This window comes from Triticum urartu, chromosome 1A, assembly GCF_056163025.1.
Source record: "Triticum urartu cultivar PI428250 chromosome 1A, HENAU_Tu73, whole genome shotgun sequence".
Taxonomy (NCBI): domain Eukaryota; kingdom Viridiplantae; phylum Streptophyta; class Magnoliopsida; order Poales; family Poaceae; genus Triticum; species Triticum urartu.
The window spans coordinates 532821727-532893815 of NC_141873.1; the positions used below are offsets into that span (position 1 = coordinate 532821727).

Here is a 72089-nt window from a genome sequence, read left to right on the forward strand (position 1 = left end):
CAGGCCTTGTTAAGGTCCTTAAAATCAACGCACAGGCGCCAGGATTTGTCCTTCTTTGGTACCATCACCAGGTTTGCTAGCCATTCCGGATGTTTTATGTCTCTGATGAATCCGGCCTCCAATAGCTTGGCTAGTTCCTCTCCCATGGCTTGTCTCTTAGGCTCGGAGAAACATCGAAGAGCCTGGTTGACTGGCTTGAATCCTTTTAGGATCTTCAGGCTGTGCTCGGCCAGCCTGCGTGGGATTCCTGGCATGTCTGAGGGGTGCCAAGCAAAAATGTCCCAGTTCTCGCGTAGGAACTCTCGCAGTGCGGCGTCGACATCAGGGTTTAATTGTGCCCCGATGGAAGCTGTTTTTGTAGGGTCCGTTTGATGGACTTGGAATTTGACTATTTCGTCCGCCGGTTTAAAGGAGGTGGACTTGGATCTTTTATCGAGTATCACATCGTCCCTGTTCACCGTGGAGCGCAGCACAGTTAGTTCCTCGACCGCTAGGGCTTCAGATAGTGCCTCGAGGGCCAGTGCGGCTGTCTTATTTTCGGTGCAGAGTGCTATGCCCGGATCACTAGCAAGAGTGATGATTCCGTTGGGCCCGGGCATTTTGAGCTTCATGTACCCGTAATGGGGTATGGCTTGGAAGATTGTAAACGCCTCCCACCCTAGTAGAGCGTGGTATCCGCTGCTAAACGGGGCCACTTGGAATGTAATTTCTTCGGACCTGTAATTATCCGGCGTGCTGAATACCACATCTAGTGTGATTTTCCCGGCACAGCGTGCTTCCCGACTGGGGATGATTCCTCTAAAGGTTGTGCTACTTTTCTTAATGCGGCTCCAGTCTATTTCCATCTTTTGAAGAGTTTCCTCATAGATGAGGTTTAATCCGCTGCCGCCGTCCATGAGTACCTTGGTGAGTCGAAAGCCGTCCACGATTAGACTGAGGACCAGTGCGGCTGGTGCTCGGGCTGTTCGGAATTTGGGTTCGTCACTGGCATTGAAGGTAATAGCCGTGTCACTCCAAGGATTTATTTCTGCTCGGCCATGCTGCGGAGTGTTCGTTTGCGTCTATTATTTGACGCGAAGGTCTCATAGACTGTTAACACCGTATTGTCGTCCGCGGGATGGTGCTCTGTGGTTTTTGGGAGGAGTAGATCCTCATCACTTTTGGCCACCTGCCGGAGTATCCAACATGCTCTAAGGCTATGCGTTGGTATTGCATCCGCTGTACTATGAATTTTGCAGGGTCCGTTGAGCCATCCTTCCAGTACGGTTCCTTGCCCCGTAGAGGGCTTTTTTTTTGGTAGTTAACCCAGGTGTATTGTGATAATGCACCCTTTTATTTCGTACTGGGTTTGTATTCAGGGCCGGATTATCCCAAAACTTTGTTTCGGTTTTCCAGGCGCTCTCCATCGCACAGTACTTTCGTACTATGGACACCAAGTCGGTAAAGCGTGTAATTTCGCGGCGACTTATGGCGTTGAGGATTCCCTTGTCCGTGCAATTATTGCATAAGAATGAAATTGCATCTTCCTCGCGGCAATCCTTAATCCTGTTCATGACCAAGAGGAATCTGGCCCAGTAATGGTGTACTGTTTCTTCGGGCTCTTGCCTAATTTGGGATAGATCGCATATGTTTGGGTGGGTGGGTGGAATTGAATCCGAATCCTTACCCAATCTGAGACTTAGGGGCCAAGGAGTTTCCGAACTCGAAAGTTTGGATTCTTGGATGTTTTCCGATAAATCTAGCCCGCTGCCTGATTCTAGGTTCAGGCCTTGAGTGACGTCCTCCCCTCCGCGGGTATCCGGCTTGGAGGGATCGGGAATCCGGACATAGCTAGTCCTTAAGATAGATGAAGGGTTGCCGCATTGTTCCTCCACCACTGCAACGTGATGGGTGACCTGGGGAGAGTTGATCTCTCTCAGATCGGGTTTAGGCCCAATCTGATCGTAGTCTATAGCGACTCCCAGGGTGGCGATGCGATCCAAGAGCTCGTTCGGGGAAGAGAGCTCCATTGGATCTATCTGCTCGACGAGTTCCAAGTTGACGTGAAGATTGCTTTCGATGACCCGAGAAGTCATCGTCGGCGTAGCGGCCGAACAGGCGGTCATAAGAAAACCACCTAGCCGGAGAGTTTGGCCAATAGCCAAAGCTCCCTCAGCAATAGTGTTGTCTTTAAAGACGGGATGAGACATCCTTCCTGGTGGTGACGGCACAGCGGAACTCTCAATGAAAGCACCAATGTCGGTGTCAAAACCGGCGGATCTCGGGTAGGGGGTCCCGAACTATGCATCTAGGCCAGATGGTAACAGGAGGCAGGGGACATGATGTTTTACCCAGGTTCGGGCCCTCTTGATGGAGGTAAAACCCTACGTCCTGCTTGATTAATATTGATGATATGTGTCGTGGGTTTGTCACGGCAGATGTCCTAGAGAAAGGACTTAGTCGTGGAGCCATCGCGACTGGTTAGCTTGAAGGGGTTAAAGCGGACACAAGGACGCAAGAGAGTTTATACTAGTTCGGCCCCTTCGAGGAAGGTAAAGCCTACGTCTAGTTGTGATAGAATTGATGGGGTTTCGATGACTAGGGAGCAAACAAGCTTTGCCTATGTCTCGAGTTGTCGTCTGTTGTCCTTGAACCGCCGCCGGGTCGTCCCCTTATATACATGGGTGACGCCCGCCGGTTCAGAGAGTCCCAACACCGGTTCATACTCGTATCCGGGTTGGTCTCTCCTTGTTCCTAACTTATATTACAATTATATGCACAAAGCTGATGTACGGCTACAGGTTGTAAACCGACTACGGGCCCTGGGCCTTTATCTGCCTCTTTGGGCTTTAACACCTTTGAACTACTGATGGAGTTAAACCGGCCCAGGTAGGCCGGTTTATGCCGAGCAGTAATATCCCCAACATTAGGCCCCAGATTGACTTGAACAGGTTCATGTCAATCCTTAGCAAAAATCTTCGTCTTCAACATCTTCTTGTAGTTGTTGAACCGTCGTGACGTCATCTTCTCTGTTTGCTGTAAACCGGCGTGACATCATCTGTCATAAAGAAAACATCCATGATATCTTCTTGTTTAATAGATTCGCAATGACCGAGGTGACCGCCCTACTTCCAAAATCTGCGGTCCCTTGATTCCCGCACCTGACACATGTCCTTTGCCTTATAAATAGGCCCGAAGGGTCATTTCTTTTCTTCCCTTCGTGCCCTTCCTCTTCGTCTTCCTCGCGTCGGCAGTCTCAGAGCTCCGCCGCCGCCGTCGTCTTCTGCATCACCCTTGGCCGCTGCATCAACTTGAACGCGCCAGAAAGCCGCGGCGTCCTTCCGCGTTTTCCTCAGCTCTGGTAGGTCTTCTGTTCTTCTCAACATAGATCTGATCTAGGGCTTCGTGTTCTTGCGGTGTTCATCACTTGTTCATACTCATGTACTATCTCCTGGATGCACATATGAACCCTTGCTTTGTGTAGCGGTAAATTTTAGTATCCACCGTTCGTTTCCTGCCCAAACCCGTAGATCTCACATATACTTCTGCCCATTGATTCAATACTGTTCTACTTTGATCTTCGACTATTTTTCTTATTTTCTGAACTTGCTTCAGATCCAACGTCATAACAAGACCTTATGAAACCTGTTTCTGCATACTTAACCATCCGCAATCTCAATTGCTTCAATGTTTAGATCAGGCGGTTTAACCTGATAGAAAATTTTCCAAACCGGTATATGCCATTAGTCCCCTTGTTGAACCGCCATATGTTGTTGCTTCATAAAACTTCGGTTTAGATAGATCTGCTTCCGGTTTAACGTTGCACATATCAATGTACCTTGTAGATTTCATCATGGCCAAGCAAGTGTATGAGTGTAACTGGGTCCCTTCTCGCGTCACAGAGGATCAACTGGACGATTTAGTCCTGATTGGCGCCTTGGGCAGCAAAGACACCATCCATTGGAGGGCTCCTGGCAAAGAATGCCCCCCCACACCTCGAGAAGGAGAGGTTGTTGTCTTCGTAGACCACTTAGCCCGGGGTTTTAAACCGCCCGGTTCTAAATTTTACCGAGATGTTCTAGCTGATTTCCAACTCCATCCGCAAGACACTAGCCCCAACTCTGTTACAAATATGTGCCACTTCCAAGTGCTCTGTGAGGTGTTCTTTCAAGAGGAGCCCACAGTGGAATTATTCAGAGATCTTTTCCATCTAAACCGCCGTACTGAGTTTACTGATGGCTCTAATACGGAGTTGGGTGGCATGGCAATTCAAAAAAGGAAAGAGGTCACATACCCTCACGCCAAGCTGCACAGTCACCCCAAGGAGTGGAATCAGACATGGTTCTACTGCAAAGACACCTCCCCTGCTGGTGAGAATCCCTTGCCTGGTTTTCGTCCGGAGCGGCTCAGCAATACCCATCCTTTTCCTCAACGATTGACTGCCCAGGAGAGAAGCAAATATGCTCCCCAGCTGTCAAAGCTCAGAGCCTTTATGGCCAACGGTTTAACAGGGGTTGACCTTGCTCGCTGTTGGATATCATGGAGCATACTGCCCCTTAGTCAGCGCTCCGGTTTGATGTGCGAATATACTGATAGTGTGGATGACCCACTGCGACATTCAAGACTCCAGCTGTCCGGTGAAGAAATCACGGAGGCTGTGCGTAAGATACTGAATGAATCGGAACACATCTGCGCTAGAACCGGCCTGCTTCCCTTCTGCGCCACCAACAAACCGCCAGCTATAAGACTTTGACTTTTCCCTTTACTGAATCTGTTATTGATATGTCTGGTCATTGTTTTTAATATCAGTGTCTGCATAATCAGGGCGATGATCCGTTTTGGAGCAAAAAACTGCCGCAAGAGAAGCCAGAAAAACCAGACAAACCGGAAAGAGCAACCCGGCAAAAGACTAAAGCTGTGAAGAAGACTTCCCATAGGAAAAGAACCACTGCCTCTTCTAATCCGGCTCCTGACGATGAGGTTGATAATCCGGATTTTGAGGTAGAACTTGACTCACTTGGTTTATTTTTCATGCGTCTTATTGATGATGATATTTGTCAAGATGATGTCGAAGCCAGCCACTGATGTTGCCGAGGTAATTATTCTCTCTTCCGATTCAGAAACCTTGCCTTCACAAAAAATCCGTCAGGCAAACCGGAAAGTTAAATTTTCTCATCCTCTTGCTTATTTGGATCCTAAACTTCTTATGAAGACCCAACAACACGAAGCTCGCCGCACCACCCGGCACAGCGGCCAGGTAGTTACCTCCGCCGGTTTACCGAACAGTCCGGTTCGGAAACGCCATTCCGAGGTCTCCAATTTGCTTGTCAGTGCTTGTCCTAAAGCGGGCTGCTTTCGTCAACCTCTTACTCCATCTGACTCCAATTATCAGGTTACTTCCCACTCATCTTCTGGCGAGTCATCGGCTACTCAGCTCCCACCGCTCAAAACGGTGTTTGGGTAAGCTATACTTATTGCAATGTTTGCAGTACATTGCCTTAGAACATATTCTGTATTTGATTTTGTTATCCTTCTCAGGGCCAAACCTATGCCAAGCAAGAAGGCCCGCCTGGACAAAGCGGCTGAAGAGGATGCCATTCTTGAAACGGACAAGACACCCAACGCTGAAGCGGCTATTCCTGAGGATATTCCCAACGATCCACCGCAACAAGATGATGATCTTATTGCAGAAGAGAGACCTACTGACACCTCAAATCCTACCCATCAGCCTACAGGTTCCATCCGGATTGAAAGCTCCACCGGTCCAGCAAAGCCTACTGACAAGCCAACAGCTCCAGTGCAAACCGGCGGTACCAAAGATGATGAGGTTGTCATTACTGGTACTGGCCATACCGAGCCAAACAATCCTGTCGCTTTATCCAAACATTCTGCCAAGGAAGAACTTGCTGCCTTTGGTAAAGGCAAGTGGAACGCTGATCTGACGACTTACGCTGCTCTGAATGCCCAAGATATCCATTCCGGCTATCTGAACCGGCTGTATACCAGCCGTGACTATGAAGCCGGTCTGGTCAACATGATGAAAGACAAATATGAGGTAATTTCCATATGCTCCTTCTTACTTGTATGCTTCCATTCCTGACTCTCCTAGCCCCCAAGGGCCGGTTTGGAATATTCTTTCAAACCGGGACTTAAATAATATAAATCTTGTTGCTTTGAAATTTGCTGATGTAGCCCCCAAGGGCCGGTTCAACTTTTAGCGTAGTTAAACTGGTACTTTAAGTAATTGAAACTGCCGTATCAGAATATATATGATCAAATAGCCATTAGCCCCCAAGTGCCAAGTTGAATACTTGTATTGATCTTGGGACTTTGTAAACAATCAAAAGATGAAGGGGTAAATCGGAGGCCGCTTTAGATCAAATATGCATTAGCCCCCAAGTACTAAGCGCATAACTTGTTATGTGGTTGGTACTTGAATCCTTCTACCAGTTTGCTGAAGCATATATCTGTATGCATGCAGGCGGAGCTGAAGACGAAAGAGAACCAAGTCATCGATCTTCAAGAAGCCCTGAAAACCCAACAAGCTGAAACCTCCAAAGCAAAAGAGGAATTGGCCAGTGCTTTAAGCGCCATGGAACAACTTAAGGAAAATTTCAAAAAGAAACGGGCGGACTGGGCCACTGAGAAATCCGCTTTGATCAAACGAGCAGAGGATGCTGAGGCTGCACTAAAACCAGTGGCAGATGAACTGACCAGCATAAAGCGGCACGTGCATGCCATGACTGCTGCTATCTTTGGTAAGCCAGTTTTCCTACTGAATTGGCTCTGCCTTCTGACAAAGTCGCCGGCTTATTAACCCTTTATGGTATTTCAGGGACACGCATTGGTCACTTGGGGTCAGATGTATGGAAGAAGCTAAAAGCCGCCTATACATTGGTTGAACAATTGTATACTGGTGCCCAGCGGATCATCTATACCTCCTCTCATAACAAATCGGCACCTACTTTGATTCAAGATACTCTGATGAAACTGTCGGTGCTTCCTGCCCGGATTGAAGAGCTAAAGAAATCTGCTGCTCGAACCGGCGCAATCAATGCTTTAATCCGGGCAAAAGCCTGGGTGCCGGACTTTGATCCTGTTGAAGCGGCTCAGGGCTATCCCAGCTTGAAGGAAGATGGATCAGAATTCGGTGAAGCGGATCTGCGAGCGATAAACCGGGAGGTGCGTCCACTAGCTTGTCAGTTGGCTGAGGAAGCAGACTTGTCTCGTTATCAAGCGCAATATGACAGTCAGAACAAGCGAATAGCTACGCCAATCCATGAATCGGAAAATCTGATTCCTCCCATCCGTAAGCATACTTACGCTCCCGATATTGACCCGTCCTTGCTGATCCACGATGAAGCTGTTTTTCAAGCATTAATGGGAATCGACTGGACAACTGTGGATTTCCAGCCACTGGGTAGGGATACGGAGGCTGAAGCGGCGCAGGACGACCCACAACCATCAGGCCAGGCTGGTGACCAAGCTTGAACCGGACGCCGGTTTAAAACTGCCTCTTCTTCGCGAAAAACAATTATATTATTATGGGCACCATGTTCCCTTGTAATAGGCTAGCTGATACCTTTGATGTTGATATGCCTTCGTGCATAATTTGTTCTTCCTGTGGCAATGAACTTTCCAAAACACTTTCTGAAATGAAAAATTCATCAAGTGCCACCGCGGTTGTACCGTCAGGCGGAATATGATGTCTGCATATATGAAATCAAAAACAAAATTTTAAGTATGACCAAATTTTGAGATACATAATACCTGTCGTCATTGAGCGTGAAGTTGGCTTGGCCAATCTTGAAGCGGAGTTTTGCAAACCCATACTGTTGGAGGAGATAACAGCTCCTGTATATATATATGACGCTGGTTTACCATGTAAACCGTGCCAGGTTATGATAAACACCGTGTTACTCCATAAGAGGATGTTAACAACAAGGATCAAACCGGACAAATGGTCTCCGGATTGATGTGAACTGTGTTCCGTCAATTGATTGGTTAAAAAACATTGTCGGTTTAAAGAACACAATAAAAAGCAAAAAAAACTTCAAAGAAAAGTATGAAGCAAAAGCAACGACAAAAACGTTTGCCAAAAAAGATTTATTTAAGCTGATCAAATGGCGTAACCATGGCCAAACACGACCAAGCTCCCGTTAGGTGTAACTATGGTTCTAGTTAGCCAGGTCCCCAAGTGATTCTTGTGGCATTTATGCCAACCAAATGGCGTGGTCATGGTTCGGGTTCGACCAAGCCCCCAAGTGATTTTGTGGCCTTAAGCCGATCAAGAGGCATGACTGGTTCAGATATGACCAAGTCCCCAAGTGATCTGGTGGCTTTCGCCTATCAAGAGGCATGGTATTGGTTCGGACGCGACCAATCCTCCAAGTGATATAACACGATGCTTTTAGCAAAGCGAACTCAAGGGGTAAACCGGAGGCCGTTTTAGAGCAACTCCGTGTAACCTCACATGATGTAAAAGAACAGATACCCCGCTTTAGCTGAGGTTCCGGTTTATTATACTTAATCATAATATATACATTGTATGTACATAAGTATAGCCAATGGCTCAGGTATAGTAAGGCCGAAGATGAGCTATATTCCACGGCCTGTTAATCTCTTCCTCTGATGTACGTGAGTCCTTATGCTCTCGAATATCGATCAGATAGTACGACCCGTTGTGTAGATTCTTGCTGACCACGAAAGGCCCCTCCCAAGGTGGGGATAGCTTATGCATATCGGTCTGATCTTGGATGAGCCGAAGCACCAAATCTCCTTCCTGGAAGGCTCTGGTTCTGACTCGGCGACTGTGATAACGACGAAGATCCTGCTGGTAAATCGCCGACCGGGCGGCTGCGATGTCACGCTCTTCATCCAACCGATCCAAAGCATCTTGCCGTGTTGTCTCGTTGTCCGCTTCAACATAAGCCGTGACACGAGGTGAGTCATGACGGATATCGCTGGGGAGAACCGCCTCCGCTCCATAAACCATGAAGAACGGTGTGTATCATGTTGATCTGTTGGGTGTTGTATTGATGCTCCATAACACAGATGGTAATTCTTCTACCCAACAACCCGGCATTCTCTGCAAAGGAACCATGAGCCGGGGCTTGATGCCTCTCAAGATCTCTTGATTAGCTCTTTCTGCTTGACCATTGGACTGTGGATGTGCCACTGATGAAACGTTGAGCCGAATGTGCTCCTGTTCGCAGAACTCCTTCATAGCACCTTTGGATAAATTGTACCATTATCTGTGATAATACTGTGCGGAAAGCCAAACCAGAAAATCACCTTTTTGATGAACTAAACCGTTGTGGCCGCATCACACTTGCTAACAGGTTCTGCCTCCACCCACTTTGTAAACTTGTCCACCGCCACCAGGAGGTGGGTCTTCTTATCTTTGGACCTTTTGAAAGGCCTAACCATATCCAGCCCCCAAGTCGCAAACGGCCAAGTAATTGGAATCATCCTCAATTCTTGAGCCGGTACATGAGCACGTCTTGAAAACCTTTGGAAACCATCACATCGTCTGACTAGATCCTTCGCATCAGCATGAGCAGTTAACCAATAGAAACCATGGCGAAACGCTTTAGCCACCAGAGACTTTGAACCAGCGTGGTGACCACAATCTCCTTCGTGGATCTCCCGAAAAATTTCACGGCCTTCTTCAGGAGACATGCAACGTTGAAAAGCTCCTGATACACTACAATGATGTAACTCACCGTTGATGACAGCCATGGACTTGGATCGCCGGATTATCTGCCGGGCCAGAATCTCATTTTCTGGCAACTCGCCCCGGTTCTTGTACATCAGATAAGGAAGCGTCCAATCCGGAATAACATGAAGCACTGCCACCAATTAAGCCTCCGGATCAGGAATGGCCAAATCCTCTTCACCAGGGATCTTCACCGATGGGTTGTGCAGTACATCCAGAAAAACATTAGGTGGGACCGGTTTGCGCTGAGAGCCCAGCCGGCTTAAAGCGTCCGCCGCTTCATTTTTCCGCCGGTCCACGTGGTCCACCTGATAGCCTCTGAAATAACCTGCAACAATATCCACCTCACGACGATATGCTGCCATGAGTGGGTCCTTGGAGTCCCAAGTGCCAGACACTTGCTGAGCCACAAGGTCCGAATCACCGAAGCACTTAACTCGACTTAGATTCATCTCCTTAGCCATCCGAAGACCATGGAGCAAGGCTTCATACTCAGCTGCATTGTTAGTACAAGGGAACATTAAACGGAGAACATAACAAAACTTATCACCTCGTGGGGAAGTTAATACGACTCCAGCCCCCGAGCCTTCCAACTGCCTGGATCCATCAAAATGGATGGTCCAATACGTATGATCCGGCTTTTCTTCAGGTGCTTGCATTTCCGTCCAATCATTGATGAAATCAACAAGTGCTTGAGACTTAATCGCTGTCCGAGGCACATATTTCAAACCGTACGGCCCCAGCTCTATGGCCCACTTTGCAATCCGGCCAGTTGCTTCCCGGTTCTGGATGATATCTCCCAAAGGAGCAAAACTTACCATCGTAATTGGGTGCCCTTGGAAGTATTTCTTAAGCTTCCGGCTTGCCATAAAAACTCCGTACACCAGCTTCTGCCAATGCAGATACCTTTGCTTGGACTCAATGAGTACCTCGCTGATATAATAGACCGGAGGTTGAACCGGATGCTCCTTACCTGCCTCCTTTCGTTCCACCACAATAGCCACGCTGACCGCACGAGCATTAGCAGCAACATATAGCAGTAACGTCTCCTTGTCAATGGGAGCGGCGAGCACAGGTGGATTGGCCAATTGCCGCTTTAAGTCCTCAAATGCTTCATCAGTAGCAGAACTCCAGATGAACTGATCCGTCTTCTTCAGCATCTGATACAAAGGGATCGCCTTCTCACCCAGGCGGCTGATAAACCGGCTTAATGCGGCAATCTGGCCTGCCAGGCATTGAACATCATTGATACACTTCGGTTTAGCTAGGGAGGTGATGGCTGTGATCTTCTCCGGATTAGCCTCAATTCCCCTGTTTTAGCCTCAATTCCCCTGTTGGACACCAGAAAACCCAATAACTTGCCCGCCGGTACACCAAAGACACACTTGTCCGGATTAAGCATCATCTTGTACGTCCTTAGGTTATCAAAGGTTTCCTTCAAATCATCAACCAGAGTCTCCTTCTTCCTGGATTTAACCACGATATCATCCACGTAAGCATGTACATTACGGCCAATCTGCTTGTGAAGACAATTTTGTACACACCGTTGATAAGTTGCCTGGGCACTTTTGAGCCCAAAGGGCATAGACACATAGCAGAAGGCTCCAAAGGGAGTTATGAATGCCGTCTTCTCCTGGTCCTTAACTGCCATTTTGATCTGATGATAGCCAGAATATGCATCCAAAAAACTTAAACGCTCACAACCCGCCGTAGCATCAATGATTTGATTAATACGGGGGAGGGCAAACGGATCTGCTGGACAAGCTTTATTAAGATCTGTGTAATCCACACACATACGCCAGGTGCCGTTTTTCTTAAGGACTAGCACCGGATTGGCAAGCCACTCAGGGTGAAAAACTTCAACAATAAAACCAGCTGCTAAGAGCCTGGCTACCTCTTCCCCAATCGCCTTGCGTCTTTCTTCGTTAAACCGGCGGAGGAACTGTTTCACCGGTTTGTATTTAGGATCCACATTAAGTGTGTGCTCAGCGAGTTGCCTCGGTACACCTGGCATGTCAGAGGGCTTCCATGTGAAAATGTCCCGATTCTCACGGATGAACTCGATGAGTGCGCTTTCCTATTTCGGATCCAAGTTGGCACTAATGCTGAACTGCTTGGACGAATCGCCAGGCACGAAGTCAACAAACTTAGTTTCTGCTGCCGATTTGAACTTCAGGGCCGGATCATGCTTCGTAGTTGGCTTCTTCAATGGAGTCATGTCCGCCGGATCAACATTGTCTTTATAGTACTTTAACTCCTCGGTGGCACAAACCGACTCTGCATAAGCCGCATCTCCTTCCTCGCATTCCAAAGCGATCTTGCGGCTTCCGTGAACCGTTATTGTCCCCTTGTGACCCAGCATTTTGAGCTGCAAATACACATAACAGGGCCGAGCCATAAACTTGGCGTATGCTGGACGCCCAAACAGGGCATGATGTGGACTTTGGATTTTCACCACTTCAAACGTTAATGTCTCCGATCTGGAATCATGATCATCCCCAAAGGCCACTTCAAGAGCTATCTTACCAACGGGATATGCTGATCTGCCAGGCACTACACCGTGGAATACTGTATTGGACGGTTTGAGATTCTTATCTGTAAGTCCCATACGACGGAAGGTCTCATAGTATAGGATGTTAATGCTGCTCCCTCCATCCATGAGCACCTTGGTGAACTTATAACCTCCCACTTGAGGCGCCACCACCAGAGCCAACTGACCCGGATTATCGACCTGGAGTGGGTGATCCTCTCTGCTCCACATGATTGGCTATTCAGACCAACGTAGATAACGGGGTGTGGCCGGTTCAATAGAGTTGACTGCCCGCCTCTGAACCTTCCGGTCTCGCTTGTCCAAGCTAGTGGTAAAGACATGGTACTGCCCATTACTCAACTGCTTTGGGTTGCTTTGGTAACCTGACTGTTTCTGCTGTTGGTTGTAACCACCCTGGTTGTTCTGACTATTTTGACCATTATGCCCGCCCGGATTACCATTAAATCTTGAACCGGAACTTACTCCACCGTAACCTGGCCCGGATCCTGAGCCGTCGCCAGATCTGTGATCATACCGGAAATTATTAGAATTCTTGAACTCCTGCATAATAAAACAATCCTTCCAAAGGTGGTTTGCTGGCTCCTCCTTCATCCCATGTTTTGGACAGGGCTGGTTTAGCAAATAGTTCAGGCGGTTTGGGTTGGGGTTGGGCGCTCCACTACGATTTTTCGGCCTGCCCTTGCGCTGCTGGCCATTGTCCTATACGTTGGTATTAGCCACAAAATCCATGTTGCCATCCGCTTTACACTTGCCTCCTCCGCCATTGCCTACCCGGTGATGCTACTGACCTTTGGAGCTGCTGTTCTTCTTCCCCTTCCCTGTCTTGTCATCATCAGACTCGGGATCCTTGGTACTATCAGAATCAGCATATTTTACCAAAGCGGCCATGAGGGTTCCCATGTCGGTGCAATGACGCTTCATCCGTCCCAATTTCAACTTCAGGGGCCCAAACCGGCAGTTGCCTTCTAGGGTTAATACTGTGGTGTCAGCGTTGATGCGGTCTGAGTAGTGCAACACTTGTGAAACCCGGCGCACCCAATGAGTCATTGACTCTCCTTCCTCCTGGACACATGCAGCTAAGTCCACTATCGACATAGGCTGTTTATAGGTATCCTTGAAATTGTTGATAAACCGGGCTCGTAATTGGGCCCACGAGCTGATAGAATTAGCGGGCAAGCTTTTTAGCCAAGTACGGGCCGTTCCTTCAAGCATCATGGTGAAGTATTTCGCACACGCCGTGTCATCCACATCAAGCATCTCCATGGCCATCTCATAGCTCTCTACCCATGTCTCTGGTGGTTGATCCGCCGTATAATTTGGTATCTTGCGCGGGCCTTTGAAATCCTTGGGCAAACGCACGTTGCGTAAAGCGGGGACGAGGCAAGGCACCCCCAAAGAACTAGAAGTAACACTAGGCTCAATCGAAATGGTTGGACGAACTGGCATGAGCTGCCAAGCCTGATGCTGTGCGGCTAACTCGGCCTCCCTACGCGCTCGGGCCCGGTTCACCACTTCCTGGGCGTCATCAGCACTACCCGTCGGGTTGTTGCCACGGGGTGCTCCACGTCGTTCATTACTCGACACTGCTGGTTCATCCATATGTCTGCTATAGCTCCGGCTTGGACGGGGGGTCGAGTGGATTCGGTCGCGGCTGTACGAGTACGCCTCCTGTTGGGCCAAAATTGTCCTCAGAAGTTCCTTGACCCGTCGCGTCTCTACTGCTTGCGGCGAGTCACCTTCAACTGGAATAGCCTCCAGTCGTGCAGCAGCGGCAAAAAGATTGTCCATTGGGTTGGAGTAGTGACCCGGAGGTGTTAAAGCATCCCGAGGTATAACGGTGTTTTGACGAGGCGGGTCCATCTGACGGGGCTGAACCGGCGCACCGGTCCCAGGGGCTACTGCCTGGTTCCCCTCCAGCGGATTGTTGGCTCTTGGTCCTGGAGTGTTGAAAAGGTCCCTGGCCTCGAAAACCAGAGGTAAGCGGGATCGGTGCTTCCTCCTCACGACTTCATGCGACGCGCTCTGGTCCAACATAAGCCTGTAGGCCTGTGCATCTAAAGTGGCCCGCTCTGCGGCCATCCTGGTGTCCTCAGCCGCCAGATCCGTTTTGGCATGGGTGATTTGTTCCTTTACCTTTGCAATCTCCGTGTTGTGAGCGTCCTGATCTGGCGGATTAACTTCTACCATAAGCACAGCCAACGCATCAAACAGTTCTGATAGAACCTAAGCCGGCGGGCGCACAGGGCCTCCTGCCCCGGCAGCCGTTGCCGCTGCTGAACCGGAGATCGCTGCCGCGGCTGTCGAAGAGTGAAGCGCTGCTTGTGTTCCGGTCATAAATATTCCAACCCGGTTAGGCAGATCAGAGGGGTCCGGAATATTGTCACCATCGGAACAGCTCTCAATCCAGCCATCTTGTAGCTGATAAAGAGATTCGGTTTCTCCGGTCGAAGAGGCGTCACCGGAACAAACGGTAGTTGCCCCGCGAAGCTCCGATACATCCTCATAACTCCCTCCATGGATCATTCCCACGAAGGCACGCTTCATGGCCGGTTTAACCCGGGCAGATCGCGCACGCTGAGCCGTCTCGACAAGGTCGGCGCAGATGTCCGGCTCAGGGCCCGGTTCACCGATCTTGCCAATGAAAACGTGAATGCTACCAAAGGGGACCCGGTACCCGTACTCAATTGAGCCGGCCTAGGGGCCCCAGCCTGTGTCGTCGATGTAGAGTTTGCCGCGATGACTTTTAGTCATCCGGCCTACAGCGTAGCCCTTGAGTCCTTCAAAGTGGCCCTCCAAGAACCGGAAACCATCGTGTGATGGCCCCACGGTGGGCGCCAACTGTCGTGGGTTTGTCACGGCAGATGTCCTAGAGAAAGGACTTAGTCGTGGAGCCATCGCGACTGGTTAGCTTGAAGGGGTTAAAGCGGACACAAGGACGCAAGAGAGTTTATACTAGTTCGGCCCCTTCGAGGAAGGTAAAGCCTACGTCTAGTTGTGATGGAATTGATGGGGTTTCGATGACTAGGGAGCAAACAAGCTTCGCCTATGTCTCGAGTTGTCGTCTGTTGTCCTTGAACCGCCGCCGGGTCGTCCCCTTATATACATGGGTGACGCCCGCCGGTTCAGAGAGTCCCAACACCGGTTCATACTCGTATCCGGGTTGGTCTCTCCTTGTTCCTAACTTATATTACAAGTATATGCACAAAGCTGATGTACGGCTACAGGTTGTAAACAGACTACGGGCCCTGGGCCTTTATCTGCCTCTTTGGGCTTTAACACCTTTGAACTACTGATGGAGTTAAACCGGCCCAGGTAGGCCGGTTTATGCCCAGCAGTAATATCCCCAACAATATGGGTAGCACAAGAGTAGATCTACCACGAGATCAGAGAGGCTAAACCCTAGAAGCTAGCCTATGGTATGATTGTATGTTATGGTTGTTGTCCTATGGACTAAAACCCTTCGGTTTATATAGACACCGAAGAGGGTTAGGGTTACACAAGGTCGGTTACAAAGGAGGAGATATCCATATCCGTATTGCCTAGCTTGCCTTCCACGCCAAGTAGAGTCCCATCCGGACACGAGACGAAGTCTTCAATCTTGTATCTTCATAGTCTAATAGTCCGGCCAATGGAGATAGTCCGGCTGTCCGGAGACCCCCTAATCCAGGACTCCCTCTGTCTCTAATATTTGCTCCTTTTCCAGACCAGAATTCCAGCTGCCGGCATTCTCCCTCTTTATGTAAACCTTGTAAAATAAGAGAGAATAGCCATAAGTAGTGTGACATAAAGTGAAATAACAGTCCATAATGCAATAAATATTGATATAAAAGCATGATGCAAAATGGACGTATCAGGGAGCCTAACAAAGAATCGGAGATGTCTTGTAGATGTTTGGGGATGATCCATACCCATCGGTAACGACAACCCGGGTCGGGTTCGGGTAAGTTTTCGGACATGCGCGAGGGGTCGATGCACTATGCAAAGAGGGGTTAGGAGAATGAGGTCAAGTGTGTGGTTGGACTGAGAAGAGAGAGGAGGAATGCAACCCGACAACCGTTTCCGGAGACCGGAAACGTCCGACGATAGACCAGCTATAATGCAGCTATATGTTTAATGATTGGGCTATCAAACGAGCTCCGAATGCGACGAAAATTGACAGGCGGTCTATCTACACTATAATAAGACCGCACGCCAACTTTCAACCCATTTTGAGAACATTTTTATGCCACTTATAAAATAATATTTCGGAGGTGCCGCGGGCGCGTGCAAGTGTGTCTGGGCTCAGAACGGACAACGGAAAGAACGAGGAGACCGGGACGGATGCAAGTTTTGAAAACATGATGATGCAATGCACATGATGACATGGCAAGATGCGACACGCAAGCAAAAGACAAGGCAACAACAACGAATAACTGGAAGACACCTGGCGCGTCGGTCTCGGGGCGTCACAACAACCAAACAATCTGATTAAACCCCATCGTTTTCCCCTTAATGATCGTGCCTTGCTACCCTTTCTGTCACTGGGTGCAGACACCACAAGAATGAACCCATCACAAAGCACCTCTCTCGCTGAAGATAAATCAATCTAGTTGGCAAAGCCAAATAGATAGATCAGAGAGAAATACAAAGCTATGACAATCATGCATATTGAAGTTCAGAAAAGAATCTTTCAATGAATAATATGATCATAAACCCACAATTCATTGGATCTCAACAAACACACTGCAAAAGAAGATTACATTGAATAGAACTCCAAGAAGATTGAGGAGAACATTGTATTGAAGATCGGAGAGAAAGCAGAAGCCATTTAGCTACTAGATATTGTTGGAAATATGCCCTAGAGGCAATAATAAAGTGGTTGTTATTATATTTCCTTAATCATGATAAAGGTTTATTATTCATGCTAGAATTGTATTGACCGGAAACTTAAATACATGTGTGGATACATAAACAAATACCGTGTCCCTAGTGAGCCTCTACTAGACTAGCTCATTGATCAAAGATGGTTAAGGTTTCCTAACCATAGACATGAGTTGTGATTTGATAACGGGGTCACATCATTAGTAGAATGATGTGATGGACAAGACCCATCCGTTAGCATAGCATATGATCGTTCAATTTATTGCTACTGCTTTCTTAATGTCAAATACATATTCCTTCGACCATGAGATCATGCAACTCCCGGATACCGGAGGAATACCTTGTGTGCTATCAAACATCACTTCATAACTGGTTGATCATAAAGGTGCTCTACAGGTATCTCCGAACGTGTTTGTTGAGTTGGCATGAATCAAGATTGGGATTTTTCACTCTGTATGACAGAGAGGTATCTCAGGGCCCTCTCGGTAATACAACATCACAAGAAGCTTGCAAGCAAAGTGACTAAGGAGTTAGTTACAAGATGATGTATTACGGAATGAGTAAAGAGACTTGCCGATAACGGGATTGAACTAGGTATAGAGATACCGACGATCGACTCTCGGGCAAGTAACATACCAATAGACAAAGGGAACTACATATGTCGTCATAAAGGTTCGACCGATAAAGATCTTCGTAGAATATGTAGGAACCAATATGGGCATCCAAGTCCTGCTATTGGTTATTGATCGGAGAAGTGTCTTGGTCATGTCTACATCATTCTCGAACCTGTAGGGTCCGCATGCTTAACGTTCATTGACGATATAGTACTATATGAGTTATGTGAGTTGGTGATTGAATGTTGTTCAAAGCCCCGGATGAGATCACGGACATGACAATGAGCTCTGGAATGGTCTGGAGGTAACGATTGATATATAGGATGAAGGTATTCACGACGGGCAGCAAGGTTGATGTAGAAGCCCTCCGTGATCGAATCCCCCTCCGGCAGAGTGCCAGAAAAGGCCCCAAGATGGGATCTCACGAGAACAGAAGCTTGGGGCAGCGGAAAAGTATTTTTGGTGTGCCCTCTGGTATACAGGGAATATTTGGGTATTTATGGACTTGATATTAGGGTTAGAGGTGCCACGGTGGGCCCACAAGCTCATAGGGCACCCCCTAGGGTGCGCCTGGTGAGCTTGTGGCTCATCCGTGGCTCTTCTGGCCTCCTCCCGAAGCTTCCCAGGTGTCTTCTGGCCCAAGAAAAATCGTCAAAAAGTTTCATTCCTTTGGACTTCGTTTGGTATCGATTTTCTGTAAAAGACAAAAACAAGGAAAAAACAACAACTGACACTGGGCACTAGGTTAATAGGTTAGTCCCAAAAATAATATAAAATAGTATAATAGTGCATATAAAACATCAAGATGGATAATATAATAGCATGAAACAATAAAAAAATTATAGATACGTTGAAGACGTATCAAAGGGTTACTAAAATAATAATGATTGCCCATGTGTGTTTATTAAGAAATCTAAAAATGGATTTTGTATTATTTCGGTGTATGTGGATGACCTAAATATCATTGGGACTACACAATAAATACATGAGGCAAGTAATCATCTTAAAACGGAGTATGGGGTCAAAGATCTACGTAAGACTAAATTTTATTTAGGCTTACAACTTGAACATCTCCCTTTGAGAATTGTCTGCTTATATCCAAAAGATTCTTGAGAAATTTCATATGGATAAAGCATGTCCATCGAAAACATAAATGGTAAAGGCCCATTAGACCTAAGGGTGATGATGAAGAGGTATTATGACTTGAGTTTCCTTACCTCAGTGCTATTGGAGCAGTAATGTATCTAGCGAACTGCACCAGGCCTGGTATATTGTTTGCAGTAAATTTATTGGCTAGATTCAGTGCATCACCAACGAAGAGGCATTGGGTTGGTGTGAAGAACATTTTTAGATATCTTCAAGGCACCAAAGATCTTGGTTTGTTCAATGAGAAAAAAATCAGGATAAGACCATGGTGGCATATTTTGATGTTGGATACTTGTCTGATCCCCATAATGACAGATCATAATCTGGTTTTGTCTTCTTGAGTGGAGGTACAACCATAGTAAAATGAAATCAAAAATATTCCGAGATGGCAAATATTCGGAGATGACTATGAAAACATGTCTCGGGATCCTCGAACTGAAAGCGAGATTGAGAGGGATCAAGAATCCTGATTCTCGATATTTGGAATGGATCCAATTCTATTGAGTCTGACTCATAGTGATCATTTCTCTTTAGCAAAGAATGACCTTGGTTATCAAAGGATTGAACAACCGAGATCCATTTACTTATGATACCTAGTTGGCATTGATAACAAGGATCTAATGACAAAACAAACTCTGGTGGCTACGCCCACGAATCATTCTGAAATTACTGCTTTGTTTGAAGCATCACATGAATGTGTATGGCTTCGCAAAATGATTAATTTTATTGAAAATTCAAGTGGGATTGGATCATTGGAATCACCCGCCATTATCTATGAAGATAATTATGCATGTATTACACATATGCAAACAGGTTATATAAAGAATAATATCACAAAGCATATTTCTCCTAAATTATTTGATCCCCATGAGTTACAGCAAAGTATGGAGATAAATATTTTGCAAAAGAAGTCATGTAATAATCATGTTGATTTGTTTACAAAGTCATTATCAAGTTCTTTATTTGAGAAGTATATCAATGAAATTGGTATGAAACGACTTCGAGATTTGCAAAGTTCAGGGGTAGTGTATCCTTGAATGATAGTATGTCTATGATCCTTGGATCTTTGATGTGGCACTCTTTTCATTTATAAGTTTTTCCTGAATGGTTCCTTATGGAAGGTTTTAATGAGGCAATAGTAATGTAGGCATTGTGATATGTCATTTTCTCCTTATTTTTTCAATGGGTTTTTCAAATGAGTTCTTGATGGCATATTGTACATATCTCCTCATATTTTTCCTACATGATTTTTGGAGGAGGCTACTCAAGATGTTGATGATGATGTTTATAAGAATAATTGAAGCGGAGATTAGGGAGAATGTTAGGATTAATTAATTAGTTTAATTAAAGAAAACCCCTGCTTAGGAAAACCAACATACGGTTTCTCTCCCGACGGACCGCGTCCTAATATAACAGACGCGTCCTTCTAATCCCATCTCTTGTAATGATCGCATATGTGCGGCGCGTCCCTTCCGGGGACATAAATCTGTACATCATCACAATCAATCAATATTGATTGTTACTATTCACTACTGTTTCTTTAAAATAACAAATGGCTATACCCCGCAAAAAAATTAACAAATGGCTATAACTTATAGCCAAACAACAGCGTAACTTTGAATACGTACTACTTATATTCGCAAAAAAAGAAAAGAATACGGACCACTTGACTTGACAGAACTGCAAACCTTTAAACGGTTGGCCACTGATCTTAGGCGTGGCGAAAGATCACGCTGATTAGAAATAAAATGCTTAGATTTCGTTTCTATACCAGAAGCTGCTGTGGTGTAGTGGTTATCACGTCAGTCTTACACACTGAAGGTCTCCGGTTCGATCCCGGGCAGCAGCACCTTTTTTCTATTAATCTTTTTCATCTTTTCGGCATGCCAACCCTTCAAGAGAAACTGCTGGTTCAGCTGCAGCGTCACGGTACGCTGGAACCTTCAGGAAAACACTAGCGAACCTTCAGGCACATCGTCGCGTCAACCCGAGAGAGGCAGAGATGAGGGGCGGCGGGCGGGCGCGGCAGAACGCGATCCGGTCGGGCATCGTGGTGCTGGGCGCCGCGGCCTTCGCCTACCTCTCCTACCGCGTCGGATTCAAGCCCTACCTCGACCGCGCCCAGGAGGCCATGGACTCCCAAATCCACAGCTCCGACCACGCCGCAGCCGCAGCCGCCGCCGCCTCCTGGGAGGACCAGCCCGGTCACCCGGAGGGCGACGGCGGCCTCGCGCCGTCCAGGGACCCGGCCACCGTGCTCCGCGACTGACTCGCCCCGCCGTCAGGGGGCTTCCGCGGCAGCTTGGCTCGTTGTGGCATTTCGCCGAACGCTTTGTAAGCGGATAATGAAGGTACTGGAACTGAACTGTTTTGGCACTGGAATGAATTTCCTTGCTGTTATTGCTGGTATGGTCTCAAATAAGTTAATCCATGCATGATTCTGTCATCATACAATTAGTTCACTGAAAACTCACCTGCGCTGCTCACCTGATGTGAAGATGCTGAAACTGTGATTGGTGGCTGTAGTTGACCAGGCAGTTTTCAGATTAATTGGCTTTGCAAATTGTAGGACCAGGAAGCAGAACATCTTCTAGATTCCAGCGACATTGTTGCAGATCTGTGTGATCCTAATGGGAAATCTCGTTTGCCCCATGTTCTTGCGCCGACTTACTCACGGTAGCGATTAATCCCCTATCGTTGCAATTTGAGTGATGTAGAGATGTTAGTTCTTCAGGAGCTTGAAGAATGTAGGTCTTGCCCTCATATTTGGAGATAGTTTCCTCTCCTATGTAGGGCGTTGTCTTTCTTAGTGCGACATTTTCTTGCCTGCCAGGCACAGTTGCATCGTCCCATGTAAACGCGGCCTGCCGCTGGACACTCTGTATTATTTCTCCTTTCCTCTAATACATCGGCACGCAAGCCTTTTGCGTGTCCGCAAAAAAAAAAAGGTCTTGCCCTTCGTACCTAGACTTGTTTTGGTCGAGTGCTTTATGCAGGGTCGGCAGATACGGTAGAAATAAAGAAAACATTGGTTCGAGAGCAAACATGCCAAAGGCCAACAGAACTTTGTGATTTCATTTCACTGAATTAGGTACAGAAACAAGGTGAAAGAGAGAAAGGAGTTTGCTTCTTCTCTTATCGGCTCATTTGGTTTCATGGTCTCCCCCGGGGATCCTGACCTTTTTCCGGTGCGTGAAAACCACGTGGAATCTCTGGCCAGGGAGAACCAGCGCCACATTTGGACGACCCGATCCATGGGTCGGCCCAGCCCGAACCCTCCTCTTTTCCCGGGCAGAAGTTCCACGCCTACGCACTCGTGGCGAATCTCCCCGTGCCGTCTCCCTCGCGACGATGCGACTCGCAGCTCGTCCTGGCGAAGCTGCGGCTCCTCTTGCCTGGACCACCAAATGACCATCCAAAACAGGAGAACTCCCCCGTGGAAGCTCATGTGCCGTTGAAATTTCCCTCTCGGGGTTTACTGCCCTGGGTTGTCCTCCCGCAGCCACCAAACAAAGCCTAAAAGGCAAGAAGTTGTCACTGGGTTGGGAGATCATCGGAATATGTTGGTGTCCTATGACCGTTATGTGGTTACGAAGGTAATAAAAAGGAAAACGAGGATATGCAGGGCGAATTGCACAAGGGGAGGCGTTGGAGCATCCGAAGCGACCACGGAAAGGGCTGTTTTGTGATATATTAAAAAAGTGTGAGACAACATTACGAATTTTGAAACTTGGCAGGATGGGGCATCAGGGAGGAGACAAAAGCACGATGATGGCAGCCGGGTAGGAGGATGAGGCCTTCCATAACTTCGACACATTGCAGACACGAATTTGCTTAGGGGGAGGTATAAAATTTGTTGGCATGCAAAGTTGAGGGTGCGAATTTTGATTTTGAAGTTGAGGGACCAAATTAACATGCGCTAGTTGATGAGTTGAGGGACGAAATATGAAATTATTTCTTATACATAATAAAGGATTACATTCTTGGCCAGTCTAGGATAACCGAGATATCCGTGAGTGAATCGAGATCCCAAACTGCACATACTCTTGTCTTTGTAGATGGCCAATTGACATAAATCATGTGCCACCTCATTCAACTATCTCCGAGCATCTTGTGCCTTGAACTTCTTGCGTTGGGCAGATCACTGCCATAATTCAGCCCATCTTGATCTTCAAAATCTACTATTTGTGCCAGTGCCATAACTCAGTAGGAAAATGAACCTGCAACATGTTCTAGACAAAATATCTCCTTTCTAGAGAAAACTTTTCAATGTTTCCAAAGAATAATAATGTCAACATTGTTGATTAAATTTCCCCAAAAAAACATTGTTGATTAAAAATCATTCTACCAGCGCCAATAAATATTTTATCCGTCTAGTTCGAGAAAATTGCTCATGTATCCAAGTTAAAGGTACGCACATCTCGTTTTGTACTCTCAAAACAAGTGCAGAATCGCTAGCTCCCCAAATTTTACAAACTAGCAGAAATTTGCTTCACCTAAAAAAAGGCAAAAAAATTGCTTCACCTAAAAAAAATTGCTTAGAAAATGTTCTGGAAAGTAGAACTGTCGAAAAATGATAAACAAGTAGAAAGTCAACCTATGAGCCCTGATCTGGTGTGTGTTGCCGGTTCTATGCCCGCAGACACGCTAGCTACTATGGCGCCAACTGGCATAGGGTACCGTGTTCATTTGTCCATATTTTGTCAAACTTGCATATGTACTGCATTTGTTTTGTATGCCTTGTAATGCCAATACCGTAACATGCGATACATAATACGTATATACAAGAATACATACGCTACTAGCTAAAACTGCGCTTTACACCGGCGCTTACGCACCGCGAAAAGGACGCCTTCAAAATACGGCCGGGATGCTCCTCGGTGCCATCGCCTCCTTGACCGTGGATACGGAGAGAGACTCTCGCTGTCCGAGCGACAGGTGCGCTCACGCAGCGCAAGCACAAGGCTGCAAGCAACAGCGTCCAACGAGAGCTACGCCCCTCATTTATCTACCCGCGTTCGTACACCATCGCGATCCCAACCACCGTCTCCCATGATTTGTTTACGCGAATCTCTACATGCGCGAAAGATCAATCATACCGGTCTCTGTCGAAACTGCCGGCCCCGGCCACCTCCGGTTGCGGGCCGGCCATGGACAGCAGCCGCCACGACCACGCGCTCCCTTCCTTGTTCGCGGGTCAAACGGCGTGCGTATATAAGATCCCGTCCATGCCCGCGCTCGATTGGAGGTTGCACCGTTCGTTTGTTTGTTATAGAACTCATAGCTACAGATAGCTCCTTGCACGGCGGCGAGAAGATTAGGTAGCTAGCTAGCACCGGGTCGGCGGCGATCTAGAGGATGAGGATTTCGAGGCCGTACTCGGGGGTGTCCAGAAGCGGGGCGACGGCGAGGACGGGGCCGCACGCGCTGCCGCTGGCGCGGATCAAGAAGATCATGAAGCGGTCGGCGGGGGACGGCAGCGGGGGCGACGGCGCCGGGGCCAGGATGATCTCGGGCGAGGCGCCCGTGGTGTTCTCCAGGGCGTGCGAGCTGTTCGTCGCCGAGCTGACGCAGGCCGCCTGGGCCGCCACGCTCGAGGGCCGGCGCCGGACCGTGCACGCCGAGGACGTCGCCGCCGCCGTCAGGGACACCGACCTCTTCGACTTCCTCGTCGACGTCGTCAAGCCCAGGCCAGGTGACGACGGCGTCGGCGACGGAGTCGGCCTCGCGCCGGCCGCCGGTGTCCACGGCGGCGCGCTCGACTAGAAACTTGTCGGTGCAATGCATGCATGCATGCATGCGCGCTCGTCGTGGCTTGTGGAATCAAACTGTGCCGCGATTAATTGCACTAATTCCGTTCATGTTGATTTTACCTGCTCTACTGCTGCCAATACAAGCAGAATGACGCAGCGGTGCAACTAGCACGATTTGATTAACTTGTACTACCGCACACTACACTGGAACTGTATTTCTACATTTGTCGTTCCATTTCTACTGTTGTTAAGGAATATTTGAAGATTTTTCATTGCTACGAAATCAATAGAGAATCTGTCTTTTATACAAAAGGTTTTCGTTGATTACAAGCTATTGGAGAGGTTCATGACATTTTTCTATGATGTAACCAAACGACTTTTTGGTGACAATTTGTGTAATGTCCAAACCCTTACAAACGAAAAGGCAAAGCTATTCTGTCCTTGCATCTCTAGGATCTGGCAAGTCAAACAAGCTGCAACATCAACTAAATAAACATGCTGCAATATGACAAAATTACTAGAATGAGTGCACCCATTTTCTAGAATTTAGTAAACATATATTTGTAAAATTTGAATAATCCCGGAAAAACTCACACACACAAGAAGAAATGGAACAAATACACGACTTTGGGGGCTAAGGTATCACGAAACCACAACTCAAGATTTTAACAAAAACCACAACTCTAAGACTAACCGGTAACAAAAACCCAAAATCTCCGGTTGAACACAACTCTAACGACCAAGCCCCACCAGTCATAGACACAAAGTAGTGAAATGATTTTTAGCCTGAGCTCACATTAGAGTCGGCTTGAGCTAAGTCGACTAGACATGAGCCGAACCGAGCCGAACTCAAAATGGACTTGCATAGATGTTTTATTAATCGGCTGAAGATTTTCCAAATTGATCGTTTAAGATGTTTCGAATTACTGTATTTTTAAAGTTTATTGAAATCTTCAAATTTTTGAAGAAAATTTGGCTAAATCCTACATTTTTGCAAATTTAAACTGGCTGAAAATTCCCCATATTCATCATTCAATATGTTTAGAATTACGAGAATGATTTCAGTTTTTCCCAAAAAAGGAATTTTGGCCACATATATAGAAAAATTATGCAAACTTTGAATTTTTAGCCCATTTTATGATTTTGAGATTTCTTCATGCTTTAATTTTATAAGTTAGCTGACGTTGGCTCTGCTAAAACCGACCTCTTTTTCAATAAAATAATATGAGCCCTTTGCGACTTGAATAAAAATGAGAATCATTTTGATTGAAGATATAACATTCTCCTATAAAATGGATACACGAGTTAACATATGTTTAGTAGAAGTCGGCTACTCCATCCATCTAATAATGTGAAACGTTATTACATCCAATATGTGACCTTGGATGTAATAACATCTTGCATTATGAGGCGGAGGGAGTATTATACTATTATTATCCACAATAAATAAATAAACTATGATTTTGAAAATATATATTCCTTTAACATTGAATCTTTGATAGAAACGTTTTCACCTTCTTGGAAATTTATAGGGCTTTTTCATGATGTAACCAAACAACCTTTTTTTGTGTAAAAATTTTGATCTATTCATTTTCAATTATGATAGTACAACAAACACTAAAAATAATAAAAACTACGTCCAGATCCATAGACCATCTAGCGACGACTACAAGCACTGAAGCCGCTATTATCGCCCCTCCCTTGACGGAGCCGGGCAAAATTTGTTGTAGTATAGTCGGAAAGTCGTCGTGCTAAGGTCACATAGGACCAGCGCAATAGAACAGCAATCGCCACCGATGAAGAGTAGCGTAGATCAGAAGAATCCAACCTGAAGACACAAGAACAAAGCTGAACGACGAACAGATCCGAGCAAATCCATCAAAGACGGATCTGCCGGAGACACAACCCCACACGTCCACCGACGATGCTAGAAGCACCACCGAAAACGGGGCCTAAACGTGAAGAACCTTATTCCATCTTCAGGAAGCCGCCGCCGTCTCGTCTTACTCAACAGGATACAAACCCTAATAAAACTCGAAGAAATATCTAAAAACGAAGCCCTTTCACCGTCAAGGGCCGAGATTCACTCCGCTCCCATGGCCCTAAGGCCACCGAAGATGAGCGGACCGACGGCGGCGCCGGCGGGAGGCCAAACAACCTTTGATCCATGACATGGCATGACTCCACAATATCAGTCAGTTCAGAATACGCTTGTCAGTTCAGAATACGCTTGTCAAATGTATTCTCATGGTTTTCAGAAAATATGATCATTTGCGAAAACATATAACGTGAGTCATGATATCTTCTTAGAATGGCCCCAAACAATACAGATTTTCGTGGAAATTGAAAATTTAAATGACATCCTCAAATGCCATGTCAAATTATCAAATCTGCCTAACAAACTACACTCTCACTCTGAGAAAAACTAGTACAGCAAAAATCTTGACGTCGGCGGCGGCAATGAGCCTCCTGGAAGCCCGCCTCTCGTCCGTGGCCAAGAACTGCACCCGCCGGCAGCTCAACCAGATCCATGGCCTCCTCCTCACATCCTCCCTCCACCGCCTCCCGGGCCTGCCCGCCCTCCTCGTCCGCCGCGCCGCCGACGTCGGCGACATGGCCCACGCAGACCTGCTCTTCTCCTCGTTCCTCCGGTCGGGGGCGCCGCCTGACGCCGCCCTCTACAACGCCATGATCCGCGGGCGCTCCTACCACGGCCCCCACGAGCGCGCGCTGGAGCTGTTCGACGAGATGCCGCGCCGGGGCCTGGTGGCTGACGGATTCACCTACCCGTACGTCCTGGACGCGTGCGCGCGGCTCCGGGCGCGGCGGCGCGGCGAGGGCGTCCACGGCCGGGTCCTGAAGGAGGGGCTCGACCACGTGCCGGCCGTCGGGAGCTCGCTGCTCGCATTCTACGTCTCCGTCGGCGGCGGCTCGCTGGGCGACGCGCGGAGGCTGTTCGACGGATTGCGCGTCAGGTCCGTGGGCCTGTCGAACCACATGATAGCGGAGCACGCCAAGGCCGGGGACGTCGGCTCCGCGCGAGAGGTCTTCGACGCGATGCCAGACAGGGACGTCGTGTCGTGGAACACAATGCTCGCCGTGCACGTCAGGTCGGGCGACATCGCGGCAGCCAAGGAGCTCTTCGCGGAGATGCCGGAGAGGGACGTGGTGTCTTGGACAACGATGCTGAGGGCGCTGTCCGTCGCCGGCGACTTCGCCGGCATGAGGAGCCTGTTCAGCCGGATGCCGGAGAGGAACCTGGTGTCCTGGAACTGCGTGCTCTCGAGCTACACCAGGCACGGCAGGTTCTCGCAGGCGCTCCGCCTCTTCCCATGGATGCTGCTCGAAGGCCACACGCCCAACAGCTTCACCGTCGTGTCGCTCCTCTCGGCCTGCGAGCACCTCCGGAAGCTCCGGATGGGCCGGTGGGTGCACGCCAACCTGGTGACGCCGGCGCTGCAGGCCCACGCCGCCGTCGGGACGGCGCTGGTGGAGATGTACGCCATGTGCGGCGACGTAGCCCGCGCGCTCGTCGTCTTCTTCAAGATGCGCGGCAAGGACGTGTTCGCCTGGAACGTGATGATCAGGGGCCTGGCGGTGCACGGGCGGGCCGGCGACGCGCTCAGGCTGTTCGACCTCATGAAGCGGCAGGGCTTCCGGCCCGACCGCTTCACCTTCATGGGCGTGCTGCTGGCGTGCAGCCACGGGGGGCTCGTCGGCGAAGGGCGCAGGGCGTTCGACGCGATGCAGAGGGACCACGGCGTCCGCCCCTCGCCGGAGCACTACGGCTGCCTGGTCGACCTGCTCTGCCGTGGCGGCGATGTCGACGGGGCGGTGAGCGTGGTGCGCGCGATGCCTTGCCGGCCGGACCGGGGGGTCTGGAGGGCGCTGCTCGGCGGGTGCGGCGTTCGGGCTGGCCTCGGGTCGGCCGAGGATGCGGCGACGGCGACGGGTGGCTGGTCGGCGGACGGCGAGCGTGCGCCGTTGAGCGATCTCTTCAAGATAAGCAAGTAGATACGCGAACCAGTAATTCAGACGGCGCTCACTGACTTGTCCGAGCTGGGTGAAGCCTCCTCTATATAACTGTGGTCGAATCCCTCGTTCATCGTCACCTCGATAGCATTGTTCCTCGCCCTCACCTCGCGTGTTGCCATGGCTGTCGACGGCGAGCAGCGCGCCACCGCGGTAAAGAACCCCACCATTGCCTACCGGGTCGCCTCTATATGCGACATGATCGACGAGCATGACGCCACCAAGACGCCTATGAGCGCTAGCCGAGTTGCTGCCATGTACTCCATTGAAAGGTTGGAAGACTTGTGATGCCCATGGAAGTCGGAAGAGGTGGAAAAGGAGACAAATCCTCTAAATTAGCCATGTTGCTCCCACCAACCATGCTCTGCAGATTATTACGGGCTATGTCAGGTTTCATGATTTAGCATAGATTAATGAAAATAAATCTGTTGATTGGGTGTTATGGGTTTAAAGGTTTTCCAGGTATCCTCAGTTCAATTGATTGCACGTGTTGACAATGGAAGAACAAAAAGGCCATCATCATACTCAGCAGTGACATCAAAAGGACTTGTGGATTTGACATGCTTGGTTCTCACAACAACATTAGTGGGCTTCAGCGATCTTCCGTGTTTAGAAGACTTTGTAATGGGGAAGTGTCGCCGTGCAAATACACTGTCAATGGGCACGACTACAATATGGGATACTACCTTGCTGCTGATATCTGTTATCAGTGGGCAACGTTTATGAAGACCATATCCAATCCTCGTGGTAACAAACAAAGCCACTTTACAACAATACAAAAACTAGGAAGGATGTGCAGAGAGCATTCAGAGTGCTCCAAACTCATCTGGGAATTGTCCATGGAGTTGCAGTGACGTGGGAATCGAAGACTTTGTGGCAGCTGATGATATGTTATGTTATTTTGCACAATATAATAGTTGAGGACGAGGATGAAGGGGCAACCCGAACCCAATATTATTGAGAAATCTGGAGAACAAGATGTAGATCAGATTCAGATTTAATCTTCGAGACCAACAGATGCATGTGCAACTACCACAATGAAAATCAAAGAGCTTAATGTTTGAATTATGCAATTACAATAAATTTTATGTTTAAACTATGTGTTTCACTACAAACAATGTTATTTATATGTGATATTTATGTGTATGATAGATATGCATGGATTTGATGATTTTTATGAGAGTGGCTATTCGGCAGGACATATGAGGAGCCGTCCAACACTGTCCAGGGTCACGCCAAGTCCGGCTATAGATGCTCCATGGCCGGATTTGCCAAGTCCGGCTATAGATGCTCCATGGCCGTACACAGACATTTAGGGAGGACGGTTTTGCAAGTCCGGCTATAGATGCTTCATGGCCGGATTTGCACCGAGTTACCGGCTGGTGTCACTCAATCTCTGTGATCTGGCGTTGTGGCATGTGAGATCAAAAGGAGGAAAATATAAGTATATAGTGATAATACAGACATAGACAAGCCAGCAACTGTATAAAATGCATAGCGTCAGTGACGAAGAACCGATGCACCGTAGTTACTACTACAGGAGACCATAGCAATCATACAGACATACGTGCATTGCTACGTACGTACGTACATACACATGAACAGATTAGCGCGCCGGAGCAACAACCGATTACCATCCAAATAATAATACACCACGTATCTAACCAGCCTGAGCTGCATGAACAGCATGCATCGCCAAATAAAAGACAGTCGGAATGAGCATCTAGTTTATGAAAATTGGCGCCTAAATAAGGAGTCATGCTAAGTTGATCAGCATCTAGTTTGGTGCTTCGTCCAAGATCCATCTCAATACATCTTACTGGACTAATCTTCACATCTCATCACCACTACTGATTACGAGCTCACCATGTTGAACTGGAACCTGGACAGTTGCTGCGGGATGGTGGAAATCACTGGTCCATACCGCTGCATCCACATACAGAACAAAATTCAGACTATTTCATACAAGCATCATGAAATAACAAAATTTAAACTGCACATGGAAATATGCAAAGCACTGTAAAAAAAAAAGCAAACTCTGCACGGTCGCATGAAATGACAAAAAGAAAACTGCAGGTTTCAAGGATCCTATTCCTATCACCTGGCTACAGAGTAAATATCCATATGGATATTTAACAACTAAGCCAGTATTGACAGCACCAAAAATGACTTATATTGCAGGTTTTTAACTGGACAGGACAGGGTACTTTCTCAGTCAAATATAGATGGAAAGTAGAACAAAATAGTGAAGCAAAACAAAATTGCTTGTAGTGGGATACATCTTTGTGAAGAAAAAGGTATTATCACTGGGGCCCTTTTTTAGTGTGCTTGGTTGGAGGTATGTAATGGAATGGTTCCAGATATTGGTACCATCCTGGTGTTTCGTTGCGAGCACTCAGCAAATCAGAATGAAAATAAGATGGTCCCACAAACAGGAATGTTCGCCCAGATTCACAACATGTTGATAACGCAAAATCGGCCTAAACGACCAATTCATTGCTGCATTCATTCGTCATGTGGTCTCTATCTCACTGTAAACAAAAAAGAAAACCCTATCTCTTGTCCATCTCTGTGGCGGCACACACATCTTGGTGGCTGTAAATGGGAGGCGAGACAGCAACCGTCGCTAGGTGGTGTAGAAGCAGTGGGCCAGCACTCCTTTTGGAGTGCTGGGCAGCTGCTGGGTTGGAGCTGCTATGGGCAAGATGCTGGGCGTAGCAGCTGATGGGACTCGGCATCTGCTAGGAGACTAGGAGGTGACCAGAACCGCGAGCAGAGGAAGGAGCAAAGGTGGGCTTCCGAAGAGCAAGGGAATATCATGGAAATGGCCAGACAAATGAAGCTCAAGGTATGCATGCAAAAACAAAATCCTAGCTAGTTAATTGGTCAGGTATCTGTTGGATTTCGAGGCACATTCCAGAGTTAATTGTTGTTACATTGCTCACCACTGTGAGATTATATTTTACAGTTCATGTACATTACAAATATTTCTTTAATTTGTCATGCGCGTACATTACATTACAATTATTTCTTTAATTTGTCTAACGAGTTGGTTTGGGTGACTAGGTATGTCATGAAGAACTTTGGATGACTAGTTTTTGTGAAGCCTTACATATGAACTTCGTATGGTTGCATGGACTATTGTAGAGAACGGTTATTGGTACAGCATAAATCGGTGCTTCATACTTTTAAACTTTCGGCAGTGTTTATGTCTGATGTCTATATTTGTCATGCGTGTGCATGCTTATTATTAATTGTTTGTGCTGGAAATACAAATGAAATGCTCCTGAAAATTCAAATGAGCTATTGGTGAAATTTACACGTATGCAAGAGGCAACATTACCCTTCATATCAAGAAGGGACTCAAACTATATTCATTCCATGCGTCCCTCCAACAAACCACAGAATGGAAGCATCCCATTCAATAATGGCATTCCCTCAACCAAACAAAATCTGGAATGATTGTATTTTTCGTTCCAAACACTTCGATTTAACCATTCCATCCTACTTGGTTCCCAGCCAAACAGAACCTGAAGGCATATATTTGAGGGATGGGTACAGTGCTTCCAAACAGCATTAAAAGTTAACTTTCACCATAAGATGAGTGCTGCTTACCTGAACATTGTCATACAGTTCAAACAGTGGAACAGCAAGTAGCTTCAAGTTCCTTGGAACAGCGAAATACTCCCTTTCAGTTAGGTGAACAATGAAAAGCTTCTTGCACTCCTGTTCATCAAATTGGTCATTTCCATTCCTGAATCCCAAATCCTAATAATAGATGGTTACAAGAAAAACTCAAGAGTGTACCTTGGGCTTTGTTATATGTGGAGGGCAGTAAGGATACATCACGGTTTCAAAGTTTGGCCTCCACCATTCAGCAACACACTCTCCAACCTGAAAGTAACAAGCATATTAGAACTTTATCTGAATGGATACAGTTTACAGATCTATCATTTACATGGATCTCACCACAACAAAGTCAGCATGATAATTAACAAAACCGGAGCCTAAAGTTACGGTAAGCAGAGGCTAGGACAGGAAAGTTCTCCCTGATTCGACATACTTCATATTTTGGTGAATACATCAAAACCATTACAGAGACATCCGCTCAAAAGTTAGAACCTTGTTGTACAAACGTGTAGACGCAAAGAAGATAGCATGCGCCAGTATGACAGTACGCAGTTAACACTGGAAAGTGTGTTAACGATTTTCTGTAATTAACACACAAGGTAATGTTCCAATTTAGGTGCAGCCACAATATAGGCCATAAGGAGCTATATAATGTTATTATTGCATGACTTAAATGAGGAATGACTATAACAACCATGTTAAGTGAACAGGTTATGGGGCGCTGAAATGGAAGTTCAATTTTTCTTTCTTCTAGATGCAGATAACCTTCTCTACTACTGAGTTAACTATGATCCAGCAAGGTACAAAGTGAACAGATACAACTTGAAGGCCCAAAAATACAAGTAATGAGATATGGTCATTCACCATTAACAAAAATGAAACTGAATTCCTCTTGGTTCATTACCTGCCAGTTAGGTGGAAAGGAAGGTGAGTTAACTGCAAGCTTGCTGCATAGCTTCCTTTTCAGGCCCTCAATTTCTGCAGGATTCCAGTCACAAGAGTGAACAGCTAAAGACTCATGATGGTACCAAATAAGAAAGATATGATAGAAAAGCTGAGCAACCAAAAACTCACCACTTTCTCCAGGCTTCAACCGTCCACCAGGAAGTTTGCAAAATGTGTTTCCAATTTGCAACAACAGTATGTGGGGGTGGTTGTGCTCTTGCACCTATATAAGACAATCCAAGTGAATATTTCAGTTTATTTGACAAATTACTACAGCCATAACCCACTGTAACTGCAGGAATTTTGCTGACAACTGGATGTTTCAGGCACAAGAATGCAAATAACAGTAACTATGAGATGGATGAATACAAACATACCAATAGAATTGCTTCAACACTTGTCCGCATTCCTTCTTTCATGTAGCTGTCATTTGCACAAGTAATTAGTGGGTTAACTGATGATCCATTTGACAGAATAAGGTTACACTACTTAGCAGAGTAGCCAAGTGTTCAGGGGATACTTAGGAGACAACATAGAATGTACATAAATCTAGCAACCAGTTGAAGAAACAGCACAAGAATCTATATGGGCTCTCTTTATGAAATATGATATGATACATATTAGCTTGACATTCCAGGCTAGTATTCCAACAAATTATCATGTACAATGCTCCATAATAGTTACCAGTTACTTCCTTACAAGAAAGGGATCTGCCAAGCACTATGCTCAAAAGCTAGAGCTGCCAGTAAGATCTAGTGATTGTTATTGTAGTTCCCTTGCAACACACATCCAGTACAGGCACTACACAGAGGCACAAAGCACCTGAAGCCAAGGTATTACTTGAACAGATTGCTCGGCATTACTTAAAGTCAACACCCTAAGTTTAAAGCCATTCCAATAACGAAATTTCATGTATTGACATACATACAGATGCAAAAACAGTAGACTTCATGAACAGTAATGAAGCAACTTCGACAGTACCTAAATAAGGGCCAAAATAAGGCATTCTCAAATTTTGTCTAAAATATGCAAGAAAGTGGCACTGACGAGGGAGGTCTTCGACCCAACAAAAACCGCATATGATGCGAGCTCTAGGGTTTAGGGTTTCCGGGAGAAGAGGACACCAGGGCCAGGGGCACATCTGGATCAGGGAGGCGGGGGAGGGGGGACGGCGGGGAGGCGCACTCACTTGACCTTCATGCGAGCGAGGCGGTCGGCTACGGAGGTGTCCTTCTCCATCTTGGCCTCCTTGGTGCCGAACGTGTAGTTGGCGAGCGGGTACACGTTCACCACCGGCGAGGACGGAGCGCCCACCATCTCTTCCTCCGCTTCGCTTCGCCGGGCGCTGGCTCTTTCTTCTCGGGATCCGGTGGTTGCCGGCGGTGGCGGTGGCGGCGGGGGAGGAGAGGTGGTGCGGGCTTTTTTTGTGTGAGCGTCGGGGCTGTTCTTGTTTGTGGGGGTGGTGGGTTGGGCGTCTATCGATCGCGGGCTCGCGGCTTTGACCATGGCACATGTGGGCCTTGTGACTTTTTTTCTTTTTCTTGAAACAGTGTGGGCCTGTGATTTTCCAGCAACGACCAGGAGTAAGAAAAAAAATACTATTCCCTTCATCCCATAATATAAAAATGTTTTTAAAACGTGCATATTATAAGAGATAATATACACATTTTAAGAGATAATATGTTTTGGATAAACGAATATGGTGGAACCAGCCCACCGGGATTTCGACTGTCAAAGTTTTACATCACAAGCAAAGTAAGTATACCAAATGGTTAGTTTTCTTGTAGTGGGACCAGCCCATCCGGATTTAAGTCCTGGCACGAGTGCTCGCATATTTCCTAGATTTACTTTAAAAATTATGATGCTATTCTTTTAGTGGTATGATATGTAAGTTTACTATTAGGTACCTGTGGCGACTTCGTCAATCTTTATTGCAGAACTTCACCCCAGATGATGTTTATGATGACAGGTTCCTCCTGCATGGCACACCTTTGTCCTCTAGACAGGCCTATTCCATCTTCACCGATGAGGACGGCGTCGATCCTTTCGCCGAGCTTATTTGGTCCTCCAAGGTTCATATTGAGGTCAAGATTTTTTGGTTGGCTCCTCTTTAAGGATCGTCTCAACACCATGCACAACCTCCACGAGAAAGATGATCACTAATGATTCAATCTATCGTCGACATGATGCCCAAGTGGAGGATGTTACTCACTTGTCCGTTCATTGCCCGATTGCAGTTCAGGTGTGGGCTACCGCACCACATTCACTTGCTGCAATAACATGGCTTAGCCGGTTGGACTCAACTATGACATTTGGCCTTCGGTCCCTTTCTCTATTCCTTGGAAATTTTGTGACTCTAGGGATGCTCGTGTTTTCTGCAATGAAGATCACACGACTAGGGCTACAATTATGAATCTTGTAAATGAGCTCTCTCTCACACACACCCTCTGTGTGTGTGTGTGTGTTTGTTTGTTTAGATTCGCTCATAAAAAAGTGGTTGTCGTGTCTTCGCGCAAATACCTTTCCCTGCACGCTAGCGCACTCTTGTTACCTCGCCTTTGCCGCTTTGAATAATGTATTTAGGTGGGGATACACGAATGACAACATGCCAACATGGCCGACCGATGAATTCATTTCATTTGGTACAATGGATACACGTTTATTGTTGGGAATATGAGCAATTTACTGAATGATTTTATTGACGGAAATACTAGATAAAGCACGACTAGTATAGCAGTGATAAAAACGAGTCATACGTTCTGACAAAGAGAAGGTAAATAACATCTGCATATATAAACTGTAGCCTAGCATATCTAGAGCAGGCAGTAGAGGTAGTTGCATATATGGAGTAGAAGCTAACACATGTAGGGCAAGTACTAGTACGAGAAAACTGTGGCATGACAACTAACAGAAGGAAGAAGAACACATACGTGACAACAGTTGCTGCAGTACTGGACTTGGGGTCGGTGTCCTCGCCAGCCATGTCGTCGAGGAGGTTGTCGACGTCGGGGAAGTAGTTGTCGGAGTCCGGGGCTTCCATGACGAAGAAGTCAGTAGTCGCGCCGAGCGCTCCCCAAAAAACCTTATCACCCTTCTCCTGTACAGGACTCAAAGAGGTGCGGGTTCGGAGGCCTACTGTCCCGACTCGCGGTGCACGCCGCAAGCCGGGATGAGGAAGACAGCAGCAGCTCAGAGATTGGAACCGGTGGCGAGAGGAAGGAGAAGTTCTGGTGCGTCTCTCTAAGAGGAGCGACCTCCCTTTTATAGGCGCAAGAGAAGAAGGCGAGAGGTTGCGCCGGGAGCTGAAGGGAATGCGGGAGACAAAACGAACAAGCAGCAGCCGAAGGGTGCAGCGTTCGTATTCAATGTCCACTACAGCAAAAACTTTCCAGCTCCCGAGTGGCCTTTCGTACACCCGTAGTGTGTGGCAAAAATTTAGACATCGGCTTGGCTCATTCCCGCAACCCGCGTCGTGACATGACATGACATGACGTGGCGTGGCGTGGCGAGGCGGGCGGCGAAGGAGGAGCGCGCGTGGATGTCCCTCTTGTATTCATGCTCATACAAGTGGGGAAAGAACCTCCCTTATAAGGAGGTCCAACTCCCACTAAACTAGCAATGTGGGACTAAACTTTAGTAGTATCTCTTGCCTTGCACAAATGGGATAAGTGGGCCTCTAGGATTTATTTAGGAATTTCTGAAATAGTTATTGGGCTGTCCCACAATAGACAAAATTCCAGCAATCCCCCACCAGATCCCAGAGGCACACAACAATTTGCCTTTGGTTCCAAAACACTATTTGATATACCGGTATTGCAGTGGAGACTGATAAGTTGAACTTCCACCTAGAACTCTATGCTAGACTAGTAAGCAACTTGAACAGTGGACTGGGCCTTGAACTGCAAGTTTTGTGCGAATCTAGCTTCACATAAAGCCTTAATCGATACTAGGCTACCGTGGGTCTTCCCCGCGGGTGGAGCTTATGCGTCATGCTCCGTGACATTTTATGAGTTTACTAGAGAGAACCCTACTCTCATAGATTGCGACGTTCGACAATCAGACTCATATAGGTGTGTGCTACCTCTTGAGCACTTGCGTTGGTTTTCCCTTGAAGAGGAAAGGGTGATGCAGCAGAGTAGCGTAAGTATTCCCCTCTGTTTTTGGGAACCAAGGTATCAATCCAGTAGGAGGCTACGCACGAGTCCCTCGTATCTACACAAACAAATAAATCCTCGCAACCAACGCGATAAGGGGTTGTCAATCCCTACACGGTCACTTACGAGAGTGAGATCTGATAGATATGATAAGATAATATTTTTGGTATTTTTATGATAAAGATGCAAAGTAAAATAAAAGGCAATAAAAATAGCTAGGTATTGGAAGATTAATATGATGAAAGATAGACCCGGGGGCCATAGGTTTCACTAGTGGCTTCTCTCGAGAGCATAAGTATTCACGGTAGGTAAACAAATTACTGTTGAGCAATTGACAGAATTGAGCATAGTTATGAGAATATCTAGGTATGATCATGTATATAGGCATCACGTCCGAAAACAAGTAGACCGACTCCTGCCTGCATCTACTACTATTACTCCACACATCGACCGCTATCCAGCATGCATCTAGAGTATTAAGTTCAAGAGAACAGAGTAACGCTTTAAGCAAGATGACATGATGTAAAGGGATAAACTCATGCAATATGAAATAAACCCCATCTTGTTATCCTCGATGGCAACAATACAATATGTGCCTTGCTGCCCCTACTGTCACTGGGAAAGGACACCGCAAGATTGTACCCAAAGCTAAGCACTTCTCCCATTGCAAGAAAGATCAATCTAGTAGGCCAAACCAAACTGATAATTCAAAGAGACTTGCAAAGATAACCAATCATACATAAAAGAATTGAGAGAAGATTCAAATATTGTTCATAGATAAACTGGATCATAAACCCACAATTCATCGGTCTCAACAAACACACCGCAAAAGAAGATTACATCGAATAGATCTCCACAAGAGAGGGGGAGAACTTTGTATTGAGATCCAAAAAGAGAGAAGAAGCCATCTAGCTAATAACTATGGACCCGTAGGTCTGAGGTAAACTACTCACACTTCATCGGAAGGGCTATGGTGTTGATGTAGAAGCCCTCCGTGGTCGATGCCCCCTCCGGCGGAGCTCCGGAACAGGCCCCAAGATGGGATCTCGTGGATACAGAAAGTTACGGTGATGGAATTAGGGTTTTGGCTCCGTATCTGGTAGATTGGGGGTACGTAGGTATATATAGGAGGAAGGAGTACGTCGGTGGAGCAACAGGGGGCCCACGAGGGTGAAGGGCGCGCCCAGGGGGTAGGCGCGCCCCGTACCTCGTGGCCTCCTGGTTGATGTCTTGACGTAGGGTCCAAGTCCTCTGGATCATGTTCGTTCCGAAAATCACGTTCCCAAAGGTTTCATTCCGTTTGGACTCCGTTTGATATTCTTTTTCTGCGAAACCCTAAAATAGGCAAAAAACACAATTCTGGGTTGGGCCTCCGGTTAATAGGTTAGTCCCAGAAATAATATAAAAGTGTATAATAAAGCCCAATAATGTCCAAAACAGAATATAATATAGCATGGAACAATAAAAAATTATAGATACGTTGGAGACGTATCAAGCATCCCCAAGCTTAATTCCTGCTCGTCCTCGAGTAGGTAAATGATAAAAACATAATTTTTGATGTGAAATGCTACTTGGCATAATTTCAATGTAATTCTCTTAATTGTGGTATGAATATTCAGATCCGAAAGATTCAAGACAAAAGTTTAATATTGACATAGAAATAATAATACTTCAAGCATACTAACTAAGCAATTATGTCTCTTCAAAATAACATGGCCAAAGAAAGTTATCCCTACAAAATCATATGGTCTGGCTATGCTCCATCTTCACCACACAAAGTATTCAAATCATGCACAACCCCAATGACAAGCCAAGCAATTGTTTCATACTTTTAATGTTCTCAAACTTTTTCAATCCTCACGCAATACATGAGCGTGAGCCATCGACATAACACTATAGGTGGAATAGAATGGTGGTTGTGGAGGAGAAAAAAAGGGAGAAGATAGTCTCACATCAACTAGGCATATCAACGGGCTATGGAGATGCCCATCAATAAATATCAATGTGAGTGAGTAGGGATTGCCATGCAACGGATGCACTAGAGCTATAAATATATGAAAGATAAACAAAAAGAAACTAAGTGGGTGTGCATCCAACTTGCTTGCTCACGAAGACCTAGGGCATTTTGAGGAAGCCCATCGTTGGAATATACAAGCCAAGTTCTATAATGAAAAATTCCCACTAGTATATGAAAGTGATAACAAAGGAGACTCTCTATCATGAAGATCATGGTGCTACTTTGAAGCACAAGTGTGGAAAAAGGATAATAGTATTGCCCCCTTTTTTTTGTTTTTTGGGCCTTTTTTTCTTTGGCCTTTCTCTTTTTTGGGACAATACTCTATGAATGATGATCATCACACTTATATTTATTTACAACTCAATGATTACAACTCAATACTAGAACAAAGTATGACTCTATATGAATGCCTGATGTCTACTACACAACCTTCTTCTTGTAGACTTTGTTGGGCCTCCAAGTGCAGAGGTTTATAGGACAGTAGCAAATTTCCCTCAAGTGGATGACCTAAGGTTTATCAATCCGTAGGAGGCGTATAGGATGAAGATGGTCTCTCTCAAGCAACCCTGCAACCAAATAACAAAGAGTCATTTGTGTCCCCAACACACCCAATACAATGGTAAATTGTATAGGTGCACTAGTTCGGCGAAGAGATGGTGATACAAGTGGTATATGGATAGTAGATATAGGTTTTTGTAATCTGAAAATATAAAAACAGCAAGGTAACAAGTGGTAAAAGTGAGCGTAAACGGTATTGCAATGCTAGGAAACAAGACCTAGGGTTCATACTTTCACTAGTGCAAGTTCTCTCAACAATAATAGCATAATTGGATGACATAACTATCCCTCAACATGCAACAAAGAGTCACTCCAAAGTCAGTAATAGCGGAGAACAAACAAAGAGATTATGGTAGGGTATGAAACCACCTCAAAGTTATTCTTTCCAATCAATCCGTTGGGCTATTCCTATAAGTGTCACAAACAGCCCTAGAGTTCATACTAGAATAACACCTTAAGACACAAATCAACCAAAACCCTAATGTCACCTAGATACTCCAATGTCACCTCAAGTATCTGTGGGTGTGATTATACGATATGCATCACACAATCGCAGATTCATCTATTCAACCAACACATAGAACCTCAAAGAGTGCCCCAAAGTTTCTACCGGAGAATCACGACGAAAACGTGTGCCAACCCCTATGCATAGGTTCATGGGCGGAACCCACAAGTTGATCACCAAAACATACATCAAGTGAATCACGTGGTATCCCATTGTCACCAGATACGCGCGGCAATTCATACATCAAGTGTTCTCAAATCTTTAAAGACTCAATCCGATAAGATAACTTCAAAGGGGAGACTCAATCCATTACAAGAGAGTAGAGGGGAGGAGAAACATAAGATCCAACTATAATAGCAAACCTCGCGATACATCAAGATCGTGCCAAATCAAGAACACGAGAGAGAGATCAAACACATAGCTACTGGTACATATGTTGGAAATATGCCCTAGAGGCAATAATAAATTAGTTATTATTATATTTCATTGTTCATGATAATCATTTATTATCCATGCTAGAATTGTATTGATAGGAAACTCAGATACATGTGTGGATACATAGACAACACCATGTCCCTAGTAAGCCTCTAGTTGACTAGCTCGTTGATCAATAGATGGTTACGGTTTCCTGACCATGGACATTGGATGTCGTTGATAACGGGATCACATCATTAGGAGAATGATGTGATGGACAAGACCCAATCCTAAGCCTAGCACAAGATCGTGTAGTTCGTATGCTAAAGCTTTTCTAATGTCAAGTATCATTTCCTTAGACCATGAGATTGTGCAACTCCCGGATACCGTAGGAGTGCTTTGGGTGTGCCAAACGTCACAACGTAACTGGGTGGCTATAAAGGTGCACTACGGGTATCTCCGAAAGTGTCTGTTGGGTTGGCACGAATCAAGACTGGGATTTGTCACTCCGTGTAACGGAGAGGTATCTCTGGGCCCACTCGGTAGGACATCATCATAATGTGCACAATGTGACAAAGGAGTTGATCACAGGATGATGTGTTACGGAACGAGTAAAGAGACTTGCCGGTAACGAGATTGAACAAGGTATCGGGATACCGACGATTGAATCTCGGGAAAGTATCGTACCGATAGACAAAGGGAATTGTATACGGGATTGATTGAATCCTTGACATCGTGGTTCATCCGATGAGATCATCATGGAGCATGTGGGAGCCAACATGGGTATCCAGATCCCGCTGTTGGTTATTGACTGGAGAGTTGTCTCGGCCATGTCTGCATGACTCCCGAGCCCGTAGGGTCTACACACTTAATGTTCGATGACGCTAGGGTTATATGGAATAGATGTACGTGGTTACCGAATGTTGTTCGGAGTCCCGGATAAGATCCCGGACGTCACGAGGAGTTCCAGAATGGTCCGGAGGTAAAGATTTATATATGGGAAGTCATCATACGGTCACCGGAACAATTCGGGGGGTTACCGGTATTGTACCGGGACCACCGAAGGGGTTCCGGGGGTCCACCGGGAGGGTCCATGTCGGTGTCAAAACCGGCGGATCTCGGGCAGGAGGTCCCGAACTGTGCGTCTAGGCAGATGGTAACAGGAGACAAGGGACACGATGTTTTTACCCAGGTTCGGGCCCTCTCGATGGAGGTAAAACCCTACTCCTGCTTGATTAATATTGATGATATGGGTTGTACAAGAGTAGATCTACCATGAGATCAAGGAGGCTAAACCCTAGAAGCTAGCCTATGGTATGATTGTTGTTCGTCCTATGGACTAAAACCCTTCGGTTTATATAGACACCGGAGAGGGCTAGGGTTACACAGAGTCGGTTACAATGGTAGGAGATCTACATATCCGTATCGCCAAGCTTGCCTTCCACGCCAAGGAAAGTCCCTTCCGGACACGGGACGAAGTCTTCAATCTTGTATCTTCATAGTCCAGGAGTCCGGCCGAAGGTATAGTCCGGCTATCCGGACACCCCCTAATCCAGGACTCCCCCAGTAGCCCCTGAACCAGGCTTCAATGATGACGAGTCCGGCGCGCAGATTGTCTTCGGCATTGCAAGGCGGGTTCCTCCTCCAAGTACTTCATAGAAGATTTTGAACACAAAGGTAGTGTCCGGCTCTGCAAAATAAGTTTCCACATATTGCCATAGAGAGAATAATATTTACACAAATCTAATCTGCTGACGTATTCCGTAGCGTGACATCACACCACGGCCAAGTCTTTATTCGGATCATTTTACTGTCCCACCTCAGCGCGTTTAGCGAGGCGGTTTCCTTGGCACGTCTTGTCAAAGCAGAGATCGTGTCCCCTTATTCCAGGATTCTCATCAATACGGGCGTGGGTAACCCAACCGCGCCATTGAGTACGGCGCTTGGGAGATAAGCGAGTTTTACCAGGATGGTGGGGACGCATAGTCGCGTCCGCCCATATAAGGGGATAAGGATCCACCTTTTCATCCACGCCTTCTTCCTCCTTTGCCTATCCATTTCCGCGCACTCGAGCTCCAGCGCCCAAGTCCGCACACCCCACCTCAACCTTCTCCAGCCATGTCCGGAGCAGGAGGCAAGTGGATGGTCTCCTCCGTCATGGAGGGACACATCAAAAAACTGAGGAAGGCCGGATACTTGTCTAACGACATTGCGCACCGGCTTCCCGAAGAGGGGCAGCTCATCCCCACCCTAGGCCCCATGAGAGGGTGGTGTTCCTCCCCCATTTCCTTCGCGGACCGGGCTTCCCTCTCCACCCATTTGTCCGGGGGCTCATGTTCTACTACGGCCTGGATTTCCACGATCTGGCCCCGAACTTTGTCCTCAACATCTTGGCGTTTATCATCGTGTGCGAGGCTTTCCTCTGCATCCACCCCCATTTCGGCCTATGGCTCAAGACTTTCAATGTCAAGCCAAAGGTGGTGCGCGGCACCCAGGCGGAGTGCGGAGGCGCCATGGTGGGCAAGATGCCCAACGTCCTATGGCTCAAGGGCTCCTTCGTGGAGACCCTAAAGGGGTGGCAATCGGGGTGGTTTTACATCACCGAGCCGCGCGACCCTGAATGGGTCGCAGCCCCGAGTTCCGATCCGGACCCCCTATGCGGCTCACCTCCTGGAAAGGGACGGGTCTGTCGTGGGGTAAAAAAGGAGAGCTGACCGGACTCCAAACATGCGTCTAAACCCTGGTGGACAAGAAGCTCAAACTTGTCAATGTAGTCCAGGTTATGCTCATCCGCCGGATCCTCCCGTGTCAACAACGGGCTTTCAACCTGTGGGAGTTCGACCCGGCGCAGCACCGAACTCTGAGCAGGCTCTTCAACACGACGTACGAAGATGCCTAGAAGGTGCTTTTCAAGGGCGCCGAGGCCCCGCATCCGCTACCGAGGATCGCAGATTTAGCATGCAGCGTCACGCTAGTGCGGTAAGCTGTTTTTACCTTTTACAGGGTATTAGTTTTTCATAGTTTGACTCCATGCGGGATCTAAGCTCCCTTACCTTTGACAGGATTGGCAGGAGACGTCCGGACAGATCAACTGTCCGGCTCCTTTGCCCGAAGGCCCAGCGGACGCTCGCTTGGCGAAGCTGCTGGTTCCGGCACCCTATGTGGTGCCGGAGAAGAAGGCCAAGAAGAAGGCCACGGGGACTCGAAAGAGTGCCCGGCGCCTGGAGGCGTCGGATTCATCATCCGATGAATCCAAGACGCACTCCTCCCATGAAGACGAGGAGGATGAAGAAGAGACCTCTCCCCCTCCAGCGGGGGGAGGGAAGAAAAGGAAGGCTACCCCAACTGGGGAGGCCGAAGGGTCCAAGAAGGGGAAGACCCTTCCTCCGGACTACTCCACCAACGCCGACGACAGCGAAGAGGAGTGGCCGCACAGGGCCAAGCCCCTGGCGAGATCGTAAGTATTCGGACACCAGAGCAATTCATAGTGTTCCTTTCTTGCACAGCTCCTCCTTACGCCAAATATGACTATGCAGTCCGCCCAAGGCCGGGCTCGACGAGTCGTCGAGCGGCTCCCTGGATTCGTCGGACGTGAATTCACTTCCGCCCGCTACCTCCCCCCACCCTACGGACGACGCCGAGGTGCTGCCCCAACAGGTTCCAAGCCAGGAGGAGGTGGTCCCGGAGGCGCCGCAAGGCGACCTCCCGGACTCCAGGCGCAAAGGGGATAAAACCCCCAAGGGCTCCGAGTCCGGCCTTGAGATGGACACCGCGCCGGAACCTTCAACGGTTCTGGACTCTGGTAGGCAGCCTCCTTCCAAGAGGAGCAAGCTTACCGAGCCGGTGACCTCCGTCTAACCGGAGGCACCGGACAATTTGCTGGAGGTGCTTAACGGCGCCTCCATCGACGAGGAGCACCACACTATTATGAGTGCGGTGATCCAGAAGGTTTAGTCCGCCAAGAGCGGACTGACTAAAGCCTGTGCCAGCCTTCTAACAGGCTTTGAGGTAAGTAAAGAATATGTAAAAATATTACCGCATAGACGGTAGCCCCTGATGCTCTGTTCGGTGTTCGGAAAGAAAATCCGAATAGAGGATCTAATAACATTCGCAGGAGTCTAACATAATCAAGTCAATATGCGTATGCAGGCTTCACTGCTGGCCTCCGCCGCACTGACTGCGGAGGTGGATACGCTGAAGCAAAACCTCGCGCGGTCCGAGAACGAGCTCGGCCATGCCAAGAGGCAACTTGAGGAGAAGGAAGGTAAGTAATACCTTGCGCAAGTATATAGAGAAGATGTGGTTGCAAAAAATGACAGGATCAACGTGCTATTATAGGGGCCACGACTGAGGTGGCAACCCTTAAGAAAGCGTTGTCCGAGGCCGAAAACAGAGCGGCCGCGGAGTGCACAGAGAGAGGGAAGCAGGAGGCGCGGGTGGAAGAGGTGCAGAAAGAGCTCCAGGATCTCGTGAAAAAACACGAGAGTTTGGAGCTTGACTCAAAGACGCAAGCGTCCGAGCTTGCGGCAGCCCTTGAAAGCGCGAAGTCTGCCAAGGCCAAAGCCCAGAAAGCCCTCCAAGAAATTGAAGCGATGAAGAAGATAGCGGCGGGTAAGGCATTCATTATGCAAAGCAAGCACGTGAAAGTGAATTACTTGTTACTTACCCGAGTCCGGAGCTCTCCAGGAGCATTCGCAGATTTGCCCCGCAGTGCGTCTGATGCTGCCGCCTACTACCGAGCCGAGGAGGGGAGCTCGACGAAGAAGGTGTTCTGGTCTCAGTATGCTGAGGCCGGACACCTGGTGCCTTTGAGCGACCAGCTGAAGCAAATGGTCGAGCTCCACAAGGTGGCCGAACAGGCCATAAAGGGCCTCATAGTTTGGCTTTGGCCTGGAGAGGCTCTGCCTGGGAGCCACTTTGGGCTGGTGAGGCGGCTGGTGGATGCCCATCCATGGCTTGAAGTAATCAAGCGCTCTGTCTGCATCGAAGGTGCCCGTAGGGCGCTTGCCCGTGCTAAAGTGCACTGGGGCAAGATGGATGCGGAGAAGCTGGTGAAGGACGGGCCACCGCCGGGCAAGGAGCATCGCGTCCCGGAAGCGTATTATGAGGGCGTCATGAAGGGTGCCCGCCTTATAGTGGATGAATGCTCCAAAGATGTAATTTTTGAGTAAACTCGCATTTGTGGTCTTGTACGCTGAAAACTTGTTCATATGCGCTAAGCAACACTTTTGAATTTAAAACATTACCTTCTGTGCGGCCGTTTATCAAATTTGAGAGATGGCGAGTCGTCGGCTTCTGCCCCCATACCACGAGTCCTGGGGTGTTCAGGATAAACATGAGCGCTCTTTTTCCCATTCTTGGGTCCTTCGAGGGAGGCGCTCGACACAACGAACAAGGCAATCGGACTATAATGCTTGAACACTCTCACTTAGCCATAGAATTCTATAATTTTAAATTTCGGCGAAGCCCCTAGTGTTCGGAAGACCGAGTTCGGGGCGCTATCCACGCCTAGGCCGGACAAAGCTGACTCCTCGCTCTAAGCGGCATAAGTCTTTAGGGACTCGAAAACCTCTCAAACAGCGACCAACTCTCGCCTCATCATGACGGCCAGTTTTAGCTTTCTCTACTGAGGTGCTTAGCCCAGCTCAACTAGGGCACAATCGCAGTAGTTCTCCTAGTGCTACCTTAGCCGATATAACGGAACGTAAGGTACCAAAACATAGGAGCCGGGCAAATCCAACTATTGACCCAAGACATGATTCGGAGCCGATGCATATAATGCTATAAGTTCGGGGTGCCGCACTTGTGAAAGTGTTCGGACTTCTCACACCGTATTGTGGGGTACTTAAGCCCCTGGCGTATTGGCCATACCAAAGTGTACGGGTGCAGCATGCCATTAATGAACATATATTCGTAAAAAAGAGTAATGCAATAATAGATGGAAGCTATGCATTGTTTATTTAAAAAAGCTGCGATCAAAGCAGAACGATACAAATAGTGCAATAAGCAAAATATGGGACTATTTAACATGTCCTTTCTAGGGGCGAGCTGCGGAATGTTATGTGAAACAGGTATACTGCTCGTTATAGAGACCACCTTAGAGTTCCATAGTGCGGTGTAGCTTTCTGCTTCCCTGGTTGTATCATTTGTGCGGCAATTGTACTGCCGGACAAGCCTTCCGAAGAATGGAGTCCTGAAAATAAGAGAAAATTAAGAAATCGGCAGCCCCTAGTGCGGTTTAAGCCGCGTTTCGGGTGTGCCGTGATGGTGCCCCTCCCCCTGTGCCCATGGTATTTCTAGAGCGTAGTTATGTACGCGCAACACTGGTTTCGCAAGTTCGCGAGGGCTGGGGTTGGGGCCGCATTGCTACGCTTGCTCGGAACGTGCCAGACGGTCTTGTTGTAGGTTACTCCGGGCGTGCTTGACGGTGTCCAGACGTTTAATAGCCGGACTGGAGAATTTCCTTGAGAGGCTGCTTTGTACTTCCGCTGCGATAGCCGTCGTATGCTCCTCCGTTCGGAGAGAGTGTTCGGTGTTTCCATTGACCGTGATGACTCCTCGAGGGCCTGGCATCTTGAGATTGAGGTATGCATAGTGCGGCACCGCATTGAACTTGGCAAATGCGGTTCGCCCGAGCAGTGCATGATAACCACTGCGGAACGGGACTATGTCGAAGATTAACTCATCGCTTCGGAAATTATCCGGAGATCCGAAGACCACTTCAAGTGTAACCGAGCCTGTACAGTTGGCCTCTACACCTGGTATGACGCCTTTAAAGGTCGTTTTAGTGGGTTTAATCCTCGAGGGATCGATGCCCATTTTCCGCACTGTATCCTGATAAAGCAGGTTCAGGCTGCTGCCACCATCCATAAGGACTCTAGTGAGGTGAAATCCGTAAATAATTGGGTCTAGAACCAATGCGGCGAATCCGCCATGACGGATGCTAGTGGGGTGGTCCCTTCGATCAAAAGTGATCGGGCAGGAAGACCATGGGTTGAACTTTGGGGCGACTGGCTCCATCGCGTATACGTCCCTTAGCGCACGCTTCCGCTCCCTCTTGGGGACGTGGGTTGCGTATATCATGTTCACCGTCCGCACTTGTGGGGGAAAACCTTTCTGTCCACTGTTGTTCGGCGGTCGGGGCTCCTCCTCGTCATCGCTATGCAGCCCCTTGTCTCTGCTTTCGGCATTTAACTTGCCTGCCTGCTTGAACACCCAACAATCCCTATTGGTGTGATTGGCTGGTTTTTCGGGGGTGCCATGTATCTGGCATGAGCGGTCGAGTATTCGGTCCAAACTGGACGGGCCCGGAGTATTTCTTTTGAATGGCTTTTTCCGCTGACCGGGTTTAGAGCCTCTGAATCCGGCATTAACTGCCGTATCCTCAGTATTGTCGCCGTTAATGCGGCGCCTTTGAATTTCTTCATCATTCGCATCCCAACCTTGCTGACCATAGTCCGGCCAGGGCTCTCCTGATAAAGAGAGAGACTTTAGTGAATTCAGAATATCACCAAAGGGCGAGTGCTGAAAGATGTCCGCGGCGGTGAACTCCATGATCAGCGCCCAATCGGGTTCGATCGGTAGGGGCGTGGAGGGCTCGGAGTCTGGCTCCTTGGAGTCACGGGCTTCGCAGAGAATAGGGCTAGTGTTTGGCTCGATCGCCGTAGAGTTTGCAACCCCCGAGGCGGTGTCCAACCACCCATCCTCGATTGGCGCAGTTGGCTCTGAATTAAGGGTCGGAGCTGATGCGGGTGCGGCCTCCAGGGCACTGTTCGGCGGCAGAGCTAGATCATGCCCATCGTGACAGTGCGGTGTGCTCGGCTGGGGCTCGATTCGTCGAAGATCAAGTCTCCGCGGAGGTCGGCCGTGTAGCTCAAACTTCCAAATCTGACCTGATGGCCAGGGGCATAGCTTTCGATCTGCTCCAGATGACCAAGCGAATTGGCCCGCAGTGCAAAGCCGCCGAATACGAAGATCTGTCCCGGGAGAAAGGTCTCACCCTGGATCGCATCGCTGTTGATGATCAGAGAATCCATCGGGCCTAAAAGTGACGACACAGAGGAACTCTCAATGAAAGCACAAATGTCGGTGTCAAAACCGGCGGATCTCGGGTAGGGGGTCCCGAACTGTGCGTCTAGGCGGATGGTAACAGGAGACAAGGGACACGATGTTTTTACCCAGGTCCGGGCCCTCTCGATGGAGGTAAAACCCTACTCCTGCTTGATTAATATTGATGATATGGGTAGTACAAGAGTAGATCTACCACGAGATCAAGGAGGCTAAACCCTAGAAGCTAGCCTATGGTATGATTGTTGTTCGTCCTACGGACTAAAACCCTTCGGTTTATATAGACACCGGAGAGGGCTAGGGTTACACAGAGTCGGTTACAATGGTAGGAGATCTACATATCCGTATCGCCAAGCTTGCCTTCCACCCCAAGGAAAGTCCCTTCCGGACACGGGACGAAGTCTTCAATCTTGTATCTTCATAGTCCAGGAGTCCAGTCGAAGGTATAGTCTGGCTATCCGGACACCCCCTAATCCAGGATTCCCTCAGTCTACTTGCCCCGGAGGGCCCTATGGGCTGTGTGTGGAGAGGGACCAGCCCCTTAGTGGGCTGGGCGCCTCCCCCCTAGGGCCCATGCGCCTAGGGTTTGGGGGAACCCTAAAGGGGGGCGCCCCCCTTGCCTTGGGGGGCAAGGCAACCCCCCTGGACGCCGCCCCCTCTCCCTTGCCCCTATATATATGTGGGGGTGGGAGGGCAGCCGCACGCCAAGTTCTGGCGCAGCCCTCCCCCTCTCCCAAGTCCTCCTCCTCTCCCACGGTGCTTGGCGAAGCCCTGCAGGATTGCCACGCTCCTCCTTCACCACCACGCCGCCGTGCTGCTGCTGGATGGAGACTTCCCCAACCTCTCCTTCTCCCCTTGCTGGATCAAGGCGTGGGAGACGTCACCGGGCTGCACGTGTGTTGAACGCGGAGGCGCCGTTGTTCGGCGCTTAGATCGGAATCAACCACGATCTAAATCGCTGCGAGTACGACTTCTTCATCCGCGTTCTTGCAACGCTTCCGCTTAGCGATCTACAAGGGTATGTAGATGCACTCCCCTTCCCCTCGTTGCTAGATTACTCCATAGATTGATCTTGGTGATGCGTAGAAAATTTTAAATTTTTGCTACGATCCCCAACAGTGGTATCTGAGCCAGGTTTATGCGTAGTTTCTATGCATGAGTAGAACACAAGTTGTTGTGGGCGTCGATTTTGTCAATTTACTTGCCGTTACTAGTCTTATCTTGATTCGGCGGCATCGTGGGATGAAGCGGCCCGGACCAACCTTACACGTACTCTTACGTGAGACAGGTTCCACCGACTGACATGCACTAGTTGCATAAGGTGGCTAGCGGGTGTCTGTCTCTCCCACTTTAGTCGGATCGGATTCGATGAAAAGGGTCCTTATGAAGGGTAAATAGAAATTGGCATATCACGTTGTGGTTTTGGCGTAGGTAAGAAACGTTCTTGCTAGAAACCTATAGCAGCCACGTAAAAAAATTTTGCAACAACAATTAGAGGACGTCTAACTTGTTTTTGCAGCATATGCCTTGTGATGTGATATGGCCAAAAGGATGTGATGAATGATATATGTGATGTATGAGATTGATCATGTTCTTGTAATAGGAATCACGACTTGCATGTCGATGAGTATGACAACCGGCAGGAGCCATAGGAGTTGTCTTAATTTATTTATGACCTGCGTGTCAACTTAAACGTCATGTAGTTACTTTACTTTATTGCTAAACCATTAGCCATAGTAGTAGAAGTAATAGTTGACGAGACGACTTCATGAAGACACGATGATGGAGATCATGATGATGGAGATCATGGTGTCATGCCGGTGACGATGATGATCATGGCGCCCCGAAGATGGAGATCAAAAGGAGCAAAATGATATTGGCCATATCATGTCACTATTTGATTGCATGTGATGTTTATCATGTTTTACATCTTATTTTCTTAGAATGACGGTAGCTTAAATAAGATGATCCCTCGCAATAATTTCAAGAAAGTGTTCCCCCTAACTGTGCACCGTTGCGAAGGTTCGTTGTTTCGAAGCACCACGTGATGATCGGGTGTGATAGATTCTAACGTTCGAATACAACGAGTGTAAGCTAGATTTACACACGCAATACACTTAGGTTGACTTGACGAGCCTAGCATGTACAGACATGGCCTCGGAACACGGAAGTCCGAAAGGTCGAACATGAGTTGTATAGAAGATACGATCAACATGAAGATGTTCATCGATGATGACTAGTCCGTCTCACGTGATGATCGGACACGGCCTAGTTGACTCGGATCATGTATCACTTAGATGACTAGAGGGATGTCTATCTGAGTGGGAGTTCATTAAGTAATTTGATTAGATGAACTTAATTATCATGAACATAGTCTAAATTGTCTTCGCAAATATGTTGTAGATAAATAGTTCACGTTGTAGCTCCCTGTTTCAATACGTTCCTAGAGAAAGACTAAGTTGAAAGATATGGTAAGCAATGATGCGGACTGGGTCCATAGTCCGAGGAGTGTCCTCACTGCTACACAGAAGGCTTACGTCTTTGATGCACCGCTTGATGTGCAAACCCCTACAAAGTCGTCTGTGGATGTTGTGAACACCTGACAGACACATCCTGATGACTACTTGATAGTTTAGTGCACCATACTTTACGGCTTAGAATCGGGATTCCAATGATGTTTTGAACGCCATAACACATATGAGATGTTCCCAGAGCTGAAATTGGGATTTCAGGCTCATGCCCGTGTTGAGAGGTATGAGACCTCTGACAAGTTCTTTTGCCAACAAGATGGAGGAGAATAGCTCAGCTAGTGAGCATGTGCTCAGAATGTCTGGGTGCTACAATCACTTAAATCAAGTGGGAGTTAAACTTCCAGATAAGATAGTGATTGATAGAGTTCTCTAGTCACTATCACTAAGCTACTAGATCTTCGTGATGAACTATGACATGCAAGGGATGGAGTTGATCCCGCTGTTCGCGGTGCTTAAGACCGCAAAAGGTAGAAATCAAGAAGGAGCATCAAGTGTTGATGGTTTAACAAGACCACTAGTTTCAAGAAGGGCAAGGGCTAGAAGGGAAACTTCATGAATGGCAAACCAGTTACCGATCAAGTGAAGGAACCCAAGGTTGAACCCAAACCAGAGACTAAGTGCTTCTATTGTAAGGGGAACGATCACTGGTAGCGGAACTACCCCAAATACATGGTAGATAAGAAGGCTGGCAACTTCAACAAAGTATATACGTGTTATTAATGTGTACCTCACTAGTACTCCTGGTAGCACCTGGGTATTGGATACCGGTTCAGTTACTATTATTGGTGACTTGAAGCAAAAGCTACGGACTAAACAGAGACTGGCTAAGGGCGAGGTGACGATGTGTGTTGGAAGTGTTTCCAAAGTTGATGAGATCACCATCGCATGCTCCATCTGCCTTCGGGATTAGTATTGAACCTAGATAAATGTTACCAGGTGTATACGTTGAGCATGAATATGATTAGATCATGTTCATTGCAATACGATTATTCATTTAAGTTAGAGAATAATGGTTATTCTGTTTACATGAATAATACCTTTCATGGTCATGCACCCTATGTGAATGGTTCATTGAATCTCGGTCGTGGTAATACACATGTTCACGCCAAAAGATGTAGAGTTAATAATGATAGTACCACTTTCTTGTGGCACTGCCGCTTAGGTCATATTGGCGTAAGATGCATGAAGAAACTCCATGTCGATGGATGTTTGGAGTCACTTGATTTAGAATCGCTTGACACATGCGAGCCATGCCTCATGGGCAGGATGACTAAGACCCCGTTTTCAGGTAAAATAAAACGGGCAAGTGACTTGTTCGAAATCATACATGCTGATGCGTGTGATCCAATGAGAATTGAAGCGTGCGGTGGATATCGCTATTTTCTCATCTTCACTGACGATTTGAGTAGATATAGGTATATTTACTTAATGAAGCACAAGTCTGAAACGTTTGAAAAGTTCCAGCGATTTCAGAGTGAAGTTAAGAACCATCATAACAAGAAGATCAAATTCCTACGATCTGATCGATGATAATTTCTAAGTTATGAGTTTGGCAATCACTTAAGACATTGTGGAATTGTTTCATAGTTGAAGCTACCTGGAACACCACTGGGTTATGGTGTGTCCGGACGTCGTAATCGAACCTTATGAGATATGGTGTGATCTATGATGTCTCTTACCGATCTACCGTTTCATTTTGAGGTTATGCGTTAGAGACAGCTGCATTCACTTTAGAAAGGACACCATCTAAGTCTGTTGAGACGACGTCATGTGAACATTGCTTTGGCAAGAAACCAAAGTTGTCGTTTCTTAATGTTTGGGGCTGCGATGCTTAAGGCTTCAGCCGGAGAAGCTCGAACCCAAAGCGGACAAACACATCTTCATAGGATACCCAAAGGTGACAGTTGGGTACACCTTCTATCTCAGATCCAAGGGCAAATTGTTTGTCGCTAAGAACGAGTCCTTTCTCGAGAAGGAGTTTCTCTCGAAAGAATTGAGTGGGAGGAAGATAGAACTTGATGAGGTTGTCGAACCTTTATTTCAACCAGAGAGTGATGCAACACAGAAAGATGTTTTCTGTGGCGCCTACGTCTGTTGAAGAGGAAGTTAATGATAGTGATCATGAAGCTTCGGATCAAGTTGCTATCGAACCTCATAGGTCGACAAGGATATGTACTACTCCTGAGTGGTACGGTAATCCTGTATTAGATATCATGTTGTTAGAAAACAATGAACCTACGAGCTATGGAGAAGCGATGGTGGGCCCGTATTCCGACAAATGGTTAGAAGCCATGAAATCCGAGATAGGATCCATGTATCAGAACAAAGTATGGACTTTGGTGGACTTGCCCGATGATCGGCAAGCCATTGAGATAAATGGATCTTTAAGAAGAAGACGGACGTGGGCGGTAATGTTACCGTCTATGAAGCTCGACTTGCGGGAAAGAGTCTTTTCACAAGTTCAAGGAGTTGACTACAATGAGAATTTCTCACCCGTAGCGATGCTTAAGTCCGTCGGAATCATGTTAGCATTAGCTGTATTTTTCGATTATGAAATCTGACAGATGGATGTCAAAAACAAGTTTTCTTACCAGTTTTTGTAAGAAAGAGTTGTATGTGATACAATCAAAGTTTTGTCGATCCTAAGGATGCTAAAAGGTATGCTGGCTCCAGCGATCCTTCTATGGACTAGAGCAAGCATCTCGGAGTCAGAATATATGCTTTGATGGAGTGATCAAAGCTTTTAGGTTTATACAATGTTTGCTAGAAACTTGTATTTACAAGAAAGTGAGTGGGAGCACTACAACATTTCTGATAAGTATATGTGGATGACATATTGTTGATCCGAAATAATGTAGAATTTCTGGAAAGCATAAACGGTTGTTTGAAGAGTGTTTTTCAAAGGAAGACCTGGATAAAGCTGCTTACATATTGGGCATCAAGATCTATAGAGATAGATCAAGACGCCTGATGATACTTTCAAAGAACGCACACCTTGACATGATTTTGAAGGAGTTCAAAATAGATCAGTCAAAGAAGGGGTTCTTACCTGAGTTGTAAGGTGTGAAGTTGAGTAAGACTCAAAGATTGACCACGGCAGAAGTGTAACGCCCCGAGACCGATGTGCCAGGTGTCCTCCAGTTATTCGCTGTTGTTGCTTTGTCATTGCTTGCGTGTCATGCATTGCATACCATGTCATCATGTGCATTTCATTTGCATACATGTTTGTCTCATGCGTCCGAGCATTTTCCCCGTTGTCCATTTTGCAATCCGGCGCTCCTATGTCACCCGGTGTCCCTTTCTACCTCTTTTTGTGTGCGGGTGTTAAACATTTTCGGATTGGATCGAGACTTGTCATGCGGCCTTGGTTTACTACCAGTAGACCGCCTGTCAAGTTTCGTGTCATTTGGACTTCGTTTGATACTCCAACGGTTAACCGAGGGACCAAAGAGGCCTCGTGTGTGTTGCATCCCAACACCTCTCCAAAGTGGCCCAAAACCCATCTAAACCTCCTCCATCATCTAGATCGTTCGATCACGATCGCGTGGCCACAAACTGCACCTCATTTGGACATTCCTAGCTCCCTCTACCTCTATATATAGACCCCTTCATTTTCGTTTTCGGATCTTTTCCCCGAAACCCTAGATCTCATCTCCCTCCGCACCGCCGGACATGTCCGCGCCCGCCGGACGAAGTCCCTCCGCCACCCCACTCCGTCCAATCAGGAGAGGCCACGTCATCGCGCCACCGCCCTCGTCCACTCCCCTCGCGCCATCTGTCCGCCGTCGTCGTCCCCGCGGCCGCGGCCCGCCAAGCCCATCGCGGGCCCGCGCGAGCCCGACCGCGCCATTCGCCGTGCCCGAACCAGGAGCCCCGCTCCCGCAGCCGATCGAAGGGAGGAACCCCTCGATCCGTGCCCCCCACTGCTAGCGCATCCTTGACGCCCGTCTCCGGCGACCGTGCCTCGCCGGAGCATGCTGCGCCGCCGGTTGTCTTCGCCGCCGACCAGGCCTGGCTCCCCCGTGCCCTGCTCCTTCCTCTCTTCCCTGACCGGATCTGGAGGGGCCATGCCCGGAGCCATCCGCCGCGTCCTCCCCTGCATCCATTCCCGGCGGCCGCGCCCACCGACGTCACCGGAGAAGCCGCCCTACTGCCGCCGGCGTCCCTTACTCTCCTGCGCCGCCGCCATGGCTTCCTGCGTGTGAGGTTCGCGCGAGGAGGACGACGCCCTTGCCTCTGGGCCTCCTCCCGCGTATGTGGGACGCCGTGCCAGATCCGGCCCGACCTGACTCCTCCTCTGCTGGGCCTCGGCCCATGGTGAGAACCTGTTTAATCCCCGCCCGTGCGTCTATTAATTATTTCGCACTCATCATGTTTTTTTTCTGGAAAACTGCTAAGTCCCCAAATCTGATGTTACTTTTATGCATTTTCCATCGCTCATAACTCATCATCCGTAGCTCTGTTTCGTGCGTGTAGCATATCAAAATGTTCGTCTCGACGAGTACATCATTTCATCTCATTGCATCATTTTCATTTGAGCTCATCTTGATGCCCGAAATGTCGTTGGAAGAGGGCTATGCGATGAATTTGTCAGATCTGTTTCAGCAAATGGCATTTTGGCATTTTTGCCATGTTTAATGTGTGCTTGCTATGATCCTGAGCTCTACATGTGTTTTGTTATATGCCATGCCATCTTTGCAGTGGTGCTTGCCATGTATTTTTTGTGATATTTTTGGTGACTAGCACAAGCTTGCAAAGTAGCATAATCGGTAATGCTGATTTCAGGGACTTAGAATTTCACCAAGTCCTTGTCCTGCTTTTGTCGGTATGCCATATGTTCATGTTGTTTCCTAGTGATCCGTGCCTCTTTTGAGGATGATCAGTAAGAATGATTTGTTAAAATTGTGGTGCTCTATCCATCCATGTCTTTGTTTGAATTTATGGAGCACCCTAGATTGAGTCAATCGAGCTCTAATTTTGCTATATCGTGAATCTTGGCAGATTGTTGACATGTTTAGCGATTTTGCCGAGGATGTTGCTATTGATCCGTGCATGCTATGTTGTTGTTCTTGCCGTGTCTTGCTTCTATGCCATGTCTTCTTGATGGGTGTATGCTTAGTTTGTCATGCCATGCTCTGTAGTGAGTGCATCGAGCTCGTAAACATGCCTACTCGTTAACTGATTTGCATGCTCCAGTTTTTCACTAAGTCTGAATCTGTTTATGTTTTTGCCATGTTCGCATGCTTGCAATTGTATTTTCTGATCCCTTTTGGCTCAAGGTCACTAAGGGAATTTTGTTAAGTGCTTTGAGTAGCTTCATGCCATGCCTTGCTTTGCCATGATATGTTCCTGTAGCATGTAGTTTTCTTGCTCTAAAGATTGCTACCTGATGATAAATTCCAGACTTGTGTTAATTTCACTAAGTCTGAAACCTGTTATCATTTGCACTTTTGTCATGCTTGTTTGGACCTGTTAATGAGTGAATTAGCCGTAGCTCAGTGTTCATCTTTTGTCAAGCATCATGAGTGGATCCCTGCCATGTATTTTGTTGCCATGTTTGAGCGCTGTAGCATATTTATCTTGATGCATCTAGATGGCTACTTGCTGTTTATCGCAGACCGGTGCCATATTTGTTTTGCTTGCCATTTCCAAACCGTGCACCCGATTCCGGCGATCTTTATATCGATTTCAACCGAAATCACCTCACCTTTCCAGCGGCACTCTTGGATTTCCAAGTTGAGGCAAGGTTCAATCATTCCTTTCCAAATCATGCATATGCATCACATACCGCATCCTGCATATCATACCATGTTCATGTGTTGGTTGTTTACTATGCTGTGTGCTTCTTTCCGGTGTTGCTTCTTTGGGTTGGTTCCGTTATCGTCGCGTTTGTGAGGACCCGTTCTACTACGTCCGTTTGTCTTCTTCATGGACTCGTTCTTCTTCCTTGTGGGATTTCAGGCAAGATGACCATACCCTCGAAATCACTTCTAGCTTTGCTTGCTAGTTGCTCGCTCTTTTGCTATGCCTATGCTGCGATACCTACCACTTGCTTATCATGCCTCCCATATTGTTAAGCCAAGCCTCTAACCCACCTTGTCCTAGCAAACCGTTGTTTGGCTATGTTACCGCTTTGCTCAGCCCCTCTTATAGCGTTGTTAGTTGCAGGTGAAGATGAAGTTTTGTACCTTGTTGGTACATGGACCTGTTGTTCCTTATTGGAACATGTTTACTTGTTGGGATATCACAATATACCTTATCTAATTTAATGCATCTATATACTTAGTAAAGGGTGGAAGGCTCGGCCTTATGCCTGGTGTTTTGTTCCACTCTTGCCGCCCTAGTTTCTGTCATATCGGTGTTATGTTCCCGGATTTTGCGTTCCTCACGCGGTTGGGTTATAATGGGAACCCCTTGACAGTTCGCCTTGAATAAAACTCCTCCAGCAAGGCCCAACATTGGTTTTACCAATTGCCACCTAGCCTTTTCTTTCCCTTGAGTTGGCCGGCTCAAGGGTCATCTTTATTTAAACCCCCGGGCCAGTGCTCCTCTGAGTGTTGGTCCAACCTATCAGCTGCCGGTGTCCACCAGGGGCAACTCTGGGCTGGCCTACCGGAACCTTGGACAATCCGGTGTGCCCTGAGAAAGAGATATGTGCAGCTCCTATCGGTATTTGTCGGCACATTCGGGTGGCTTTGCTGGTCTTGTTTTACCATTGTCGAAATGTCTTGTAACCAGGATTCCGAGTCTGATCGGGTCTTCCCGCTAGAAGGAATATCCTTCATTGACCGTGATAGCTTGTGATGGGCTAAGTTGGGACACCCCTGCAGGGATTTGAACTTTCGAAAGCCATGCCCGCGGTTATGGGCAGATGGGAATTTGTTAATGTCCGGTTATAGAAAACCTGAAGATGACCTTAATTAAAATACATCAACCGCGTGTGTAACCATGATGGTCTCTTCTCGGCGGAGTCCGGGAAGTGAACACGCTGTTGGAGTAATGCTTGACGTAGGTTGTTCTAGGATCACTTCTTGATCATAGTTGTTCGACCATGCCTTGCCTTCTCTTCTCGCTCTCATTTGCGTATGTTTAGCCACCATATATGCTAGTCGCTTGCTGCAGCTCCACCTCATACCTTTTGCCCTACCTATAAGCTTAAATAGTCTTGATCGCAAGGGTGCGAGATTGCTGAGTCCCCGTGGCTCACAGATACTTCCAAAACCAGCTTGCAGGTGCCGAGGATACCGTGCAGATGACGCAACCAAGCTCAAAGAGGAGCTCTATGAAGATCTTGTCCTTTGTGTTGTTTCGTTCTAGTCGATCAGTAGTGGAGCCCAGTTGGGACGATCGGGGATCTGTGTAGCATTTGGGGTAGTCTTCTTTTATTTTGGTTCCGTAGTCGGACTTGATTGTATCGGGATGATGTAATGCTTTATTCATGTATTGTGTGAAGTGGCGATTGTAAGCCAACTATGCATCTCTTTCCCTTATGTATTACATGGGTTGTGTGAAGATTACCTCACTTGCGACATTGCTTTCAATGCGGTTATGCCTCTAAGTCGTGCTTCGACACGTGGGAGATATATCCGCATCGAGGGCGTTACAAGAAGAAAGAGGAAGGACGAAGGTCGTCCCCTATGCTTTTGTCATAGGCTCTATACGGTATGCCATGCTGAGTACCGCACCAGATGTGTGCCTTGCCACATGTCTGGCAAGAGGGTACAAAGGTGATCTAGGAGTGGATCACCAGATAGCAGTCAAAATTATCCTTAGGGGAATAAAGAAATGTTTCTTGGTTATGGAGGTGATAAAGAGTTCGACGCGAAGAGTTACGTCGATGCAAGCTTAACACCTATCCGGATAGCTCTGAGTAGAGATACCAGATACGTATAATGGAGCAACAATTTGGAATAGCTCCAAGTGGAACGTGGTAGCAGCATCTATGATATGACATAAAGTTTTGCAAAATACATAGGGATCTGAATATTGCAGACCCGTTGACTACAACCTCTCTCACAAGCATAACATGATCAAACCTAGAACTCATTGAGTGTTAATCACATAGTGATGTGAACTAGATTATTGAGTCTAGTAAACTCTTTGGATGTTGGTCACATGGCGATGTGACCTGTGAGTGTTAATCACATGGCGATGTGAACTAGATTATTGACTCTAGTGCAAGTGGGAGACTGTTGGAAATATGCCCTAGAGGCAATAATAAATTAGTTATTATTATATTTCAGTGTTCATGATAATCGTTTATTATCCATGCTAGAATTGTATTGATAGGAAACTCAGATACATGTGTGGATACATAGACAACACCATGTCCCTAGTAAGCCTCTAGTTGACTAGCTCGTTGATCAATAGATGGTTACGGTTTCCTGACCATGGACATTGGATGTCGTTGATAATGGGATCACATCATTAGGAGAATGATGTGATGGACAAGACCCAATCCTAAGCCTAGCACAAGATCGTGTAGTTTGTATGCTAAAGCTTTTCTAATGTCAAGTATCATTTCCTTAGACCATGAGATTGCGCAACTCCCGAATACCGTAGGAGTGGTTTGGGTGTGCCAAACGTCACAAGGTAACTGGGTGGCCATAAAGGTGCACTACGGGTATCTCCGAAAGTGTCTGTTGGGTTGGCACGAATCGAGACTGGGATTTGTCACTCCGTGTAACAAAGAGGTATCTCTGGGCCCACTCGGTAGGACATCATCATAATGTGCACAATGTGACCAAGGAGTTGATCACGGGATGATGTGTTACGGAACGAGTAAAGAGACTTGCCGGTAACGAGATTGAATAAGGTATCGGGATACCGACGATTGAATCTCGGGAAAGTATCGTACCGATAGACAAAGGGAATTGTATACGGGATTGATTGAATCCTTGACATCGTGGTTCATCCGATGAGATCATCGTGGAGCATGTGGGAGCCAACATGGGTATCCAGATCCCGCTGTTGGTTATTGACTGGAGAGTTGTCTCGGCCATGTCTGCATGACTCCCGAGCCCGTAGGGTCTACACACTTAATGTTCGATGACGCTAGGGTTATATGGAATAGATGTACGTGGTTACCGAATGTTGTTCGGAGTCCCGGATGAGATCCCGGATGTCACTAGGAGTTCCGGAATGGTCCGGAGGTAAATATTTATATATGGGAAGTCATCATACGGTCACAGGAACAATTCGGGGGGTTACCGGTATTGTACCGGGACCACCGAAGGGGTTCCGGGGGTCCATCGGGAGGGTCCACCTGCCCCGAAGGGCCCTATGGGCTGTGTGTGGAGAGGGACCAGCCCCTTAGTGGGCTGGGCACCTCCCCCCCTAGGGCCCATGCACCTAGGGTTTGGGGGAACCCTAAAGGGGGCGCCCCCCTTGCCTTGGGGGGCAAGGCAACCCCCCTGGCCGCCGCCCCCTCCTCAGATTGGATCTGAGGGGGCCGCCCCCTCTCCCTTGCCCCTATATATATGTGGGGGGTGGGAGGGCAGCCACACCCCAAGTTCTGGCGTAGCCCTCCCCCTCTCCCAAGTCCTCCTCCTCTCCCGCGGTGCTTGGCGAAGCCCTGCAGGATTGCCACACTCCTCCTTCACCACCACGCCGCCGTGCTGCTGCTGGATGGAGTCTTCCCCAACCTCTCCTTCTCCCCTTGCTGGATCAAGGCGCGGGAGATGTCACCGGGATGCACGTGTGTTGAACACGGAGGCGCCGTTGTTCGGCGCTTAGATCGGAATCAACCGCGATCTGAATCGCTGCGAGTACGACTTCTTCATTCGCGTTCTTGCAACGCTTCTGATTAGCCATCTACAAGGGTATGTAGATGCACTCCCCTTCCCCTCATTGCTAGATTACTCCATAGATTGATCTTGGTGATGCGTAGAAAATTTTAAATTTTTGCTACGATCCCCAACAACATACCCTCAGCCCCGAGGGAGAACTACTCCCTCCTCGTCATGGAGAGCACCAGGATGATGAAGATGGCCACCGGAGAGGGATTGCCCCCTCCGGCAGGGTGCCGGAATGGGTCTAGATTGGTTTTCGGTGGCTACGGAGGCTTCTGGCGGCGGAACTCTCGATCTATTGTCCTCTCTGATGTTTTTAGGGTATATGGAGATATATAGGCGGAAGAAGTACGTCAGGGGGGCCACGAGGGGCCCACGAGGGTGGAGGGAGCGCCCTAGGGGGGTGGGCGCGCCCCCTACCTCGTAGCCTCCTCGAAGCTTCCCTTACGTGCACGTCAAGTCTTCTGGGCTTCTTTCCTTCCAAAAATGAGTTCCGTGAAGTTTCAGGTCAATTGGACTCCGTTTGATTTTTCCTTTTCTTCGAAACCCTAAAACAAGGTAAAAACAGAAACTGGCACTGGGCTCTGAGTTAATAGGTTAGTCCCAAAAATAATATAAAAGTATATAATAAAGCCCATAAACATCCAAAACAGTAGATAATATAGCATGGAGCAATCAAAAATTATAGATACGTTGGAGACGTATCAGCATCCCCAAGCTTAACTCCTGCTCGTCCTCGAGTAGGTAAATGATAAAAACAGAATTTTTGATGTGGAGTGCTACTTGGCATAATTTCAATGTAATTCTTCTTAATTGTGGCATGAATATTCAGATCCGAAATATTCAATATAAAAGTTCATATTGACATAAAAATAATAATACTTCAAGCATACTACCTAAGCAATCATGTCTTCTCAAAATAACATGGCCAAAGAAAGTTCATCCCTACAAAATCATATAGTTTAGTCATGTTCCATTTTCTTCACACAAGAATGCTCTCATCATGCACAACCCCGATGACAAGCCAAGCAATTGTTTCATACTTTAGTAATCTCAAACGTATAAACTTTCACGCAATATATCAGCGCGAGCCATGGACATAGCACTATGGGTGGAATAGAATATGATGATGGGGGTTATGTGGATAAGACAAAAAGGAGAAAGTCTCACATCAACGAGGCTAATCAATGAGCTATGGAGATGTCCATCGATTGATATTAATGCAAGGAGTAGGGATTGCCATGCAACGGATGCACTAGAGCTATAAATGTATGAAAGCTCAACAAAAGAAACTAAGTGGGTGTGCATCCAACTTGCTTGCTCACGAAGACCTAGGGCACTTGAGGAGGCCCATTGTTGGAATATACAAGCCAAGTTCTATAATGAAAATTCCCACTAGTATATGAAAGTGACAAAACAAAAGACTCTTTATCATGAAGATTATGGTGCTACTTTGAAGCACAAGTGTGGCAAAGGATAGTAGCATTGTCCCTTCTCTCTTTTTCTCTCATTTTTTTTATTTTTTTGGACCTTCTCTTTTTTTATGGCCTTTCTCTTTTTTGGGCCTTCTCTTTTTTGGGGCCTTCTCTTTTTATGGCATTTCTCTTTTTTTATTCCTCACTTGGGACAATGCTCTAGAAAATGATGATCATCACACTTCTATTTATTTACAACTCAATGATTACAACTCGATACTAGAACAAAGTATGACTCTATATGAAGGCCTCTGGCGGTGTACCGGGATGTGCAATGACTCATGAGTGACATGTATGAAAGAATTATGAACGGTGGCTTTCCCACAAATACGATGTCAACTACATGATCATGCAAAGCAATATGACAATGATGATGCGTGTCATAATAAACGGAACGGTGGAAAGTTGCATGGAAATATATCTCAGAATGGCTATGGAAATGCCATAATAGGTAGGTATGGTGGCTGTTTTGAGGAAGATATAAGGAGGTTTATGTGTGAAAGAGCGTATCATATCACGGGGTTTGGATGCACCGGCGAAGTTTGCACCAATTCTCAATGTGAGAAAGGGCAATGCACGGTACTGAAGAGGCTAGCAATGATGGAAGGGTAAGAGTGCGTATAATCCATGGACTCAACATTAGTCATAAAGAACTCACATACTTATTGCAAAAATCTACAAGTCATCAAAAATCTCGGCACTACGCGCATGCTCCTAGGGGGATAGATTGGTAGGAAAAGACCATCGCTCGTCCCCGACCGCCACTCATAAGGAAGACAATCAAAGAACACCCCATGTTTCAAATTTGTTACACAATGGTCACCATACATGCATGCTACGGGACTTGCAAACTTCAACACAAGTATTCCTCAAATTCACAACTACTCAACTAGCACGACTTTGATATTATTACCTCCATATCTCAAAACAATCATCAAGCATCAAACTTCTCTTAGTATTCAAAACACTCATAAGAAAGTTTTACTAATCTTGGATACCTAGCATATTAGGATTTTAAGAAAATTACCATACTATTTAATACTCTCAAAATAATCTAAGTGAAGCATGAGAGTTCATCTATTTCTATAAAATAAAACCACCACCGTGCTCTAAAAAGATATAAGTGAAACACTAGAGCAAACGACAAACTACTCCGAAAGATATAAGTGAAGATCAATGAGTAGTTGAATAATTATGCAACTATGTGAAGACTCTCTAACATTTAATAATTTCAGATCTTGGTATTTTATTCAAACAGCAATCAAAACAAAACAAAATAAAATAAAATGACGCTCCAAGCAAAACACATATCATGTGGCGAATAAAAATATAGCTCCAAGTAAAGTTACCGATGAACAAAGACGAAAGAGGGGATGCCTTCCGGGGCATACCCAAGCTTAGGCTCTTGGTTGTCCTTGAATATTACCTTGGGGTGCCTTGAGCATCCCCAAGCTTAGGCTCTTGCCACTCCTTATTCCATAGTCCATCGAATCCTTACCCAAAACTTGAAAACTTCACAACAGAAAACTCGTAAACTCCGTTAGTATAAGAAAATAAATCACCACTTCAAGGTACTATAATGAACTCATTCTTTATTTATATTGGTGTTAAACCTACTGTATTACAACTTCTCTATGGTTTATAAACTCTTTTACTAGCCATAGATTCATTAAAATAAGCAAACAACACACGAAAAACAGAATCTGTCAAAAACAGAACAATCTGTAGTAATCTGGATCACACATATACTTCTGGAACTCAGAAAATTCTCAAATAAATTTCTGGACGTGAGGAATTTATCTATTAATCATCTTAAAAAATAATTAACTAAATATCAATCTCCAAATAAAAATGGCAGCAATTCTCGTGAGTGCTAAATTTTCTGTTTTTTACAGCATGATCGCAAAGACTTTCCCCAAGTCTTCCCAAAGGTTCTACTTGGCACAAACACTAATTAAAAGCATAAAACCACATATAAACAGAGGCTAGATAAATTATTTATTACTAAACAGGAGCAAAAAGCAAGGAACAAAAATAAAGTTGGGTTGCCTCCCAACAAGCACTATCGTTTAACGCCCCTAGCTAGGCATGATAATTTCAATGATGCTCACATAAAAGATAAGAATTGTAACATAAAGAGAGCATCATGAAGAATATGACTAGCACATTTAAGCCTAACCCACTTCCTATGCATTGGGATTTTTTGAGCAAACAACTTATGGGAACAAGAATCAACTTGCATATGAAGGTAGAACAAACATAACTTTAAAACTTTAAGCACATAGAGAGGAAACTTGATATTATTGCAATTCCTACAAGCATATATTCCTCCCTCATAATAATTTTCAGTAGCATCATGAATGAATTCAACAATATAACCAGCACCTAAAGCATTCTTTTCATGATCTACAAGCATAGAAAATTTACTACTCTCCACACAAGCAAAATTCTTCTCATGAATAATAGTGGGAGCAAACTCAACAAAATAATTATCATGTGAGGCATAATCCAATTGAAAACTAAAATCATGATGACAAGTTTCATGGATATCATTATTCTTTATAGCATACAAGTCATCACAATAATCATAATAGATAGCAACTTTGTTCTCATAATCAATTGGAACCTCTTCCGGAATAGTGGATTCATCACAAAATAAAGTCATGACCTCTCCAAATCCACTTTCATCAATATAATCATCATAAATAGGAGGCATGCTTTCTTCATAATAAATTTGCTTATCAAAACTTGGGGGACAAAAATATCATCTTCATCAAACATAGCTTCCCCAAGCTTGTGGCTTTGCATATCATTAGCATCATGGATATTCAAGGAATTCATACTAACAACATTGCAATCATCATCATCATTCAAATATTTAGTGCCAAACATTTTATAGATTTCTTCTTCTAGCAGTTGAGCACAATTATCCTTTCCATCATACTCACGAAAGATATTAAAAAGGTAAAGCATATGAGGCAAACTTAATTCCATTTTTAATTTCCTTTTATAAACTAAACTAGTGATAAAACAAGAAACTAAAAGACTCGATTGCAAGATCTAAAGATATACCTTCAAGCGCTAACCTCCCCGGCAACGGCGCCAGAAAAGAGCTTGATGTCTACTACACAACCTTCTTCTTGTAGACTTTGTTGGGCCTCCAAGTGCAGAGGTTTGTAGGACAGTAGCAAATTTCCCTCAAGTGGATGACCTAAGGTTTATCAATCCGTAGGAGGCGTAGGATGAAGATGGTCTCTCTCAAGCAACCCTGCAACCAAATAACAAAGAGTCTCTTGTGTCCCCAACACACCCAATACAATGGTAAATTGTATAGGTTCACTAGTTCGGCGAAGAGATAGTGATACAAGTGGTATATGGATAGTAGATAAAGGTTCTTGTAATCTGAAATTATAAAAACAGCAAGGTAACTAATGATAAAAGTGAGCGTAAACGGTATTGCAATGATAGGAAACAAGGCCTAGGGTTCATACTTTCACTAGTGCAAGTCCTCTCAACAATAATAGCATAATTGGATGACATAAGTATCCCTCAACATGCAACAAAGAGTCACTCCGAAGTCACTAATAGCGGAGAACAAACGAAGAGATTATGGTAGGGTATGAAACCATCTCAAAGTTATTCTTTCCAATCAATCCATTGGGCTATTCCTATAAGTGTCACAAACAGCCCTAGAGTTTGTTGGGGAACGTAGTAATTTCAAAATTTTCCTACGCACACGCAAGATCATGGTGATGCATAGCAACGAGAGGGGAGAGTGTGATCTACGTACCCTTGTAGACCGATAGCGGAAGCGTTAGCACAACGCGGTTGATGTAGTCGTACATCTTCACGGCCCGACCGATCAAGCACCGAAACTACGGCACCTCCGAGTTTTAGCACACGTTCAGCTCGATGACGATCCCCGGACTCCGATCCAGCAAAGTGTCGGGGTAGAGTTCCGTCAGCACGACGGCATGGTGACGATCTTGATGTACTACTGTCGCAGGGCTTCGCCTAAGCACCGCTACAATATTATCGAGGATTATGGTGGAAGGGGGCACCGCACACGGCTAAGAATATGATCACTTGGATCAACTTGTGTCTAGCGGTGCCCCCTGCCCCCGTATATAAAGGAGCAAGGGGAGGAGGCCGGCCGGCCCCTATTGGCGCGCCAGGAGGAGTCCTCCTCCTAGTAGGAGTGGAAGGAAGTGGGGAGGGAGAAGGAAAGGGGGGCGCCGCCCCCCCTCTCCTAGTCCAATTCGGACCAGGCGGGAGGAGGCGTGCGGCCCACCCTGGCTGCCCCTCTCTCTCTCTCTACTAAGGCCCATATGGCCCATTACTTCTCCCGGTAGGGTTCTGGTAACCCTCTGGCTCTCCGGTTTTCTCCGAAATCACCCGGAACACTTCCGGTGTCTGAATATAGCCGTCTAATATATCAATCTTTATGTCTCGACCATTTCGAGACTCCTCGTTATGTCCGTGATCACATCCGGGACTCTGAACTAACTTTGGTACATCAAAACTCATAAACTCATAATATAACTGTCATCGAAACCTTAAGCGTGCGGACCCTACGGGTTCGAGAACAATGTAGACATGACCGAGACACGTCTCCGGTCAATAACCAATAGCGGAACCTGGATGCTCATATTGGCTCCTACATATTCTACGAAGATATTTATCGGTCAGACCGCATAACAACATACGTTGTTCCCTTTGTCATCGGTATGTTACTTGTCCGAGATTCGATCGTCGGTATCCAATACCTAGTTCAATCTCGTTACCGGCAAGTCTCTTTACTCGTTCTGTAATACATCATCCCGCAACTAACTCATTAGTTGCAATGCTTGCAAGGCTTATGTGATGTGCATTACCGAGAGGGCCCAGAGATACCTCTCCGACAATCGGAGTGACAAAACCTAATCTCGAAATACGCCAACCCAACATGTACCTTTGGAGACACCTGTAGTACTCCTTTATAATCACCCAGTTACGTTGTGACGTTTGGTAGTACCCAAAGTGTTCCTCCGGTAAACGGGAGTTGCATAATCTCATAGTTATAGGAACATGTATAAGTCATGAAGAAAGCAATAGCAACATACTAAACGATCGGGAGCTAAGCTAATGGAATGGGTCATGCCAATCAGATCATTCTCTTAGTGATGTGACCCCGTTAATCAAATAAGAACTCATTGTTCATGGTTAGGAAACATAACCATCTTTGATTAACGAGCTAGTCAAGTAGAGGCATACTAGTGACACTTTGTTTGTCTATGTATTCACACATGTATTATGTTTCCGGTTAATACAATTCTAGCATGAATAATAAACCTTTATCATGATTATAAGGAAATAAATAATAACTTTATTATTGCCTCTAGGGCATATTTCCTTCAGTCTCCCACTTGCACTAGAGTCAATAATCTAGATTACACCGTAATGATTCTAACACCCATGGAGCCTTGGTGCTGATCATGTTTTTCTCGTGGAAGAGGCTTAGTCAACGGGTCTGCAACATTCAGATCCGTATGTATCTTGCAAATCTCTATGTCTCCCACCTGGACTAGATCCCGGATGGAATTGAAGCGTCTCTTGATGTGCTTGGTTCTCTTGTGAAATCTGGATTCCTTTGCCAAGGCAATTGCACCAGTATTGTCACAAAAGATTTTCATTGGACCCGATGCACTAGGTATGACACCTAGATCGGATATGAACTCCTTCATCCAGACTCCTTCGTTCGCTGCTTCCGAAGCAGCTATGTACTCCGCTTCACATGTAGATCCTGCTACGACGCTTTGTTTTAGAACTGCACCAACTGACAGCTCCACCGTTTAATGTAAACACGTATCCGGTTTGCGATTTAGAATCGTCCGGATCAGTGTCAAAGCTTGCATCAACGTAACCATTTACGACGAGCTCTTTGTCACCTCCATATACGAGAAACATATCCTTAGTCCTTTTCAGGTATTTCAGGATGTTCTTGACCGCTGTCCAGTGATCCACTCCTGGATTACTTTGGTACCTCCCTGCTAGACTTATAGCAAGGCACACATCGGGTCTGGTACACAGCATTGCATACATGATAGATCCTATGGCTGATGCATAGGGAACATCTTTCATATTCTCTCTATCTTCTGCAGTGGCCGGGCATTGAGTCTTACTCAATTTCACACCTTGTAACACAGGCAAGAATCCTTTCTTTGCTTGATCCATTTTGAACTTCTTCAAAATTTTGTCAAGGTATGTTGTTTGTGAAAGTCCAATTAAGCGTTTTGATCTATCTCTATAGATCTTTATGCCTAATATGTAAGCAGCTTCACCGAGGTCTTTCATTGAAAAAATCTTATTCAAGTATCCCTTTATGCTATCCATAAATTCTATATCATTTCCAATTAGTAATATGTCATCCACATATAATATCAGAAATGCTACAGAGCTCCCACTCACTTTCTTGTAAATACAGGCTTCTCTGAAAGTCTGTATAAAACCAAATGCTTTGATCACACTATCAAAGCGTTTATTCCAACTCCGAGAGGCTTGCACCAGTCCATAAATGGATCGCTGGAGCTTGCACACTTTGTTAGCTCCTTTTGGATCGACAAAACCTTCTGGTTGCATCATATACAACTCTTCTTCCAGAAATCCATTCAGGAATGCAGTTTTGACATCCATTTGCCAAATTTCATAATCATAAAATGCGGCAATTGCTAACATGATTCGGACGGACTTAAGCATCGCTACGGGTGAGAAAGTCTCATCGTAGTCAATCCCTTGAACTTGCCGAAAACCTTTCGCGACAAGTCGAGCTTTGTAGACAGTAATATTACCGTCAGCGTCAGTCTTCTTCTTAAAGATCCATTTATTCTCAATTGCTTGCCGATCATTGGGCAAGTCAACCAAAGTCCATACTTTGTTCTCATACATGGATCCCATCTCAGATTTCATGGCTTCAAGCCACTTTGCGGAATCTGGGCTCACCATCGCTTCTTCATAGTTCGTAGGTTCATCATGATCTAGTAGCATGACTTCCAGAACAGGATTACCGTACCACTCTGGCGCGGATCTCACTCTGGTTGATCTACGAGGTTCAGTAGTATCTTGATCTGAAGTTTCATGATCATTATCATTAGCTTCCTCACTAACTGGTGTAGGTGTCACTGGAACAGTTTTCTGTGATGTACTACTTTCCAGTAAGGGAGCAGGTACAGTTACCTCGTCAAGTTCTACTTTCCTCCCACTCACTTCTTTCGAGAGAAACTCCTTCTCTAGAAAGTTTCCGAATTTAGCAACAGAAGTCTTGCCTTCGGATCTGTGATAGAAGGTGTATCCAATAGTTTCCTTTGGATATCCTATGAAGACACATTTCTCCGATTTGGGTTCGAGCTTATCAGGTTGAAGCTTTTTCACATAAGCATTGCAGCCCCAAACTTTCAGAAACGACAACTTTGGTTTCTTGCCAAACCACAGTTCATAAGGCGTCGTCTCAACGGATTTTGATGGTGCCCTATTTAACGTGAATGCGGCCGTCTCTAGAGCGTATCCCCAAAACGATAGCGGTAAATCAGTAAGAGACATCATAGATCGCACCATATCCAGTAAAGTACGATTACGATGTTCGGACACACCATTACGCTGAGGTGTTCCGGGTGGTGTGAGTTGCGAAACTATTCCACAATTTTTCAAATGTACACCAAACTCGTAACTCAAATATTCTCCTCCACGATCAGATCGTAGAAACTTTATTTTCTTGTTACGATGATTTTCAACTTCACTCTGAAATTCCTTGAACTTTTCAAATGTTTCAGACTTATGTTTCATTAAGAAGATATACCCATATCTGCTTAAATCATCTGTGAAGGTGAGAAAATAACGATATCCGCCACGAGCCTCAATATTCATCGGACCACATACATCTGTATGTATGATTTCCAACAAGTCTGTTGCTCTCTCCATAGTACCGGAGAACGGTGTTTTGGTCATCTTGCCCATGAGGCACGGTTCGCAAGTACCAAGTGATTCATAATCAAGTGGTTCCAAAAGTCCATCAGAATGGAGTTTCTTCATGCGCTTTACACCGATATGACCTAAACGGCAGTGCCACAAATAAGTTGCACTCTCATTATCAACTCTGCATCTTTTGGCTTCAACATTATGAATATGTGTGTTACTACTATCGAGATTCAACAAAAATAGACCACTCTTCAAGGGTGCATGACCATAAAAGATATTACTCATATAAATAGAACAACCATTATTCTCTGATTTAAATGAATAACCGTCTCGCATCAAACAGGATCCAGATATAATGTTCAGGCTTAACACTGGCACCAAATAACAATTATTTAGGTCTAATACTAATCCCGAAGGTAGATGTAGAGGTAGCGTGCCGACTGCGATCACATCGACTTTGGAACCGTTTCCCACGCGCATCGTCACCTCGTCCTTAACCAATCTTCGCTTGATCCGTAGTCCCTATTTCGAGTTGCAAATGTTAGCAACAGAACCAGTATCAAATACCCAGGTGCTACTGCGAGCATTAGTAAGGTACACATCAATAACATGTATATCACATATACCTTTGTTCACCTTGCCATCCTTCTTATCCGCCAAATACTTGGGGCAGTTCCGCTTCCAGTGACCAGTCTGCTTGCAATAGAAGCACTCAGTTTCAGGCTTAGGTCCAGGTTTGGGTTTCTTCTCTTGAGTAGCAACTTGCTTGCCGTTCTTTTTGAAGTTCCCCTTCTTCTTCCCTTTGCCCTTTTTCTTGAAACTAGTGGTCTTGTTGACCATCAACACTTGATGCTCCTTCTTGATTTCTACCTCCGCAGCTTTCAGCATCGCGAAGAGCTCGGGAATAGTCTTGTTCATCCCTTGCATATTATAGTTCATCACGAAGCTCTTGTAGCTTGGTGGCAGTGATTGAAGAATTCTTTCAATGACGCAATCATCTGGAAGATTAACTCCCAATTGAATCAAGTGATTATTATACCCAGACATTTTGAGTATATGCTCACTGACAGAACTGTTCTCCTCCATCTTGCAGCTATAGAACTTATTGGAGACTTCATATCTCTCAATCCGGGCATTTGCTTGAAATATTAACTTCAACTCCTGGAACATCTCATATGCTCCATGACGTTCAAAACGTCGTTGAAGTCCCGATTCTAAGCCGTAAAGCATGGCACACTGAACTATCGAGTAGTCATCAGCTTTGCTCTGCCAGACGTTCATAACATCCGGCGTTGCTCCTGCAGCAGGCCTGGCACCCAGCGGTGCTTCCAGGACGTAATTCTTCTGTGCAGCAATGAGGATAATCCTCAAGTTACGGACCCATTCCGTGTAATTGCTA

At 46.5% G+C, this 72089-nt stretch overlaps 4 protein-coding genes and 1 non-coding gene across 5 annotated transcripts; 4 read left to right on the forward strand and 1 right to left on the reverse strand.

Moving 5' to 3' along the window:
- The first annotated feature begins 20644 nt into the window (after positions 1-20644).
- Positions 20645-20717, forward strand: TRNAV-UAC (transfer RNA valine (anticodon UAC)). Its single transcript has one exon. It is a non-coding gene; the product is annotated as a tRNA-Val (tRNA).
- Positions 20718-20759: 42 nt separating this feature from the next.
- On the forward strand, positions 20760-21268 carry LOC125526466 (uncharacterized). Its single transcript, XM_048691161.2, has one exon. The coding sequence runs from the start codon at positions 20871-20873 to the stop codon at positions 21135-21137; it is 267 nt and encodes an 88-aa protein (XP_048547118.1). The 5' UTR covers positions 20760-20870; the 3' UTR covers positions 21138-21268.
- A 258-nt stretch (positions 21269-21526) lies between these two features.
- Positions 21527-25200, forward strand: LOC125526455 (nuclear transcription factor Y subunit C-3-like). Its single transcript, XM_048691158.2, has one exon. The coding sequence runs from the start codon at positions 24227-24229 to the stop codon at positions 24632-24634; it is 408 nt and encodes a 135-aa protein (XP_048547115.1). The 5' UTR covers positions 21527-24226; the 3' UTR covers positions 24635-25200.
- A 1739-nt stretch (positions 25201-26939) lies between these two features.
- On the forward strand, positions 26940-29095 carry LOC147992300 (pentatricopeptide repeat-containing protein At3g29230-like). The gene has a single exon (XM_087529182.1). The coding sequence runs from the start codon at positions 26977-26979 to the stop codon at positions 28633-28635; it is 1659 nt and encodes a 552-aa protein (XP_087385308.1). The 5' UTR covers positions 26940-26976; the 3' UTR covers positions 28636-29095.
- A 1024-nt stretch (positions 29096-30119) lies between these two features.
- LOC125526475 (pre-mRNA cleavage factor Im 25 kDa subunit 2) lies at positions 30120-34706 on the reverse strand. Its single transcript, XM_048691167.1, has 7 exons — positions 34418-34706; positions 33606-33651; positions 33358-33451; positions 33188-33261; positions 32461-32547; positions 32269-32379; positions 30120-30579 (listed from the first exon to the last, which is right to left on the reverse strand). The coding sequence occupies exons 1-7, from the start codon at positions 34543-34545 to the stop codon at positions 30508-30510; spliced, it is 612 nt and encodes a 203-aa protein (XP_048547124.1). The 5' UTR covers positions 34546-34706; the 3' UTR covers positions 30120-30507.
- Positions 34707-72089: the final 37383 nt, after the last annotated feature.

Coding starts and splice junctions, on each gene's coding strand:
- LOC147992300 (XM_087529182.1), top strand. CDS start 26,977: ATGACATCCTCAAATGCCATGTCAAATTATCAAATCTGCCTAACAAAC.
- LOC125526455 (XM_048691158.2), top strand. CDS start 24,227: ATGAGGATTTCGAGGCCGTACTCGGGGGTGTCCAGAAGCGGGGCGACG.
- LOC125526475 (XM_048691167.1), bottom strand. CDS start 34,545: ATGGTGGGCGCTCCGTCCTCGCCGGTGGTGAACGTGTACCCGCTCGCC. Junction 33,452..33,605: donor GTGTTGAAGCAATTCTATTG/GTATGTTTGTAT, acceptor TGTCTTATATAG/GTGCAAGAGCACAACCACCC. Junction 33,262..33,357: donor GTTGAAGCCTGGAGAAAGTG/GTGAGTTTTTGG, acceptor GGAATCCTGCAG/AAATTGAGGGCCTGAAAAGG.
- LOC125526466 (XM_048691161.2), top strand. CDS start 20,871: ATGAGGGGCGGCGGGCGGGCGCGGCAGAACGCGATCCGGTCGGGCATC.